Raw genomic sequence first — 72,089 nt, 5'->3', positions numbered from 1 at the left:
AACAGCCAGAAGCGCCATGGAGCAGCTATGTTAGTTCTGGGGCTTATTCTAGCTATCTTATGGAGTTTGAGTGGAGCACTTTTAAAGGAGGAATTCAATAGTGGAAGCAGTGGGTCAGAACTATGGCTGGCTTGCTTAGTTGCAGCTCCAGGGGTTTGGATTAGGTGGTTCTTGGCACGGCTAAATGGTCAGGGCTTAGGAAAGACGGGCTTGCTAAAATGGGTTCCTTTTGGAACTCTAATTGCCAATGTTTCTGCAGCTTGTATCATGGCAGCACTTGCTACTCTAAAGAAAGCGGTAAGTTTATTCAATTTTGCAGATTGTGAAATTAAGTCCTAAATAGGGTAAAATACACCCATGTCCCCTCAACTTAGGCTTTACTTTTTATGGCCCCTCACATTCAAACATGCATTTACTAACATAAAAGTGTCTTCACCTTTAACCACTTCGATAGCAGGTAATTTGTCATTGTAGAGCTGATGCAAATGATATTCTAAGCAACTTTAATTCTTGAACTTTTTGATTTTGAGGGTTTTTTGGTGTTATTTGGTTAGGAGAGAGAAATTAAGGGAGAGAAAGCTCCGACAATGGTGATTTTGGAAAATCGAAAACTTGGTTCAATTGGAAATGTGGTTCTAAATAATTTTAATTCTTGGCTTTTCCATTTTGAGGTCGTTTATTTTTATAAGGGACTTTTATATTAATAAAGTGCAAAGTTGAAGGACTTTTATGTCTGGTTTTGAAGATGACGGGCCATATAAAAAAAGTAAGACTTAAGTTGAGGGGAGTCACGGTCATGGTTGTAATTTGCTCGTCATAAATATGAAAAGGTTAATGAGAGAAGTCACGAACTTCACGGGTATCATGGTCCCTAAACTTTGGTGTTACTAACACGATGGCCCTCAAACTTCAAAATCAGAGATAAAAGTTAGTAAACTTTGATATATATCAACATAAAAGTTCAAATAACTGTGACCAGTAGGGCTGGGCACGGATAGATTGGATTGAAATATTTGAGAAAAAAATTCAAAATTGGACCAAACAGTTGACGTTTTTCTTATCGAACTGGTTGAATTTGGTAAAAAAGAGTAAAAAGTTCGTTCCTTTTTTTTTTCGTAACTAACCATAGTGACCGGTGTAAATACTTGTTGACCAAATGAAATGCTAGTAAATCATAGTAAATCACTCTTTGAGAAGTAATCATGTTAGTAACTTCAAAATTGAGAAGCCATCGTGTCAAACAAATCGTGTCAAGCTGCTTAATTCTGTAACGTGTTATCGTATAAAAAAAAAATTAACGGACATGCATTTCACATGTGGCTTATTCAGGTAGATACCAAGACCTGCAATACCATTGCAACGGGAATACAGCTAGGATTCTTGGGTTGCCTGAGTACAGTTTCAACTTTCATTGCAGAGTACCATGCCATGGAAGAAAGTATTAAACCTTGGAGAGCTTCTGCTTACTGTCTAACCACCATACTCGTCTCCTTCGGTTTAGGAATCTTGATATATGCTGTACCTGTTTGGACACGAGGATATCATTAGCAATGGTATGTTCTGCTTATTCTAATTTCATCTTATAACTGAATTCCACTTCTGTACATACTGAAGAAGAAGATACACTCTTATCATATTGATACAGAGGTTCAGCCTTTCTATTAGGGGTGGCAATTCGTGTAAGTAGGTCGTGTTCGTGTCATGTCAATTATTCGGTTAGTGTCAAATGAATCAAATTTAACTTACCCAAACAATTTCGTCTAAATCTATCCAGGTCAGTGTCGTTTTCGTGTCGCGTTCACGGGTCACGTGTGTTTTTGCTACCTCTCTTAGTGGTGACATTTGGAAATATAGGAGGATATGATAGTGCTTTAAATATTTATATTATTTTTGGATTAATATATTAACTCAAACTTGACTCATTAGTTCACAAACCCCTAATCTTGTTTATATTATATTGGGGTAAATTGTACCAGTGGTCACCGAAGTTTAGAGTCGGTTTCAAAAAGGTCACTAAATTTTATTTTGTTTCAATAAAGCCATTGAATTTTCCTTTTTATTTCAATAAATTTATTCTAACCAATTCGGACAGAAAATGTCATGAGAATAGTCATGTTGAAAAAAACTTGCTTTTATGTATAACATGGAGCCACGTGTATGCCATGCAGCAAAAAAAAACAAAAACATTTTTTCAATTGAAGAAGTAGATAAAAAAGATTATTATTATCTTTTTGTTGTCATATCATGCTTAAGAGTGAGTGATTTCCAATGTGACTGTCGCTTCACTATTCTAGTGATTTTTTCCTATTTGAAATGACCGAAATGAGTTTATTGTAATAAAAGCAAAGTTTAATATTTTATTGAAACAAAATGAAGTTCAATAACCCTTTTTAAAAGTGATTCCAAACTCCAGTGGCTATCGGTGTAATTAATAGTCATGTGTGAATTTTCTACTATTTTTATTAAGAATAACATATAAAAATAAGAAAGGTTTGAGTTATCTTGGGAGGTGACCATTAAAATTTTAGTATTTGTATTGGATTTATGTCATGTTGTCGGGTATATACACAATTGCCACTTTAGTATGTACAAATTCCAGGTACCATAAAATGCGTACACTAGGTTTTGCTTTTTATGTTCATATTTGCTATTACTTTTCCCTAGTGATAGATTGGTTTCTGGTTGTAAATATATGTTGAGAATCAATGCTTCAAACATAGTACTATTTGAGGATTTTTCTATAAAAGTCAGCTGCCTTTATATATATATATATATATATATATATAAACTGTTATATTTATGGCTTAATACATCGTCGTTTGCATCTTGAATTTGTCCAAAAAGTTGGATTGTCCTCTTGAACTTTTAAAGTGTCTCAATAGTCTCCTCAACTTGCATAAAATGTTCAGATAGCCCATTTAGCTTGCGTAAAATGTAATCAGTTAATCACTCGGTTGCAAAAAAGTAAGTTACATGCAGAAGGTGTATTGCACGTGGCTTGGAAAAGCAAATCAACCAAGTTTGAGGTATTTGGTTCTAATATTAGAGAACATGGGTTTTACAGTTGAACAAGTAAGAACTTCGTTTTTATATGTTTTAATCCATTTTGTAAATTATGTAATAACATTTTATGGAGTGTGCAACACATCTTTCGCGTGCAGTTTATTTTTTTTTACAACCGAGTGGTTAATTGATTACATTTTACGCAAGTTGATGGGTTATTTGGATATTTTATACAAATTGAGGTGGTTATCAAGACACTTCAAAAGTTTAGGGCTAATCAAGCTTTTTTTGAATAAGTTCCGAAGCAAATGATGTATTAAGCCTATATTTATTTATTAAACTTGTTTAAAATAATTTATCGATAAACTTATTTAAAATGTGGGTTAAGCTATGCTTACTTTGTTTTTAACAAAGTAAGCCTTACTTTGTTTTTTCCACCATTGGATGAGTTTACTTTGTCAAAGTTCATCAACATCCAATGTTGGAAAAAACAAAGTAAGGCTTACTTTGTCAAAAACAAAGTAAGCATAGAAGACATCTTAAAATGTATGATATGACAGTCAAATAATGGATGAAATAATTATCAAACTGAGTGGTTTAAATTTCCTGTTAGATATGTGTATAAATTTATCTTATTTAAAAATGTTAAGATAAATTTGTAGCTTTTAAAAAATGACATAAATTTAGATCTTTCTCTCTTATATGAATCAACAAAAACAAACTCCATGAGTAGAACTAGGAATAATTGTTGTTTTCAAGACTTTAGTGTTGGTAATTTGTAAATTTTACTGTAAACTTTTATCGAAATCTAAGTTTTGCTCTCATTTTGGAAGTGGATAGATTCATTTAGGGTTTTTTTATGAGCGGTTTCGTGTTTGGCTCATTAAAAGATGAATTGTATTCCATTCAATTTATAAACTGAGTCAAGATTGAGCATGTCGAAACTCAGTTCAAAAACTCGTGAGCATACTCGGTTTTAGGTTAGTGAGCAACCTCAATTATAATGTTTATGAATACATTCAAGAACAAGTTTGATTTTATTATTTTTGTAAATAGTATTTCTATAGAGAGAAAAATGTAATACAATGTAGTTTTATGTTAGTTTTAGTTATGTAGGTTCTAAAATTATATAGTTGTCTTGAAGAAATTTCAAATCAATATAATTTGTGAACATAATTAATGAATAGCTCGCAAGCTAAGTTAATGAATAGATTTAATGAGCTGCTCTTGAGCAAAGCTAGTGAACAAGATGTTGAACTCGAACTCGTTAATTTTCTAACAAGTCGAGTATGAGCATGCCAAAAAATGGCTCGACTTGGCTTGATTATACCCCTACTTAGATAGGGAAGCTCCATTTTTGTCCTCATTCGCGAAATGAAAATCATCCAAATATAAAAATAAATAAAAATCATCCAAATATAAAAATAAACAGTTCAAAATTCATATAAATATATTATTTCAACTAAGTGATTCCCGTGAATATATGATTGCAATCGGATTGTGCATCCCCGTGAGGTGGAAGTAGTGATTCCCATCCCATTGCGGATAATTCCCGTCCCATTTACAATCTTACTCGCATTTAACTTAAAAAAAAATAACAAAAAACGTAAAGTTTTATTGGGATAATCATAATAGTTCAAAAAGGGCATTATAGGAAATGTAGAGATTGATTGATTACTGGGGGATCTTATTAAGCTTACAATAACAGTAATCAGAGAACTTCTTAGTCTTAAACAAGGGTGGATTATCATTATTAACAAGCTTAGGATGAGGACCAACTTCAAAATCAGGAGGAGGTTCCAGAAACACTGGCCAGGACATTCTCGTCTTTTCCTTGTTCACTGTTGTTCTGTGTAGCACACTCTTGTACTTTCCATTGCTCACTATCTGTCACATTAAATAAAAATTAAATCAATTTTCCAGCTGTATAAATCTATAATTGGTTTTATTTTATGACAGAAACATTTGACTCTCTGAATTGTATTTTTATGGGTGTTATTAATTGTCGTGTCATCATTGTGTCCACTCTGTATTTATCAAACATCGTAACCCTTTTTCTGATTATGACTTTCAGAAAGGAGAAAAGCATCCTAAGTTTATTATTATTACTGAAGCATGTAATTAATCATTCAGTTGTAAAAACAGCAACTTACATATTAAAGAAAAGAAGTTTTACAACACTTTTAATATGTTTTGATGTACTCTATCGATTATTTAATAACATTTCAAATCATTTGTAATCCACCTTTTGGATGCACTTTACATTTTTACAACTGAGTGATTAATTGACTATATTTTAAATAAGTTAATAAAGTTTTTAGCATACTTTGAAAATTCAGAGAATCAATCAAACTTTTTTGGAGCAAAATTCTTCCAAAAAGAGTAAAATTGAGCTAGAAATTCTAACAAAAAAATAAAATTGAGTTTTTTAGAAGATTTCTTACGGTTTTTCATCAAAATCAGTAAAATATTTATTAGACTATCAAAATTACTAATTTAATATTAATATTTGTCTCCTACAGCTCTCCTGGTTCCACTTTAGACATTCTAAGATTTTTTTTTTTTCAAATTTGTTTCCATTTCGAGTCAATAGATAGATAAATAGATATATCCCATTGCATTGATCGAGGGCGTTCTTAGTGATTGAGGTGCAACTTTAAAAAAAAAATATTATATCTTAATTAGAATTATTTATGTTACTACTAAGTCTCTTATTGTTATCTTTTAGATAAAAAATGTTTTGTAAGAATTAAAAATAATTGTTTTAACAGAAAGATCAACTAATATTTACTATTTATCAGCGACAACAAACAATAAAACATCTAACAATAAACAACAACAGCAAACTAAACGAACCTGTAACCTAAACCTAGTAAATCCATGCAATTCCAACGTAGCTATTTTGATTGTAAATATCAACTAAAATCTATCGACTACATATTGTAATAAAACAGTTAACAATAACAGCCGAAATGAAGAAGAAGAAAGAAGAAAAAGTAGTTACCTCAAGTTGATCACCAACATGGATAACCAAAGCATTAGCAATGTAGGTAACATCATACCATTTGCCATCTCTAGAAGCTTGAAGACCTTGCACATCATTTGGCACTAAAATTGTGAATGAACTCATATCTGTATGAGCCACTACACCAAGTGCTAAATCTGGTCTTGGACATGGTGGATAATAGTTTATTTTCAGTAGATAACTCAATTTTTCACCCCCAACTGCTTCTTTCAATTCATTCTCTTCGAGCCCTAACCCTATTGACAAGCTCCTAAACAGTCTTTCTGATACTCCGTGTAGATGCTTTGCATACTCCTCGTTCACCTCCCTATCATCAAATTACAGAACTATCAATTTCTAACACAACAACACGATTTACAGTAGATAATCTACATTCTATAATAAAATCAGCAACTTACACTCTAAACTCCAGTGACCAACAGTATAATTTATCCATCAATTTGATCCTTTAACTAAGTTAAGGATAACACTAAACGTCCAAATATGGATAACTAGTTGATTTGGCTCAATTTAACTTGCAGAATCAATTTGTTCACTACAATTTAGGTACGATTTGCTTTAACTTTGCATTCGTGGTTAAAATCATTACAAATGACACATTTCAGCGTTATGAATTGACAAATATGTCAAATCATATGTTGATATATGTTATTTTAGACTGATTTGACAGACAAATCTAAAGTTAAAGCTAAATTGTATCTTTTTTTCTTTGGAAAAATTGACTTTAGAAGGCAACTTCAAGAATCAATTTGTTCACAAAAATTTAGGTGTGACTTGCTTTAACTTTGAATTTATGGTTAAATTCCGTACAAATGACACATTTCAGTGTTAGGAATTGACAAACATGTCAAATCATATGTTGATACATGTCATTTTAGACTAATTTGACCGTAAATCTAAAGTTAAAGCTAAACTATACCTTTCTTTTTTTGGAAAAATTGACTTTACAAGCGAAGTTAAGCTAATTCTCCTCGATATTTATATTTGGATGAACTCAATGATATTCTAAATATTGTATTGTTAATAGTGTAATTTTACTTTTATTATCTATTGATAATAGCTAAATTTTGATGGATTCAAATTTAGTAGAGATTCAACTTCTTACCATTTGTACCAAATCTCATCGATAAAGGCATAGATAATTAAATTGATGAAAATTACACCTTAAACCTTATTATAAACTAAAGCGAAAGGTTAATTACATTTATGATCCTTCAACTATAAGAAAAAGTAAAACATAATTAACACAGTTATTTATTTTGTAACAATAAATATAAACCCCTCACCATTAAATTCTTGACATAACTCTTATCTTTTCAGCCTCAAATCATTAAATCTAATAGCTGGAGATATATCACATAGCTGTCATGTCCCCATTTTTAGCCACACAAACAGTATATTTTTTTAAAATATTTTTCTTGCATCAATAATTCTCTTATTTAAAAAACAATGACGATTTAGAAACTGTAACCACTTAACATTTCCCACAATTGAGTTCATTAATTTCAAGCCAAAACAAATGTTGCACGGAAGTAAAAACGGATACTAAAAGAAAATAGTAGGAAACGAAAAAAAAAAAAAAACTGAAACACGGAAACCTTAATCAAACAGAGAGTGATTTCTCGGGTAAATTATATATGTGGTGTATAACCTTTGCCATTTTTCAGACTTTGGTGTACAATCTTCAATTTTGCACATAAAATGTACAACTTTTTTGTGACCTCTCACTAAAGTGTAAAACCAGTAATTATGACCGGTCAATGTGAAGTCAACACGCCACATTAGCAATTTGACCTCCATAAAAATCAAAACGGATGACGTAGCGTGTTGACCGGTCAACTTTTTACTTTTAAGGAGATCAAATTGCTGACATGGCGCATTGACTTCATGTTGACGGGTCACAATTACCGGCTGTACATTTTAGTAGGAGGTCACCAAAATGTTGTATGTATAGTTTTGTGTGCAAAATTGAATCTTATACACTAAATTGTGAAATACGACAAAGATTTTACACCACGTGTATGCAATTTACCTACGATTTCTCGTTACAAACTAAAGAGTTGCAACGTGTTTCATGAAGTCAACACGCCATATTAGCAATTTAACCTCCTAAAAAATCAAAATTTGACCGTTTAATACGCCACGTCAGCATTTTTTACTTTTATGAAGGTCATAGTTACCGGTTGTACATTTAGTACGAGGTCAACAAAAGGTTGCATGTACACTTTTGTATATAAAATTGAAAGTTGTACACCAAATATGAAATAAGACAAAAGTTATACACCACGTATATGATTTACCCGCGATTTCTCATTACAAACAAAAGAGTTGCAACGTTTCGGATCATTCCCGATACTCAAAGAACCATAAGTATAATTAAAACAAGATTAGAGAAACAAAACGAACCTGTAAGAAGGAGGATTAAGAGGCCAAAACTTGTAATTAATAGCAGAAGGAGGCCAAATCCTATGAAACAAATGATCAACCCAACCTTTCTTCCCTTCAATCTCTTTCTGAAGAGAACTTCCATAACCTTCAATGGAACCTTCTTTTTTAGCATAAACTTCTTTTTCACTCTGAGAAAGTTCAAAAAACTCCTTCCCTACACTCTGCAATTTCCTTATAACCTCATTAGGTATTCCATGGTTCACTATCTGAAACATCCCCCATTTTTTACTTGCATCAACCATCAAACGGTCCACCTTTTCTTGATCTGGATCACTCATATCTATGATTGGTACACTCAGGTTTACACCATAGACGGTTGTGAGTGCAGGTTGTTCATTTTCTGATCTTATGAAAGCTTCTGGAATTGTTGCCTCAAATGAGGTTGCAATGCCTTGAACTCTTTCAACCTCCATTAATGGAGAAAGATTGAAGTAGATGAAGAACAAAATTGATTTTTTTTTGGGGGGGGGGGGGGGGGGGGGGGGGGGGTGTTGTATTTGTAGATATTATGTTCTCTTTTATTTAGAATGTATTGTGTGTGTGTGTATATATAGGCAGATGTGTAAAGAGAGGTGTTGCTTCTTGCAGTCATTAATGTTGGAAAAAACAAAAGAAATAAATTAGGGTTAAATTAGTTTTACCGTATTTTGAAATTTGTTCTAGATATTTATATGTGAAATTGAAATATCATAACATAAAATTAATAGTTTTTAAGAAAGAAAAAAAAAAGCCTAATACATCGTGCAAAATAATAGATTGACTTTCTGAACTTTGTAGGTGTCTCACCAGCTCCCCAAACTTGCTTTTTTCGTATCACCAGTTCTCTAAACTTGTCTATAAAAGTAGATTAGCTCTTTGAACTTTGCAAATATCTCACCAACTCCCAAAACTTGCTTATTCTGTAACGACTAAATACAAAAACCATAATACTAACTCTCGATCCTCATTCATTCAATCTCTCAAACCTGCAACACTAACTCTTATAATAGGTTGAAAGGTAGGAGAAACGAAAAAATGACCTCTCGAATAGATGAAGACGCATTTTTAGAATTTAGGTTTAATCAGTTTTTGTATTTAGTTGTTACACCATAAGCAAGTTTAAGGAGTTGGTGAGACACTTGCAGAGTTCAGGAAGCTAATATGCTTTTATGGACAACTTTAGAGAGCTAGTGATACGAAATAAACAAGTTTAGGAGCTGGTGAGACACTTGCAAAGTTCACGGAGCCCTTCTATTACTTTGGACAAGTTCAGGGAGCTGATAATGTATTAGGCCATTAAATTTGGTTGTTAAATTTTGCTTCGGTCGTTTTTCAGGAAGTGTAGATTTATCCTTGATGCATGAATGAAATTGTACAATTTTTTCTAAATATTTTTAAAGAAGATTGTTTGTTTTTTTTGTCACTCTCTGTTTGTTTTTATCTTCTTTTAATGATATCTTTGGACTCGGTCACTTTCGGCTCTTTTGTAGGTGATAGTTGGTATTTGGAGAGTTCTATCGCATAACTTCTATCTTTCATTCAAAAGTTTATTTTGTTACTAATAACATAATTATAAACAACGGGTTAGGCTATGCTTACTTTGTTTTTGACAAAGTAAGCCTTACTTTGTATTTTCCATCATTGGATGGTGATGAACTTTGACAAAGTAAGCTCATCCAATGGTAGAAAAAATAAAGTAAAGCTTACTTTGTCAAAAACAAAGTAAGCATAGAAGACACATATAAACAACATGTCGAAATGCTAATATTTATGCTAATAAGAATGATGCATATAGTCCATATTCCAACGACTACCCTTTCCGTGTGGAATAGAATGCGGCTCCTGAAAATCCTCATGCATGGAATGAGGAAAGGGAGTTGATTGAAGCAAAGAGAGGGGGGTAGTGGAGCAGCTTATGAGATTTGATGTCTAATGGGATTTGTAGATATTCTTATGAGCGTCATGTCTTGTGTTTTAAAGAGTTCAGATGGGATATTTTATGCTACTAAGATAGATAAGTATGATGGACTTCTCCGATGTGAGTTTCTTGTTTTGATATTGTTGTGGTCGAGGGTGTTCCTGCACCGAGGGTCAATGACAACACACTGGCCAGGGTTGGATGAAGAAGAGACAATACATGGCTTCACCTATGACGGCACAATGCCTAACTTGTGAATTATCTTTATTCTTTCGTTTCGATCTTCTAGTAGCACACCCGAGAAGAGGTATTGGTACAAGGGATAAATTCATTCATTAGTTATATCGATGGCCACAACTTTAAGTTTATCAATGCTGGATTGGATTCTTTCCTCTACTCGGTGGGGGCTGGTCCTTGATCCCTCTGTCGCTAAAGCTACCTTAGCTAGCTTGTTCACCTTAATGTTTTGCTCTCGTGGAATCCTTCGTACTTCTAGTTTGCGGCTTCCTACTTTCCTGATGCTAGGAGCTCTTTGACTAGTGAGAGGTATTGTTTCATGATTTTCTCTTTAGCCTCGTAACTACTTGTCAGTTGGTTGACTACTAGATTTGAGTCGCTTTTCACGAGTGCCCAATCGGGCTTGATGACATTTATCATCCTTATTCCTTGCAATAGTGCCTCGTATTAAGAGTCATTGTTTAAGGCTCAAAAGTTTAATGTGTCGATGTACTTTAATTTTATATCGGTGGGTCCTTTTATGAAGACCTCGATGCATGCTCATTCACTTCAGGAACTCCCATTTACATACACTTCCCACACATCTCTTGGAGTTCGACATTATTTTTCGCTCAATCTCGACCATAAAATCTACCAGGGTTAGGCCTTAAAAGCTTTTCGTGGTTCGTACTAGATGTCGAATTTCATTATTTTTAAGGCCCATTCTGCCAATATTTCGAATGTTCCAGCCTTTGTAATACTTTATAGAGCGAAGAGTCCATTCAGACAATGATTGCATGGCTCTAAAAGTAGTGCTTAGGTTTTTATGAGACCACTACCACTTTGTATGCCATCTTCTCCAGTTTGGAGTGTCTAGGTCTACGTCTCGAAGGACTCTGCTAACATAATAAATTGGGAACTACTCTGAACCCTCTTCCCGAATGAGGACCATGCCTAGTAATTTGTCCACCATAATTATGTATAGTTATAGTGTTTATCCTGGGACCAGGTCGATGAGCACGGGAGGTGATGCCAAAAACTTCTCAAAGGAAACTTGGCACTCGATCTTCTAGTTGAAACCTTTTGCCCTTTTATGACTCTTGTTGAATGGCATGCATCATTTTGTCAAGCCGGAGATGAAGCGCCTTAAGGCTTAAATTTTCTCATTTAGCTTTTACACGTCATTGAATCTCCAGGGTGGGGCCATATCGATTATTTCCCCAATCTTATCAATGTTTGCCTTTATTCCTCTTTAGGAAATCATAAAGCCTAGGCATTTTCTAGAGCCGATGTCTAATATGCACTTTTCTGGATTGAGCTTCAGGTTATACCCTTTGAAGGTTTTGAAGGCGATTTCAAGGTCTGCAGCGTGCTGCTCGATTTTCTTGTTTTTCATGATCATGTCATCAATATAGATTTTGATTTTCTCCTCAATCATGCCCTCGAATATCATATTGACGAGCCTTTGGTAAGTAGCACCGATGTTATTTAGCCTGGAGGGTATAGCCCTATAGCAGTATGTGCCTTCATTGGTTATAAAGCTCATGTTTTCCTTACCAGACCAGTTCATCAGTATGTGGTGGTACCCTATCGCGGTATCTAGTAGCGCGTAGATTGCATATCGAATCGTAGAGTCTATGAGCATATTATTGCATTGTAGTGGATATGAATCCTTTGGGTAGGCTTGTTCATATATGTAAAATCGACGCACAACCTCCACTTTCCGTTTGAATTTTTTTTAGTAAAAGGACATTTGTGAGCCAATATGGATATATGACCTTCTTGATGTGCCAGCAATCTACCAACTTATTCATGTCAGCTTGGATAATTTTCTTCCTTTCTGCTATAGTTCTGCTTTTTCTACTTGTTGACTGCCTTGGCCTCTTTGTTAATCTTTAGAGAGTGGGTTATTACCTCAAGAGATATACCGATTACGTCAATTGGGCACCAAAAGAATGCAACAATGCTGTCTTTCAACATTTGTACTACCTCTTCTTTTGCGAGGGATGGTATTTCTACTAAGATTTGTACTATGCTGCCTTCTTCCAGCCAGAATGACTCTAGGACTCCCATTGACTCTACTCTCTCTCTCTCTCTCTCTCTCTCTCTCTCTGTCTCTCTTCTTTAGTGGAGTCAGTTTCCGATGGCTTCATTTCCAATGATGCTATATATGTTTCTTGTGCCATCATTTGATTTCCTTGGGCGATGGCCATTCCTTCAGATTCGGGGATCTGCCATGCTAGGTTCCGGATGGACAGTGATACTCTCAAGTCAAACATCAGAGGTTATCCTACCACCACATTATATGGTAGACTCCCCCAATCTACTTATATTGACAAAGTCCTAAAGCGTTTTGACATGCATGAATCAAAAAGGGGTAACTTGCCAATGGTCCATGGAATCAAGTAATCAAATGATCAATGTCCTAAAACGGACAATGATAAGAAACACATGGCTGTAATTCCTTACTCCAGTGCGGTTGGTTCGATCATGTATGCCATGCTTTGCACTAGACCTAATGTGGCATTCGCATTGAGTATGACGAGCCGCTATCAAGGAAATATAGGATTTGATCACTGGATTGCTGTCAAGAACATTCTTAAGTACCTGAGAAGGACTAAAGACATGTTCCTCATATATGGAAACGGAGAATTGAAAATTGAAGGATTTTCAGATGCTAGCCATCTGACTGATGAAAATGATTATAGATCCCAGTCAGGATACTAGTTTATCCTGAATGGAGGTTTGGTTAGTTGGAAGAGTTCCAAGCAAGGAAGCGTTGCTTTATCGTCAACTGAATCAGAGTACATCGCAGCTGTAGAAACGGCAAACGAGGCAGTTTGGATTAGGAAGTTCATAACAGAACTAGGAGTGGTGCCTGACATTGTGAATCCCATTACTCTGTACTGTGATAACAATGGAGCCATTGCATAAGCAAAGGAACCACGGTCTCATAATGCATCCAAGCATTACCTCAAGCGATACCATCTCATTAGGGAGATAATAGCCAGGGGAGATGTGAGAATAGAAAGAGTGCCTAGTGAGGACAACGTTGTAGATCCCTTGACCAAGCCATTACCACAAAGAGCTCATTATCGATATCTTAGTTCTTCTAGTATTAGTTTCAGAAACAATTGGCTTTAGTCCAAGTGGGAGAATGTTGGAGTTTAGTGTCCTAAAGACAATTGTTTTAGGATATGAATATTAATGAATAAATTGTTTATTTGATCATGTGTTTAATTAGATATATAGCATAACTGTTCTTTCATAAAGAAAGTAATCCTAAGTTTATTTAAGTAGTTATAAAGTGTTCATACAAGTATGAAGTGAGACTATACTTTATAATAGACCAATAAACTTAAAATCAACCCAAGTCAAGTAATATGTTATAGGGGTTGGCATATTACTGTTGAGACTTACATGTAACAGTGTTTTTTGTCGGGACAGAGCGCTGATCTCACAAGCTTTAGATATAGAGATATCTAGACAGTTACATGGATCCGGTGAAGGAGTTCATTAAGATTGGGGCCCGACTTGAGATAACAGCATGGATTGATATCTAAGTGTCAACTGTTCATCTCATTGGTATTAGTAGGTATAACTAATCCCCAGACTCAAACATTCATTAATTAGTGATTCTGGATTATGGAGTGTGATGCTTTGATTCTGTGTGAGCATGATCCACTACAGGGGAGGCCCTGGGGTGTGAGAGAGCAGGGTTGAGTATGACATAAAGTAATTACAGAATAGTTAATGTTAGATTGAGCATTCGTCACTCCTGATAAATGGGAGATATATCCAAATGGCCGCTTGTGGTGAATTGACTGAAATCCTTGCAAGGTGATATAGTTAAGAGTGGAAATAGAAATTTCACTTAACTTATCTTTCAGAGTAAATTCAACCTGTACAAGTAAAAACAGAATCTTCGTTATATGTGACCTTGACATGTTCCATGGTTATAAGGAATTGAGCACAGGATATAGTTGATGAAGGATCGTATTATACTGCACCTAATGCGGAAAGGTTAACGTCAGTTTTCAACCTGACTTCTTATTTTCACTGGGGGAATGTCTTAGGTTTTGCTAGTAACAGCTCACGCCGATATTCCGTTATATACATGTTGAAATTAATCAGGATGAATTAAATTTCAAAGGCTATATACGGCTAGTAGCAATAAGGACCTAATGGGTCGCACATGGGACTTAGAACCAGAGGACGGAAGTGTAATTTAGGATAATTAATTTGATTAATAATTATAATTAGATTATAGTTGTGAATTAAATTAAAAGATTATCTGATAATATTAATTAGAGGGTTTAATGTGATTATAACTTTAATTAATTATCTCTAATATAAATTAAATAACTAATTAGATTAGTATAATTGTCTAAATATAATTAGTTATTATTTAGATAATAATAAGTATTTATTTAATTATCTAATTAGAAATTCTATTCCGAATAGGATTCTGATTAATTAATTAACTAATACAACTAGGGTTAGGGTTTGAGAAGTCTATAAATAGACTCCCCTGCCTGCAGATTTCACCCAACACAAAAAGGAGGCTAGAGGAACCGTTCCGAAATCATCCCGGTTTAATTACTATCTTTCTTACTATCTCTTTGACCTCGTGTCAATTCCTTTAGAGGCAGTTATTGCGATTGTTGTTATTAAGGTTGATTACTAACAGTTCTTCTTTTCTGTGTTAATAATTTGTTCGTGGCTCACGGATTAAATCTAAGAGTTGTGGGCACTTCGTTTGTAACTGTAGATAGTTCGTCAGACAATGTATTTCATTCTATCCCTCTTTATATGAAATAACAATTAACAGATCTTGGAAAAGAGAAATAGATAAAATAGATAAAATTTTATTATTCCGTTGTGCCTAGGCTTGTCTATTTTCCTTCAGTTGCATTATGCGTCGTTGCTCCGCAAGGGTGATTTCTTGATTTTCGGAGGATAGGCCATGTGTATCATGTTCCTCATTACCTAGTACAAGACCTATTTTCTAGGAGCATTCAACGAGAGTGTTGTTCTTTTTGAGTGGTATCGTGGTTTCTTTCAGTCTCGATCTCGATCATTCTTGGGCTATATTGTGTTGGTAGAGAGAAGTTTATCTTTTAACAAAGGATTTAATATGTAGGCCTCCCATCTATAAAAGTCCGTCACCTGAGTCATCAGGTTTGTGGAGGTTCGGAGCCTTTTGGATGTCAACTCTTGGGATAACTCTTTATTGAGGAAATTTACTACCATAATGTCTATTATCCCCTCCATGTTTAGTATCTTGACCTAAATAGCTTCTTGCTAGAATCGTTTCACGTAGTGTTTCAACATTCCATTTTCATACTGGATGAGATAGTTGAGGTTCTATATGGTTTTACTTTTAGGGATGGATGTCACGAAGTGGTTAGCAAATTGCCCTGCCCTTTGCTTGAAGTTAGTGATTGATCACGTGCCTCACTGACTAGTAAGAGGCGGCATCCTTTAAGGTTATGGGGAAAAGGCGACACATTACATCTTCTATGGTTGTTGTTGTGTCGATAGTGCGCCTGAAGTTCTTTAGGTGGGTAGTAGGGTCCTTATTTGGGATTATTGAAAGTTAATCAACTGTAGCGCAGCAGAATTGCGGTTTAAAATTTATTTCTAATCCCTTATTATTTGATCTTTGTCCATTAACCATTGATTGAATAAAACCGTTTTGATCTACCAAGAGATAAAAACTTACCCGTTTTGTCTCTTCTAGAGACTGCTGAAGAGTCCACAAAGTAGCCGATCTCCAAAGTCAGGTGCACGAACATCTATCGAGCTAGAACTGGTGCTAGCCGAAGAGCGAAACATAATAGGAGAGAAAAAGGTAATTAGCCAAAATTACTATTTTTTTAGTAGGAGGAAGGCTTATCACCCAGCAAACAAAATAGAGAACAGAAGGAAGAAGAAAAAAGAAAAGTGACAAAACTACATAAAAAAAACTAGGCTAAGGAGGCTCCATATGAGCCACGACCATCCTTGCTGAAACCCGGCCATGCCAGTCATCATAAACAATTACAAAACTAATCCAATCCTAATATATTTACATAGGTGGGTGGTGGCCGAAATTTATGTGTATTATTAGGGTTTAATGTGTTTTAATTTATATATATATATATATATATATATATATATATATATATATATTGTGGTTAATTTGTTAATTACAAAACTAATCCAATCCTAATATGTTGGAAATTAGGCTAAGGTATTGCAGCGGAAATATAAATTTTTTAACCTATTTCCATTTAACCACAAGATCCGTTAACCGTTATTTCATATAAAGAGGGATAAGAAGAATTACCTTTTGATGATCAATCTACCGTTGTTAATGAAGTGCCCACAACTCTTCTCCGAGTTCCCAAACACGAAATCAAACACGGAAAGATTAATTCAGAATCAACCGTTGAATAGCAACCAAAGTAGATTGCCTCTAACTAATCAACACAAGATCAAGGATAAATGAAATAGATGAAATCAATTGATCGGAAGGAAGCCGTAGAGAAATCTCGTCCTCGAACTAGGGGTGTCGAATTTTCTCTCTCTCACACTATAGGGATTTCGAAAATCTCAGTAGGGAATGCACTTAGGGGATTTCGAAAATCACTAGGGGGGTATTTATAATCTCTTGTATCTAATCCCTAGTTAGATAGAATTAGGTTACTGAATAGGAATTCAATTCGGAATAGAATTCCTAATTATTATCTCATTATATATCTAATATATTAAGGATAATAATAATAACCTTATTGTATAATAATAGGAGTATTTTAATCTAATTAAAACTCCTAACTTATTTATCTCTTAATTAATTTAATTCATAATCCTAATCTAATTAGGAACTAGTACGATATCCTCGCGTTGCTTCGGGTATTCAAAAGAGATAATTTACATTTAGAGCAAAATTAATAAGAAGAATAAAAATATAATAACATAATATAATTTAAAGAATTATATAGGAATACATCATGTTAAAATTAAGAAACATGATGGCTAAATATGAGGGTGATCGAGAGTGATATGAGTTTATTAGGGATTGAGGAAAATATGGTAGTGGATAGAACAGAGTGGAGGGAAAGAATTTGTGTCGCTGACACGACTTGATTTCACGGTTTTATATGATGGTTCATGTTAGCCGATCCCGAATCATTTCAGGACTAAGGCTTTGTCGTTGTTGTTGATGGCTAAATATAATAGTTGTGAAAGTTAGGAAGACGGTTTTAAAAGTCGTACTGCTCAATATGAGATGATGCTTTAGAAACCTTTTTAATATAACTCAAGACGAAAAATATTCAATTTATATATGGCCAGAGAGTTAGTAAATTTTAAATTTGAATAACAAATAGAGATAATTCATCTTTTACCATAGTTGGCCAGGTTAAATTGGAAAGCAATCCATCATTTTCATTTCATCGTTAACTCATTGTACACTTATTTTAATCCATTTGATCCAATCAGAACAAATATGACAAAAACAAATCAATATTATCCGTGCTTAAATCCCTTGTTAGATCGTTATGTTTATTCATTCTTAAACACCAATCTTTGCAGATGAACCGTGATTCCTCTTAAGTAGCAACAACTGGAGCTAATTAATTGGAATCAAACAAATCAATATCATTCGTATTTAAATTTCTTGTTGGATCGTTATGCTTATTCATTCTTAAGTAGTAGCACAGATGATATTGACTTGTTTTATTTGTAGATTTTAATCTATTCATCCAATTGAAATATCAGTTCACTGAATTGAAATAATAATTCATCTTGAAAAAACAAATCTTAATACCATATTCAGTCTTTTTTCCAAATAACTCATTATCAGTGGAGTCTATCAACTAAAAAAAGGGAAAAAAGTCCTAATACATCACAAGCTCCCTGAACTTGTCCATAATAACAGATTGACTCTCTGAACTTTGCAAGTGTCTCACCAGCTCATTAAACTTGATTATTCCGTATCACCAACTTCCTAAACTTGTCCATAAAAATAGATTAGCTCCCTGAACTTTATAAATGTCTCACCAATTCCCTAAACTTGCTTGTTCGGTAACAACTAAATACGAAAATCACAATACTAATTCTCAATTCTCACTCATTCGATCTCTCAAACCTGCAACAGTAACTCTTATAATAGGTTGAAAGATATGAGAAGAGAAAAAAACTACCTCTCGAATAGATGAAGATATATTTTTAGAATTTAAATTTAATAGGCTTTTGTATTTAAAAGGTGAATCCACATCCACAAAAAGAAGGAAATTCAAATGGCTTAATACACCATTTATCCCATGAACTTGTCCAAAAAGCTTGATCGGTCATCTGGACTTTCAAAGTGTCCCGATAATCCTCTCAACTTGCATAAAATGTTCAGTTAGCCTCCTGAATTTGCGTAAAATGTAATCAATTGATCACTCGTTTGCAAAAAAGTAAGTTAAATGCGAAAGATGTATTTCAAGTATCTTAGAATGTTATTACATAATTTAAAAATAGATTAAAAATGAAGTTATTACTTGCTCAACTATAAAACTAATCTTCTATTAGAACCGCATGCCCTGAATTTATCGTTTTATTTTTTTTAAAGAAGTGTCTAATACTTTTTCTGCATTTAACTTACTTTTTTGCAACTGAGTGATCAATTGATTACATTCTGAGCAAGTTCATGAGATTAACCGAATATTTTATGCAAATTGACAGGACTATCGAGACACTTTGAAAGTTTCAGGGGCAATCAAGTTTTTTGGTCAGGTTCAGGAATTTCAGATATCATTATAAAATACAGATGTTTTGCTACTTATTCTGCACCAGTTGCATATCAGTTAGTTCTAAAAAAATTCACGTTTTTTTTTGTGATTTAGTAATAGAATTGAGATTAATATTTAATTAAATATATATGGTATATGAAAATAAACTAATTGATGCTGAATTTGGTTAAATTTGGTTTTTAAAGTGTTAATTGTTTATTTTATTTTTTGCAATCTTTCATTGGATGTTATGCTATGATATCCAATCTTTCACATTGAGTCATTTAGTAGATTGAGAATGAATAAAATAGAATGGATAAAAGATAAAGGCTTAATATTTTTTTTTTAACTTATCTAATCAATTCATCTTTAACTTATCCAAAATTTTAACTAACTTTTCAAAATAACTGTTAACGACCTCAAAATGAAAATATTTAAGAATTAAAATTGTTCAGAACGATATTTACCATGAAACCGCATTTTTTATTTTCCAAAATCACATTTTTTGGAGCTTTCTCTCTTTAAAAGTTCACTCTCTCCTAACAAAACAGCACCTCAATGACGTCAAAACGGAAATTTTCAAAAATTAAAGTTCCTTAGAATATCGTTAGCGCTTTAAGTTTTTTATTTTTAGACCGTCAACGGCCGTTTTAAGACGTTCAATGACCACTGATGTTAAAAAAAAAATCTAAAGTTCAATGGTCATACTAGTAAGAATTGAAGTTCAGTAACTTAAACGGGTAAAGTTTAGTGACCATGGATGTAATTTAGTCCCTTTTAGAACATACAAACGATGCCGTTTTGGAATATGATTTTGCATCCATTCAAAAGAAATGCAACTGGGTCATATGAAATCACTACAAAACCAACCCAATTCATAGCCCCAAGAGAACCCTGAAAAGTAAGTTAGTAATTTACATGAATTCCAAATTGATTTTGAGTTACGGTTCATTTCCATGTTCTACTTTAATTCTATAGAATAATAACAAAATCAAATTAATTATTCATGTATTTAATTACATGAATTTCGACCCTCCTTGGTCCATGGGCCTTATTGGGCTCAATTGGGCTTCCATCAATTAATTAACATCTATCTCTCTTTTAGGTTCCAAGTCTTATGTGTGACCCATTAGGTTCTTATTGCTTCTAGCCGTATGCAACGTTATTAAATTAATTTTCAAAGAATTATATTTAATCTTTGCATAACGGAATGATGTACAGAGTATGTGATTAGCAAGTCCGTAATCATTCCCCCAGAGCTATAAGAAGACAGGTTGATTCTGTCGTTAACCTTTCCGTATTAGTTACAGTATAATTCGATCCTTTATCAACTACATCCTTGAACTGAATCTTATGACTATGGGTGATGTCAAGTCACATATAGCGAGACGTTCGTTTTACTTGTACAGGCCGAGTCAACTCAAAAGATAGGTTAAGTGAAATCTGTATTTCAAGTCTTAAGCTATCACCTTGCAAGGATTTAGAGTCGAGTCTTCCACAAGCGATCCATGGATGTATCTCCCATTTATCGGGAGTGATAAATGCTCAATCCAATATATAACGATCCCGCAATCACTTCCTGTGATACCCAACGTCTACTGTTCACACCCCAGAGTCATCTCTGTTAAGGATTGTGTCACACCAGAGTCAAAGCGTCACATTCCGTAATCCAGAATACCAATTAATATTCCTTTGAGTCTGAGGATTAGTTATACCTATTAATACCAATGAGATGAACAGGTGACAAGGATGAATCTACCCATCCTGTTATCTCAAATCGGATCCCCAATCCTAATGAACAACTTTTCATCGGATCTATGTAACTGTCCAGATATCTATATATATGAAGCTTGTGAGATCAGCTTTCTGTCGGACAGAAGACATTGTTACATACAAGTCTCAACAGTGATATATCAATCCTAAACATATCACTTGACTTGGGATGGTTTTAAGTTTATTAGTTTATTATAAAGTTTTGTCTCACTTCATGCTTGTATGAACACTTTATAATCACTTTAAATAAACTTACGGATTTCCTTTTATTAGACTTTATTTAGTGTTTAAAAGGGATTGCCTTTATATAGTTATAAAACATATATCTCATTAAAACAAATGATATAAAGAACAATTCATTTACATTAAGTTTGTATCCTAGAACAATTGTCTATAGGACACTAAACCCCAACATACTCCCACTTGGACTAAAGCCAATTGTTTCTAAAACTTATCCCAGTAGAAGTTAAATGACGATCATGTACTTTCTGGGTTAAAGGCTTTGTCAACGGATCTGCAACGTTGTCCTTTGTAGGTACTCTTTCTATTCTCACATCTCCTCTAGCCACAATCTCTCTAATGATGTGGTATCGCTTAAGGTAATGCTTGGACGCATTATGAGACCGTGGTTCCTTTGCTTGCGCAATGGCTCCATTGTTATCACAATACAGTGTAATGGGATTTACAATGTCAGGCACCACACCAAATTATGTAATGAACTTTCTTATCCAAACCGCTTCCTTTGCTGCTTCCGCATCTGCGATATACTCTGACTCGGTTGTAGAGAAAGCTACGCTTCCCTGCTTGGAACTCTTCCAACTGACCGCGCCCCCATTTAAGATAAACAGGTATCCTGATTGGGATTTAAAATCATTCTCATCTGTGAGATGACTTGCGTCTGAAAATCCTTCTATTTTCAGATCACCTTCTCCGTACACTAGGAACATATCTTTAGTTCTTCTCAAGTACTTAAAAATGTTCTTGATGGCAATCCAATGCTCGTCTCCCGGATTCCCTTGGTAACGACTTGTTACAGATAACGCGAACGCTGTCAGGTCTAGTACATAGCATAGCATACATAATCGAACCGATTGCGCTGGCGTACGGGACTACAGCCATGCATCTTTTGTCATCATCGGTTTTAGGACATTGATGATTGTTTAACTTTACTCCATGTAGTATGGGTAAGTTACCTCGTTTCGATTCAAGCATGCTAAACCGATTTAGCACCTTTTCAATGTATGTAGCCTGTGAAAGACCAAGCAGTCTTCTCGATTTATCTCTGTAGATCTTTATACCAAGTATATAAGCTGCTTCACCAAGGTCTTTCATTGAGAAGTTACCAGATAACCATACTTTCACCGACTGTAGTAGAGCAATGTCATTTCCCATTAATAATATATCGTCCACATATAGTATGAGAAATGCTATAGAGCTCCCACTTGCTTTCTTGTAAATGCAAGCTTCTTCACAATTTTGTTCGAAACCAAATTGTTTTATGGTTTCGTCAAAACGCTTATTCCAGCTTCTTGATGTTTGCTTGAGTCCATAAATGGATCTCTGAAGTTTGCAAACTTTATTTGCATCCTTTGATATGAAACCTTCAGGCTGCATCATATATACATCCTCAAGCAGGTTTCCGTTTAGGAAAGCTGTTTTCACATCCATTTGCCAAATCTCATAATCGAAGTGAGCGGCAATTGCAAGCATGATTCTGATTGATTTGGACATAGCCACAGGAGAGAAAGTTTCGTCATAATCAATTCCTTGCTTCTGACGATATCCTTTCGCTACTAACCTAGCTTTGTAGGTGCTAACCTTTCCATCCATATCTGTCTTCTTTTTGAAGATCCACCTGCACCCAATGGGTATTATCCCTTCGGGTGGATCAACCAAAGTCCACACTTGGTTAGTATACATGGAATCCATTTCAGAATCCATGGCCTCAAGCCATGCTTTAGAATCTGGACTAGTAAGAGCCTCTTCGTAGTTTTCGGGTTCGTCGTCTAACACGGGAACCTCATTATCATCTCCCACTAGAAAACCATATCTAACTGGGAGTTCACGAACTCTTTGTGATCTACGAATAGGTGGCACTGGAGTCTCATCTAATGGGACTCCTTCGGGTACCTCAACCGCCTCTGTTGTTTCAATCGGTGTTTCTTCTTCTTGAACTTCGTCAAGTTCAATCATGCTTCCCTTTTGTGTTTCTTCGAGAAACTCTTTCTCTAAGAAGGTTGCATGTTTGGATACTATCACTTTCTGATCATCTGGATGATAGAAGTAATATCCCACAGTTTCCTTAGGGTATCCAATGAAGAAACATTTATCAGATTTCGAATCTAGTTTGTCGGACGCAATGCGTTTGACAAATGATGAACAACCCCATACTATCATGAATGAGAACACGGGTTTCCTACCAACGAACAATTCATATGGTGTGGAACTAGCGGATTTAGTTGGTACTTGGTTTAGGGTGAAGAGGGCAGTTTCTAAGGCATAGCCCCAGAACGTCTTTGGAAGTAAGGCCATGCTCATCATGGATCGTACCATATCTAGTAGGGTACGGTTTCTCCTCTCGGATACACCATTGTGTTGTGGTGTATAGGGAGGTGTCCATTGTGAGCATATCCCACATTCAGTTAGATAATTCAAAAAATCATCTGAAAGATATTCACCACCTCGATCAGATCGAAGCGTCTTTATTTTCTTTCCTAATTGATTTTCTACTTCATTCTTGAAGCATTTGAATTTCTCAAAAGCTTCTGATTTGTGCTTCATCAAGTAGATGTAACCATATCGGGTATGGTCATCTATGAAGCTTGTGAAGAATCTGAATCCTCCTCTTGCTTGGACTGACATAGGACCGCATACATCTGAATGAATGAGTCCTAGAGTGTCTGATACACGCTCACCTTTATTGCTAAAGGGTGTCTTTGTCATTTTACCTTTTAAACATGATTCGCATGTTTCCAATGATTCGGGATCGATTGGATCTATAAGCCCATCTGAATGTAGCTTCAGCATGCGTCTCTTGTTTATATGGCCTAAACGACAATGCCACAAGTAAGTTGAATTATCTAGCTTATGTCTTTTGGTATCAATTTCAAAAACAGGAATTTTGACATCTAGCACATAAATCCCATTTTGTGATATTCCTGAAAAATAGAAGATCGAATCTTTATAAAAATTGCAACTCTTATCTTTTATTGAAATATGAAAACCGTCGTCAACAAGACGGCTAATAGAAATAATGTTACGAGACATTTGAGGAACGTACAAACAGTTCCTTAATTCTATTACAAGCCCAGAGGGCAAATTTAAAACATAATCTCCAATTGCGAGGGCGGCAACTCTTGCTCCATTTCCTACTCGCAAGTTTATGCTTTCTTTCTTTAGTTCCTTAGTCTGTTTTAGCTCCTGCATATTTGTACAAATATGAGATCCACATCCGGTATCAAGTACCCAAGATTCAGACTATGAAACTGTATTTATTTCAATATAAAACATACCAGATGTTGAAGCACCGCCATTTTCCTTCTTGAGGGAGGCTAGGTACTCCTTGCAGTTCCTCTTCCAATGCACGTCTTTACCACAGAAGTGGCACTCTCCTTTGGGCTTCTTCACTTCCTTTCCCTTAGCTTTGTAGGGCACGGCTTTCTTACCTTTCTTGGGATATTTAGGATTGGGATAATTCCCTTTCCTTTTCTTTGATCCCTCAATGACAAGAGTCGGTATGGCTTTGTCTTTCTTCATATTGGGCACAACTGACTTGAGCATATTTGCAAGCTCTTCAAGAGAGGTTTGCAAGTCATTCATCTGATAATGAACTGTGAATAACTTTCTGGGAGGGATTGAAGAATTAAGTCTATGCTTAATTCGTTATCCATCGCAAATCCAATACTAGAAAGTTTGGTAATGTAGCCAATTATCTTGACACAATGTGTCATGACAGATGTGACCTCTTGCATCTTGCAACGATATAGCAACTTGGATATCTCGTAGCGTTCGCACCTAGTCTGTTTCCCAAACAGCTCGTTAAGGTGCATGATGATGGAATAGGCATCCATTTCCTCATGTTGCCTTTGTAATTCTGGTGTCATCGATGCAAGTATGATGCATCCGGCATGATCATCATCAGCCTTGTGCTTCTGGTAAGCATCAATTTCCTCAATGGGAGCATCATCAGCAGGGATAGGGGGTATCGTTGTATCAAGTACATACCCTATCTTATCGAACTTCAAAATAATTTTGAGGTTAAGAAACCAGTCGGTGAAGTTTGAACCATTCAATTTGTTATCGGTAAGAATGTTTTGCAGATTGGTTTTAGTCATGATTTTAAGAGTGTGTTTAATTAAACCTGAGAGTGAGAAAGAGTAAACGTATGTCATTCATTTGCTTAAAGTATATCAATCTAAAATTATAGGCCTTTTAGTTTATTTTAGATTGCTCCCACTATTTTGCCAAATTAATAGCCCTCCATATTAATTCGAAGAATTTCACAAATCCTTTAGTGAGCTAGGATCCTAACTCCTGAGATTTCTCCTTGAGTTTGCTCAACAAGCTAGTCTCATTCGTTAGGTAGATTCATGTAATCAATCACATCATTAATGTGATTCCTAGGTTATTGGGTTACTAACCACATTAGTAACTAATATGCTATTCACATTAATCCCAACCATCTTGCCCATTAGTTTATGACAACATGAGTTTGCTCATCCAATTATCATAATCTAATTTAAGTATTACCCCATATTCATGAAAAGTAATTTTCGATAATTCAGGTGTTACCGAAAGGACCCCGAGCTTGAGTTTTCTCAACAACCCAAAGGCCCTCAGCACTGCCGGCTGAATTATAATATTAGGGAGGGGCAACCGATTTTAATAACTTGTTTATTTACTTAACTTTTTAATGAGGGATTTTATTTTAGGTCTCATAATCTAACTTAGTCTTGATTTGCTTTAGCATACATCAGACACATACATTCACATACATTGGCGTTATGGACATATCATCTAAATTATTCTGTCGAGCCAGAGACGGAATAAAAGGGCAAAACCTAAGGAAATACTAACTATTATATATTTCTCTTTAGGTCCTCCGTCTTCTCCATGGCGCCTTGAAATTACATATTAATTTCTATACTACTAAAGAAAACTTCAATTGAATTGAAGGGAATTAAATGAGAGGAGAAATTACAATCGATAGTAGAAAGACAGGACTCGCAGGCCCTATTTCAAAAATACCAAAAGACTAAAAGAGGGTCCAAATATGTCCATAACTCCAAACATGCATAGACTCAATTAAATAAATTTAATTGGTTGATTACATAACTATCTTATGTAATATTTATGTTAATCACATTAACTTATCAATTAACTTTCATCCAATTTTACTTCTAATAGTTTCGTATCTTTTATATTAATCTTTAGATTAATATAACTATACAAAACTTTAATTATGCACGTCCCAATTATTTTGATTTTAATTCATTTAACATTTTGATTTACAAATTGGTAAAACAAACTTTTAAACAAATTTTCATTCGATAATCAAAACAGAAAACTATCAATTTCTGAAACATATATATTTAAATATAACAAAACGATTTTAAACGATTTAAAAATCAAGTGGGTCTCGGGCCGGACCCGAGAGTGGGCTGCTGCCAATTGGCAGCAGCCCTAGGGCGGCTGGGACGCCGCTGCCTTGCGGCAACGACGCCCAGGCGCCGCACGCGGCTGCTGCCGTGGGGTAGCAGCTGCGCGACAGCGGCCAGTCGCGTCGCGAGGCGCGACTCGGGCTGCTGTCGTATTATTATTTTTTATATAAAACAATTTTAAATATATATATATCATTTCTAAAACGGTTTTAAAACGATTTTCAGAAAATAGGAAAAACTACTATAGATTTCCGTTTTATCTTTAGAATTAATAAAACTGATTTTATCAATCTAACTATAAACTAATAGATTTCGTTATCATGATTATCAACCAAAATAATTAGGAACATACGCATAATCTATTTTAATTAACAATTAATTAAAACTTATTTATCCTTAGAATTAATTAATCAAAACAATTTGTTAATTAATCCTAACTATAAATATTTATTCAATCCTATTGAAAAACTTCTAAATTTTCATATATGAAATAACGGATTTAACGATGGCTTTGATACCACTGTTGGAAATTAGGTTAAGGTATAGCAGCGGAAATATAAAAATCTTAACCTATTTCCATTTAACCACAAGATCCGTTAACCGTTATTTCATATAAAGAGTGATAAGAAGAATTACCTTTTGATGATCAATCTACCGTTGTTAATGAAGTGCCCACAACTCTTCTCCGAGTTCCCAAACACGAAATCAAACACGGGAAGATTAATTCAGAATCAACCGTTGAATAGCAACCAAAGTAGATTGCCTCTAACTAATCAACACAAGATCAAGGATAAAGGAAATAGATGAAATCAATTGATCGGAAGGAAGCCGTAGAGAAATCTCGTCCTCGAACTAGGGGTGTCGAATTTTCTCTCTCTCTCACTATAGGGATTTCGAAAATCTAAGTAGGGAATGCACTTAGGGGATTTCGAAAATCACTAGGGGGGTATTTATAATCTCTTGTATCTAATCCCTAGTTAGATAGAATTAGGTTACTGAATAGGAATTCAATTCGGAATAGAATTCCTAATTATTATCTCATTATATATCTAATATATTAAGGATAATAATAATAATAACCTTATTGGATAATAATAGGAGTATTTTAATCTAATTAAGACTTCTAACTTATTTATCTCTTAATTAATTTAATTCATAATCCTAATCTAATTAGGAATAACAAAATCAAATTAATTATTCATGTATTTAATTACATGAATTTCGACCCCCCCTTGGTCCATGGGCCTTATTGGGCTCAATTGGGCTTCCATCAATTAATTAACATCTATCTCTCTTTTAGGTTCCAAGTCTTATGCGTGACCCATTAGGTTCTTATTGCTTCTAGCCGTATGCAACGTTATTAAATTAATTTTCAAAGAATTATATTTAATCTTTGCATAACGGAATGATGTACAGAGTATGTGATTAGCAAGTCCGTAATCATTCCCTCAGAGCTATAAGAAGACATGTTGATTCTGTCGTTAACCTTTCCGTATTAGTTACAGTATAATTCGATCCTTTATCAACTACATCCTTGAACTGAATCTTATGACTATGGGTGATGTCAAGTCACATATAGCAAGACGTTCGTTTTACTTGTATAGACCGAGTCAACTCAAAAGATAGGTTAAGTGAAATCTGTATTTCAAGTCTTAAGCTATCACCTTGTAAGGATTTAGAGTCGAGTCTTCCATAAGCGATCCATGGATGTATCTCCCATTTATCGGGAGTGATAAATGCTCAATCCAATATATAACGATCCCGCAATCACTTCCTGTGATACCCAACGTCTACTGTTCACACCCCAGAGTCATCTCTGTTAAGGATCGTGTTACACCAGAGTCAAAGCGTCACATTCCGTAATCCAGAATACCAATTAATATTCCTTTGAGTCTGAGGATTAGTTATACCTATTAATACCAATGAGATGAACATGTGACAATGATGAATCTACCCATCCTGTTATCTCAAATCGGATCCCCAATCCTAATGAACAACTTTTCATCGGATCTATGTAACTGTCCAGATATCTATATATATATGAAGCTTGTGAGATCAGCTTTCTGTCGGACAGAAGACATTGTTACATACAAGTCTCAACAGTGATATATCAATCCTAAACATATCACTTGACTTGGGGTGGTTTTAAGTTTATTAGTTTATTATAAAGTTTTGTCTCACTTCATGCTTGTATGAACACTTTATAATCACTTTAAATAAACTTACGGATTTCCTTTTATTAGACTTTATTTAGTGTTTAAAAGGGATTGCCTTTATATAGTTATAAAACATATATCTCATTAAAACAAATGATATAAAGAACAATTCATTTACATTAAGTTTGTATCCTAGAACAATTGTTTATAAGACACTAAACCCCAACATAATATATTTACATAAATAAATACCAACAATATTTATTCTATGCAATTAATTATGATTAGATTAAATTCAATTACCGCAATTAAATAAATAACACTAATTAATAAATTGACGTATTATTTTAACTAATTATTCACCGAATGAAATTTTATTAATTACATCCCTTAAACTAATTAATCAATTAAATACTCAACACCTAAATCCATTAATTAATTAATTACCTTGATACGACGTATCAATTAATTAATTAACCACCTATTAATTACCTTGCCATTTTACTATCAATCATTTAATCAATTTCGTCTCTCCAATGTAATCTTCTATGAATTCTAACTCAGATGTTCAATGTGCACGATCTTTATGGGACTGCTCTTAGTTAGCAGTAGGCTCATGGCCCACAAACAGTAAGTGAGTTCTAATGAACCATTATTGCCACCAACTAATACAACGTTTTAGTAGTCTAAAGATGCACATACCCTATATTTATCTCTTAACTTCTTTCACCATTTGATATCGATATTATAAACTAGAGACATGGTGACTGTCATCATCTCTTTTGTTTATGAATCAGATAAGTAAACTACTTATCAGGGTGTGGCGACACAATTATCAATCTCACTTATCAAGTGGCCTGTGATATCATCTCACTGTTATATGAGCGGTAATTCCATCACTTCACTTACAATACCAATGTGTTCATCTGTTCACACAATCATACTCGTATTTGGCATCCTATTACATACCTATTAGATGTATGTTAAAGTGAATCGGATTCCACATTAATATTATAATGAAATATGGTCTGAAGATAGTTAGAGACTAACTTAAGAAAACTTATGACATGACCACTATGTAGTTTTCTCGGGTGGATCGATCCAGTCACATGTATACAACAAGCCCCTATATTCACAACTGATTTAACAAGTACTATGGCTTGCATTACTTACTACCATACAATCATCGAATATACAAGTCTGTGTTCCTAATCATTCCCATGATAGGATATACATGGGATATGGTTTTACGATTGTCAATCAATGGATTCTCTATTTATATTATAGCACGAGATATAAATGAACTAGATTAATGTCTTTATTAATGTAATACAAATAGTGTATCTGTCTTTATTAATGTAATACAAATAGTGTATCTATACAAGAATAATCAAAGTATAATACAATATACATGAACCAATGTCTAAGAACTATGGTACAGTAACATTCCACAATTCTGGTGTATTCTTTCAGCAATGGGTATTTGAACCCTCTTGGCATTGGCTCAGTTATAATCTTTGTACATAATGGTATTTCAATTTCTGTTATGTCGGGTTTCTTTGAGTCGATCTCTGCCTCGATGATGGTGCTCTTTAGCTCAACCAACTGTTTCCGAATTGCCTCGTACTTAGCTTTGGAATCTTTGACTTTTTCTAGGGTGCCTCTTTACTTAGGTAGCCATCAATCCCATGTCTTGGGATCAGTCACCTTCTTCTTATCCTCTTGGCTCATAGATCGGGACCCAACTGATCGGTGTCGGGTCCTCCTGCAATTTGAGTTACCTTTTCAGGAAGGGTCATTTTTCTTCTCTCACTCAGACCGGCCTCAAGGGAGATTGCTTGTTGGCGCTCCTCATGTTTCATGACGGGGAAGTTCTGGATCTATATCATTTTATTCGGCATTCTTCTCTTCCTTTTGACTAGCCGCCAGACCCTCGTAGTCGATTACCAGCGATTCGTCTCAATATTGACGACAGTTTCAGAAGGTGTGTTGTCTGATAGGGCAGTATGTATTCTCAGATCTATTAACAGTGGCTGATCCAGGATTTGAGGAGGGAGGGGGGGGGGCAAAACTCTATATAATTTTTTTTAGAAAAAATAGCATTAATTGAAAAAATATACTTTAGTACATAATTGTTATTCGATACAAAATGTCTTAAAATAAAAAAAAACGTATAATGCTAAGTAGATCAACAATTACGAGGTGGCAATTGACATCTACGATCTGTCATAGCTTGAAAACGATCTGCTGCCTCTACATATACTGCTTCTTTTTAGGGTTAATGTGCAAAAATACCCCTAACATTTTGGTTCAGGAGCAATTTTACCTCTAACGTCTAAAATTGTACAATTTTGCCTATAATATTTGTAGTCAAGAGCAATTTTACCCCTAACGTTGATAAATTGGATCAATTTCAGACACTATTATAAACAGTCATTTTTTTCTTTATTTTGCACCAATTGCATATCAATTTGTTCTAAAAAAAAGGATATAATGTTTTTTGTAATTTAATAATAAAATTAAAGATTAATATTTATAAATTCGGTGAATTTTTTGAATTTTTTTGTCTAATTCGTACCAAAGACAGTATATTTTTAATATTTTTTTCTTATTTTTTTCACATCCCAACATATGTTTATGATTTGTTACTGATAAAATAACGAATGTGTGAAGTGTAGATGACAAGATTCATGACTGAGAAGACAGTTTGATGAATTATTTCTCAAATTAACCTAATTTATCAATGTTAGGGGTAAAATTGCTCTTGGCTTCCAACATTAGGGGTTAAATTGCACCATTTTAGACGTTAGGGGTAAAGTTGCTCCTGCCCCAAAACGTTAGGAGTATTTTTGCACCTTAACTTTTCTTTTATATAAAAAACCCACAAGGCAAAACTGCGTCGTTTTAAGAGGAACCAAAACGACGTCGTTTTGGACTAAATTTTTTTTTTTTTGGGATGGGGGGGGGGGGGGGGGGGGGCGGAAATGGTCCCTTTGACCCCCCTACATCTGCCCCTGTCTATTAATGTATCTAATGGTCTCTTCTGTTATCTCCAATTTCTCTTTGACCTCTGCCATTTTAAGAACATGCTCTTGTCGCATTATGTTGACAACGTCCTGAACTGATCCAAGGTTTTCTGCCAATTGTCTAGAGATTGTGCCTACGTGCCTTTGTTGTTGTGAGTCTAAGGCATCATCTTCTTCCGCCATTTCCAGAGCTAGATCATGATTGACGTGCTGCAGTCAGTGTGCTTCTTTTTTTGCCATTCTCTGGACTCCATATGCAGGGAGTGTGCTGGAGGAACGAAAGTGTATGGGACTGTTTAAGTGAGTCATTGCTATGTCTATTCCACGCACATCGAACCAATTTGATGTGGCTAAATCATGCGAGTCCTTTTGTAAGCTTGAAATAAGAAAAAAAAATAATGTCAAAGGAGGAGCTAAAATCCGGCAAACATGTTCTCATGCCTAATTCAGCTTTTAGGGACAATATTTGAGGATGAACACAATAGTAAATCAAAACTATAACGTAAGCTCAGTAAATAATGAATGAAGTGGTGTATCTTGGAGATGCTTTACTCTATTTATAATGTGATCGAATAGATAAAAGCGATTATAAGTCTTAGAGTGTGTTGAGCTACATAACAGACTTTTAACTACGTTTGAAATCAATGTGCCTTCTATGCTTACTTTGTTTTTTACAAAGTAAGCTTTACTTTGTTTTTTCTACCATTGGATGAGCTTACTTTGTCAAAGTTCATCACCATCTAATGGTGGAAAAAACAAAGTATTACTTTGTAAAAAAACAAAGTAAGCACCCTTGAAATCCATCTTATTAGACATAGGCTTATAACAGTCTTGATCACATACACCTTACGTATGTAGAATTTGCTAATTCACCGTTAGATATGTAATAATAATAAAAAAAATTAAGGAGTCAGAATGCTTTTTTCTTCCCCAATAATTTCGAAAATAAGAGGGAGTATTAATGGTATTTACTATTACAACCGGTTCCTAATTTTTCTTTTTATCTTAAAACATTATTCCTCCTTAAAAAAACATTTATTCGGGAAAATTCTACTTGTTATTTTATATTCTTACGTAATTTCATTTTCGATAATTCATAAAATATGTAGTTAAAATATTGTTTTTAATCTCTATTTGAAATTTTAACATATATATATTATGATTATTCACATATATTGTAGGTTTGAAATAATAATAATAATAATAAAAATAAAGTAGTATTATTATGAGTGTTGTTAAATCCAGCCCTAAATTCCCACCCCTAGTCCCGTGAAAGGACGAAAATACCCTTTCATGGGTTTTGGGGAGAAAAAAGCTATTTTTTTTGCTCTCCCGACACGCGGGCGTGTGACTATCACGCCTCACCGTGTGGTCACACCCGACCACACGGTGAGGCGTGGGGCTATCACGCCCGACCACACGGTGAGGCGTGATAGTCACACGCCCGCGTGTCGGGAGAGCAAAAAAATAGCTAGTCCGCTATTGAATTAAATTCGTAAATACCTGTTACGTAAAAAAAATTAGTCCGTTGTTGAATTAAACCCGTAAAAAAATTAGTCCGCTAGTCCATATCTAGACGACGAGCAGGTGACAGGATGGATTTCCCCCCGATAGTAGGCCGCTCCGTCTACAAAATTACACTAAATTAATCTAAAAATTTAACATATAAATTATAATCGAATTAATATCAAAATTTCTTATATAAATTAAACCCCAAATTAATGTAAACATTTAACAATTTAATTAAAACGTAAATATAATTTTTTTTTTTAAAAAAACATTTCAAAAACCCCTCGGGCGTATGAACATCACGTCCAAACCATAGGTCGGGCGTATGAACATCACGCCCGACCTATGGTGCGGGCGTATGAATATCACGCCCGACCTATGGTGCGGGCGTGATAGCCTCACGCCCGAACCACAGGTCGGGCGTGATATTCATACGCCGGAACCGTAGGTCAGGCGCGAATACGCCCGACTGCGATTCCGGCGTTTTTAAAAAATCACCCACAGATTCAATTTTTAACTTAAATAAAAAAAAACAAAAACGGTAAATCTTATTATTTTCGCTTTCCCTTTACAGTTGTTGTTACACTCCATGTTTTGGTTCATAAATTAGTCCGGATTTGATCAAAGAGTGTGTAGGGTATTTGAGAGGTTTTGTGTTTTTTCAAATTTTAGGTAAAGGGTAGTTTGGTCTTTTTACGGGACTAGGGGTGGGAATTCATGGCTGGATTTAGCACATTATAATATCCAACAACCTTATCACAAGATTTGTTGGGAACATTAATTCGCATGAAGTTATGCATTTATAATATAATATACTGATACATTAAATTTGTAATTTAGCTTCTTTCTTAAGTAACCAATTAAAAGTGGCTTGTTCAACGAGTCGTTAAACCAGACTAGATATCGAACCGAATCAATAACTGGTTCAGAGGTGAATGAGTTCAATCAGAAAATTTAGACTGGTTGGATTGAATTCATAAATAGGCTTAATGCTTCTCCAGCCCCCTTAATTTGTCCAAATTGGTCATTTTACCCCTCTAACTCATCGAATGTCTTATTTACCCCCTTAACTCCATAAAAATGGTATTTCTCACCCCTTTAACTTGTCCAAATTTGTCATTTTACCAATTCTCAACTCACCGAATATCCTATTTACCCCCTTAACTTCATAAAAGTGGTATTTCTCACCATTTATGATCTTATTTACCCTCTTAACTCCATAAAAATGGTATTTCTTATCCATTTATAGTAGTAAAAAAAGTTGAAAAGAGAAAGAACGAATAAAAAATACAAATAACAAGAACATTAATATAAACAAGTTAAATACATTATATGTAGGGATAATGTACCAAAATAGGCCTATGATTTTTGGGGAAATATCAATTTAGGTTCCACTTATAAAATAGCATAAATATAGGTTTAACGTTTAAATTTTTTTATCAATTTAGTCTTCGATAACGAATTATAAGGGGTGAAAAATACCACTTTTATGGAGTTAAGGGGGTAAATAGAACATTCTATGAGTTGGGGGGATAAATGGACAAGTTGAGGGGGTGAGAAATACCACTTTTATGGAGTTAAGGGGGTAAATAGAACATTCGATGAGTTGAGGGGGTAAAATAACCAATTTAGACAAGTTAAGGGGGTTGGGGAAGAATTAGGCCTTCATAAATATTATATATATTAATAAATATATATAATAATGATATTTTTAATTGGACATAAAAAAAATTACATTTCTAAAAACTACATTAATTCAACATAATTATCGAGATTTAGTTTTAAAAGAATGAATAAAAACTCATTATAAGAAATATATTCCTTTTTCTGACTTGCATGGTTTATTTATATGCCACATTTTTTTTAATAGAAGCTGGAACGGTACAGTAACAATGATCTTAGAATTTCAATTAGGTTGGCACCTCAAGAACACGCACTGAAAACCCGATATTATTAAAAATAAAATAAAATAATGTAACACAGGGGAAATGGAAAAACAAAAAACAAAGTAACAAAATAAAATAACAAAAAAAGAAAAAAACAAATAAATCAGCGAAATTTAAAGTGATCAACATTACAGATATCATCAAAAAGCAGTGAGTGACAGAAGTATAGAGTCGAATGCCACCACGTAATGCCGGAGGAGGAGGAGACGCCGAAACGGGCTAAAGCATCAGCAACCCGGTTACCTTCTCTATATATGTGGGTAATTATGACGGACATCTGCGAGCACTGTTATAGATATACCAGTCTTGAGGACGGACCAATGAATGTCAGTAGAATTTGACTATAATTTATTGACCACTAACAAGGAGTATGAATCAATCCAAAGCTTGTGTCAGTTCTTCTCCCAAGCTAGGTCAATAGACAAATAGGAAAGAGACGAAACGCCAACATCCAGGAGAGGAGATCGGCAGCGGCACATTCTTACACCGTTGTTCGGAGAAGATCGGCAGCGGCAATCTCACACCCTCGACTTTCGCTCGATCCCTCACGTCCCCAAAGTACTGATGTTGGACACATTTTATGCCACATTTTATTTTCTAGGTCACATTTTATGCCACATTTTATTTTTTAGGTTTTACTATTTTTGATGTTGGACATAAAAATAGTGTGCAAGTGAAACCACCCACATTTGAGGAAAAAAAAATGAACATCTCATGTGACATGCTTTCAAGGGTAAAAAAAGTAACAGTCCTTTATCCTCATATGAGGAAAAAAATATCCCACGTGGCCTATTTTTAAAGACTAAATTTTTTGTCTATTTAAATAAGGGTATTTACGTAAAAATTATATATAATTATAAAATTATAAATAAAATATGATTTTATACCGTAATTTATAAATTTTAAATCTTAATTCATAAATTTTAAATCTTAAAAAAATATATCTTAGACCTGTAATTTATAAATATAAAATACAGTTCTTAAAATATATAAAAAATAATAATTTTCTTAGTTTGTTATTATTTAAATTAATATTTGATATTTAAATTAATATTTGATATAGTTGTAAATAATTTTTCAAAATATGAAATTTCATCTAAATTTCCCTTATAAATGTGCAAATGAGGGTGAATAATCCACAACATCAGCTGCATCATGGGTTTATTAAGCCCTTATGCAGTATATCAAATGCACTATGGAGTTGTTTCAAGTTTTGTTTTAGAAAAAGTACAAAATAAACCTTACCTATTTTCGATCGGTATTTTTGTGATTTAAAAGTTTATAAAATGGTATTTTAAAGTTCATTTCGTTAGTAAACACATGTCAAATTGACTAACAGTGTTAAAAGTAAAAGAAAAAAGAGTTAATTTAGTCCTTATATTTATTTATTTTATAAATTAACCTCCCTTATTATCTAATTATTACAAGATAATAAGAGAGATTAATTTATAAAATAAATAAATATAAGGACTAAATTAACTCTTTTTCCTTTGACTTTTAACTTCGTTATTCAATTTGACATGTGTTTGCTAACAGAATGAACCTCAATGTACCATTTTATAAACTTTTAAACAACAGGGGTGCCGATCGAAAACAGGTGTAACCACAAGGATTATTTTTATACTTTTCCCTTTTGTTTTTACATTTTTAATTAACCAGAGTACTTCTAGTTCATTGGTTTTATCCTGGTTCACCGGTTTACTCTGGTTCAGTACGAGTTAATAATATTGACTCAAAATGTGTATAACCAGACCGGGCACATGACCGATTTGCGATTGAATTGGTTCAACTGGTCGGTTCGGTCTGGTTTTAAATATATTGATTTAAATTAGATCTCGAGCTCGAATCTTAATGTAAGAATAAAGTTTTAATTGAGAGATGATCCACCTAATACTGTTTATGTTAAATATCCAACATTATTTAATTGATATGCAAAATTATCATCACACTCCATGTGATTCGAACCCATGACTCCAATAATCATATATATGCTTTCAATCACTAGGCTAAGAGTTTCACTACGAGGTTTTCGCCAATTTGCAAAATCAATGACTTTTAATTTGACATAAAAAAAATCCGAGAATTAAATTTATTTAGTGTTATATTTACCCTGAAACCACGTTTTCATTATTTTAAAAAATCATCATTTTTTGAGATTTCTCTTTCTAAACATTAACTTTGTCTCTTCTAACCAAACAACACTTATATAACCTTAAATCTAAAAAATTGAAGAATTAACGTTGATAGCATATCACAACAGATTCTTGTAATTTTCTATTTTGAAGTCATCAATGTTCAAATTAGCAGATCAAACCTATAAGTCGTTGGTTTTGTAAAGGCACGAGTATATTCATCATCTTTTTGTAATAAAAAAAACTATAGGTATTAATTTGCAAAACAATGAGAACTTTTTGTTTAAATTATCTCTTAAATTTTATAGAATTAATTATAAAAAAGATTGATATTTCTCAATGTTTTGAAAACCGGACCGGACATTGAACCGATGAGACAATTAGTTAAAGGTTTAATAGGTTCAACCGGTTGAACCAGACTGGTTCAACCGGATAACAATATATATATTTATATATATAATAAAATCATGTTTCATTGAACATAAAATTAAAAATTTCATACATATAATAAACAATTCTTAAGTTAACATATTAATTAAAAATTAAAAATGCATACAGATAATATAAAAATTCACACATTATAACAAATTCTTAATTTAACACATTAATTAAAAATTCACACATCTAAAATCAAACTCATAGTTTAACACAATAAATTAAAATTAAAATTAAATAGGCTGTCATACTATCTAATTTTTTAGTTTTTTCTTTAATTCCATATTTTTTTTTCAAAAAATGGCAAAAAAACTAGGTTCAATTCGGTTCACTGGTTCAATATCGGTTTGCGATTTGATCTCGGTTTGATGCGGTCTGATATAGTTAAACTTGTATAGTTAAAATCAGATTGGATACTTGACTTGTTCGCGATTCGACCAGGTTCGACCGGCCGGTCCGGTCTGGTTTTCAAAACGTTGATATTTCCCAAAAAGTGAGAGCTTTAATTAACTATGTTTCAAATAGTATAGTTTGGGGTTACCACTATGTTACTAGGCCCACAACTTTAATGACATAATTAAGTGACAAATGGGCCCATAAGTTATAATAAATGACTTCACAAGTTAAGGACAACCCACTTGTATGTTACTAGGTGTGGTTGCACTTAGTCGTCAAATTTAGTCGCAACCACCCCTGGTGATGCACTTAGAATATTAGAAAGAAAATAATAATAAAAGAAGTATGCCCTAAATAGTAAAAGGTGTCTGGACGTGTTTGGTTACTCCATTTTTTCATTATCACTATCTTTTAGTTTTTGATGTTTAGTTAAAAACATTGGTTTTATCATTTGTATCTAAAAAATAGTTTTTTTATAAAAGCAATATTTTCTAATAATAAACATTAAATCATAACAGCAAATAGTAACAAGTAACAACAAAAAGCACATAACCCAAGAGGAATTAAATATATTTAGGGTTTTACTATTTACCGCTCTCAAACTACTTATCATCGTCCCATTTGGACAATTTTGTCATTTGCATAAAAAAAAAATCAAAACTCAAAAAAAAAATTGAAAGAAAATTTCAAAATTGGCCTAAACGGATGTGGCATCCGCCCAGCCATGGTGGGGGCAGATGTGGCATCCGCCCGACCTATTGCGGGAAAGAATGGTGCATCCGCCCGGCCCATGGTGGGGGCGGATGCACCATCCGTTCTCGCCATGGATCAGGCTGCTGCATCCGTTTAGGCCAAATTTTAAAATATGCAAAATCGTAAAAAATTTAATGACGAAAAATACTAAATCGTTCTATTTTTTGTGACGAAAAATGTAAAATTCTCCAATTTTTATGACGAAAAATGCAAAATCGTCATGAAAAATATTCCATGAGTTCTTTGATAAAAAAAATGTAAATTTTAATGTTTTCGAGTCGTAATCATCTATTTTCGGGGTTCGGATTGTCACAAATCAATTATTTTCATAATTTCAATTATTGTTATTCGGGTTTATGATTTTGGAGAGAGAATTTTTAGTTTCTTGATCAAAATTATGAAAAGAGCAAAAAAGTCCAAATGGAAGCGGCGATAAATAATTTGGGGACGGTATTTAGCAACTCACTCTATTTAATAATAAAGTTGAAAGAAAGTGGGAGGATATGATATGAATATGATGAAATAAATGGCATAAAATGAACCACATATTTGGTAGGTAGCAATTGTGGTTTAGGAGGCATCACCTTCCAAAACAGCTATCCTACCAAACTCCTCTCCTTGTTTCACGGATTCATTCAAATTTAATTGCATTAAAGTAATATTCGATCTTGGTGGGAGAAAAATCTGTTACCTTCGTTTCAGTGTCCTTTTCTGCATCATTATTCTCATAAAAAAAAGTGATCCATTTTTATTGTATGAGTCCCTTTAGTTAATAAAATATATTATTTTAATAAAGTATGTCCTATTTTTTTATGAGAGAGATATGGAAAGTGACACGAAAATGAAGACAACAGATTTTCTTCCAGTTTCGGTGGTATCCAAAATTTTGTCATTTATTTATGTGGTATTGTTTGATAATATGTGTCTCTTATAGCATTTTAATACGCGGCATTTGGTCTATTTTGGATGAAAAATTATCCTTTCTGTTAAATTTTTCGAATGATACTATTTTTAAAACGTGACATCTACACGTGTCAATTGTTTTTATATATTTTTCCAAATAAATTTAATATGTGGATAAATAAGATTTTCATTTTTTTTTTCTTATGAAATTTTGTCATGTAAGAATAATTAATAAATCGGATAAATTTCATCGAAAGCGGGTTAAATGTCACTTATGGAAATACTACATGAGACAAATGTTATCAAATGATATGATAATGGACAAATAGAATTTTTTTGGATACCATATGTGCCCAATTTGCTTTTATGCTAATTTAGTTTTTATATAGCGAAAACCATATCTTAATTAAGGTGCCTCATGTTAGTTGGGTCAAGGTTAACACCAACGGCTCGGCTATCGGCTCTCCAGATGCCCAGGTGGGATTTTCAGACTACCCGTGGTTATCCTCCGGGAGCTTTCTCTTTGCACATTGACTTTTATTAGGCTTTTCTGGTAGAGCTAAACGTAGCTATTCACGCTATTCAGATAGCTTGAGCCAGAGGTTGGCACTCGTCCGCGATCGAATGTGACTCGATGTATGTTGTCAATCTACTCAAAAGTCGGACTAAAGTCATCCCCTGGAAAGTTTGGTCTAGCTGGTTAAAATGCTTTAATCACGTAGCTTCAATAAACACGACAATCTCTCATATTTTTTTGCGAGATGACTGTACTGCTGACTGCCTAATAAAATATGGTCTAAATCATTCAGCTATATTTTGATGGGATTTTGCTCCTGACTTCCGTGATAGCTCTTCTATGATGGTTTTTCTCGATTGAGCAATTTAGATTTACTTAGTTTTTACTGTTTTTTTTATTATTTTTTCACTTTTTCGACTCTTATTTTATTTTTGTTTAATAATATTTAAGCCGATTGTTTGAGTCTGATCCCCAGGAGATGCCAATCTGGTTGGGATCTTCGAGTGCTCTGCTCTCTGCTTCCTCTTGCCAACTTTTAATTAAAAAAAAAAAGACTTCTATAAACTACTTTATTACATTGAGGGCATGAGGGCTTTCAATATTTTATAGGCTTATGTTTCATTATTTTTAAGTCTAAATTTAATACACATAAAATTTAATTCATTCTTGATTGGACAAGCAAATAAATATCAAACTTTTGGGGCAATTGCAAGAACAAAGCATTAATGACTATATTATTATGAATTAAGTTATAAATTCAGTTATTTTTATAAAAGAAAAACAAATTTATAAAACAGTGTAAATCTTAAACTTACATTTAAATATAGGCCCATGAACTCATATAGATTGTATAGGCCCATATTTATGTTCAAATTGTATAGGCCCATTAACTCCTTAAGATTGTTTATACAGTATTTATTAAATCATATTACAAAACTTAATTTTTAATATGTCATTATGTTCTCTATATCACTATAAAGTATGATTTTACATTCTAATTTATTAATTTTAGACATCAATTCATCAATCCTAAACCCTAAAAAAATTTAATTTAGAAACTAAGCTATTTAAATCTAAAAAATAAAAAATTAATTTTTTAAATGGTAAAGACATAATAAAAATGAATTCAAAAGTATTATCAAAATAAAAAATCAATTTAAATTAATTAATAATGGTAACATGTTTTGAAAAATAAAGTTAAAATAAATAAAAAAAATTCTAATATAAAATGAGGTTAGGAGGAATTGAACCTATCACATTTCCAATAAGAGCAATCATCTTTAAACATTTCATCTACCTTTAGACATTAGAATCTATTAATATTATAATAGGAGGAACAAAAGTTACACTTGTCACCAAATTAGAGCATCACTTATCTGACGTGGCTCAATATAAAAACAGATGTCTGATGTGTAATTTTTTCCTTAAACCTGTATTTAAATTATTAAAAGAAACTAAAAATATAAGAGGTACGGTTAAGTATGCTGCATGATCTCTACCCACTTTGGCTCTCTAATTCCCGTTACCTACGCTGCAACAATTCTTTTCCAATTATAAATTAGTGGTTCCTGTTATCAACACTCCCATTCTTTTCCATATCCGGTTACCTATTCACTTTCTCAGATCAATTTGCACCTTTTGATACCTATATTACATGTCTTCTCTCCTCTCTAACCTGCGCCTCTAATACCTATTCTGCCTGCAGATCTTCTCTACTACTTTGTCGGCACCTCTCAAGATGGCACTAATTGTTAGTGGAAAAATCACATATTAAGTCTGATTTTATTAAGTATGAAGATGAATGAGGTAAAGCTCAAGCCTTTTTAATTTCTCATTAAAACTATATGAAAACTGATTACATATTTAAACTATTGCTAGGTGTGCTTGACAAGAAAAAAGGACTACAAGGACAATAACAAGTGTGCTAATCGTGACCGTTGATCAACGGTCCATAAGATGGATGGTTGTGGTTGTTTGTGAGATTGGTTTGTGTGTGATGTGGTGCATCTTGTTAAGGTGAGCTGCTTCCAGAATGACCTATTGATCAAAAGGTCTAAAATATCCTTTTACCAAGGATTTACGTAAAGACTCTTAAATTCTTCTTTGATTAAATGTACTTTGCCAGAATTTATTGAACTTCTCCTTTCTCTTCCTTTGGACTTTTCGACTACTTCTTCTTTCTTCTTCAATGAATTTGATGCTAGGGTTTGTGATTTTCAGGAGCAAGAACTACTGCATATTCTTGCTCTGTATTAGCCTCCCTCAAACTGAGCTTGCGTAAGGGTTTTGCAAGCCAAGTTTGCCAATGAGAAAGCGTAAATGAGGAGAGTGTTGCGGTTTGGTAAACAGATCGGAAAGCTGGAGAGCTGAAGAAATGGGCATCAGACGGATGAGGCCGGACTGGACGCATTCTCGGATCACATGACAATCTATATCGATGTGTTTGGTACGTTCATGGAAGACGGGGTTCTGGGCAATATGCATGGCGGAGGTGTTATCACAGAAGAGCAGAGAGGAGACCGGCGGAGGGAGGTGCAAGTCGCGGAGGAGGTTAGTGATCCAGTGGAGTTCACAGGAGGTGGAGGCCATAGCCCGGTATTCAGCCTCCGAAGAAGAGCGAGAGACGGTGCTCTGTTTCTTGGAACGCCAGGACACGATGGCGGAGCCAAGGAAGATGATGTAGCCGGTGATGGATCTACGGGTGACGGAACAAGTAGCCCAGTCAGAGTCAGAGAAGGCCTGGAGGGTGAGATCGTTGCATGCAGGAAAGAAGAGACCGAGGCCAATGGTACCCTTAAGGTAACGCAAAACCCTGTGTATTTTCTGTAAATCGTCTGTAGTGGGGTGGGTGAGGGATTGGGAGAGATGATTGATGATGTAGGATATATCTGGTCGTGTGTGGGTAAGGTAAAGGAGTTTACCGACTAACTGCCTGTACAGGGTGATATCGGGGAGAACGGTAGAGTTCAGGGGTGTTTGTTGGTTAGGTAAGGGTGGAGATGAGGCGGGTTTGCAGTCGAGAAAGTGTGTAGCTTGGAGAAGCTCTAAAGTATACTTTCTTTATGACATATGCAGGCCCTAGTTGGTGCGGGAAAACTCAAAACCCAAGAAGAAGTGCAAGACACCGAGGTCTTTGATACTGAAGGAGGTGTCGAGATGTTGTTTGGCATGAGAGATGGTCAGAAAGTCATCTCCGACGAGGATAACATCATCAACATAGATGAGCAGGATGGTTGTGTGAGAATCTTGAACTAGGATGAAAAGAGAAGGGTCTGCGGAGGACGGAATGAAACCCATCTGTCGGACCGTGCTGGTGAGCTTGGCGTTCCACTGACGGTCGGCCTGTCTGAGACCGTAGAGGGACTTGCGGAGCTTGCAAACAAGTGGCGGGGAGGTCTTGGGGACCTTCGGAGGTAGAGACATATAGACGTCCTCATGAAGCTCACCGTGCAGGTAAGCGTTATTGATGTCGAGTTGGTGGATGTGCCAATTCTTGGCAATGGCTAATGATAAAATGACTCTGATAGTGGTGAATTTTGCAACAGGTGCAAAGGTGGCGGTGAAGTCGACGCCTTGTTGTTGGGCATAACCTTTCGCCACGAGGCGAGCTTTGAAACGAGCAATACTATCGTCGGCCTTATGCTTGAGTTTGTAAACCCAGCGACATCCAATGGGGCGTTTACCTGCAGGTAACGGGACTAAATCCCAAGTGTGGTTTGCTTCAAGGGCTAAAAGTTCTGTGTTCATGGCTTGTGTCCAGTTGACATCTAACTGGGCTTCTTTGTACGATGCAGGTTCTTTATGACAGGCTACATTGATAAGGAAGGCTCGTTTTGTAGGGGAGAAGTTGGAGTAAGAAAGATGTTTGGAAAGGGCGTGAGGCGAGTTGGTGAGGCAAGGCAAGGTGGTTCCGGCGGCTAAGGCTAAATGATAGTCTTGGAGGTAAGAGGGAATTCTTTTGGTTCTGAGGGGTCTCCCCGTTGCTTGTGTTGGTGGTTGTATTTCATTTTCGCTGTCACTGCCCGTTTGTGTTGCATCCACATCCTGTATGTCTGGCATGTAAATTGGTGTTGCATCTGTGTCTGTGTTTGGCTGAAGATCATTGTCGTCATCAATGATTGATGTATGCCAAGTGTCTAGGTTGTCTTCGCTGCATAATGATGTTGTTGCCGTGGTATCATTGTCTGAGAAGGGAAAATGTTGCTCAAAAAAGGTGAAATTCCTGGAAAAGAAAACCACATTAGTAGTTAAGTTTAAGAGTTTGAATCCCTTGATGCTATGTGAATAGCCTAAGAAAACGCACTTCACAGCCCTGTCTGTGAACTTTGTTTTGTTTCTGTCAAGGGTGGTGGCATAAGCTAAGCACCCGAAGACTTTAAGATTATCTAGGCTGCTCACTTCCCCATATAGGCGTTCATAGGGTGTTTGGTTTTGAATTGGTGTTGAAGGGAGTCTGTTGATTAGATACACGGCATGACTGACTGCTTCAGGCCAGTAGAGTCGAGGAAGTGAGCTTTGAAACATGATAGCACGAGTGGTGTTCATGATATCTAAGTGCTTGCGCTCGACTCTACCGTTCTGCTGTGGTGTCTCTGGGCAAGAGGTCTGATGTATGATGCCATTGGTTGCATAGAATTGTTTCATGAGAAACTCAGGACCATTATCTGAGCGTATAACTTTGATATGTTTGTTGAATTGACGGTGAACATAGCTGCAGAAGTGTTGTAATGTAGTGCTTGTGTCGGCCTTGGTGGCCATTAGGGAAATCCAAGTGTACCTGCTATAATCATCGAGTATAGTTAGGAAATAGTGCTAGTTTGAATAGGATTCCCGGACTGGTCCCCATATGTCAACATGAATGAGATCAAAAATGCCTTTAGCCATACTGTTACTTAATGGAAATGATCCTCTTTTCTGTTTTGCTCTGTGACAAATATCACAAGGTGCATCTTTGATTGAATGAAAGTCATTACAGGATAGATGTAGGCCCTTTAAGCGCTCATAAGAGGGGTGCCCAAAGCGTAAATGCCATACATTGGCTTTAACCGAAAAAACAGAATGTGCATCAACTATGCTAGGGATAGGATGTTCTAAATAATAGAGGCCCTCGTGCTCCTTAGCCCAGCCAATCCTCGTCCATTTTCTGATATCATGTATCACACATGTGGACCCGGTTATAAGCATACACATCCGACTAGTAGCTAACAATTTACTAGTGGATATCAAATTGTAGTCGAAATTAGGGATGCACAATGCGTGATGTAAGACAGGTTCTGGACTCAAAATGACAGTGCCCACATATTCAGCCTGAACTCTGTCGCCATTAGGTAGATTCACCCAACAATTGTCTATCTTGGAGTATGACATGTAGTATTTAACATTGCATACTATGTGGTCTGTTGCGCCCGTGTCTATAATCCAGTAAGGTCGAGTAAGCTTACTAAGAGAGGTGTTTAGAGTCATACCAGAATGGTCTGCCTTAGCAAGGGTGTTGATACTACTGTTGGCTGTTGTAGGCTTGCCTGAGCAACTCTGTGGTAATAGTGCAACCAATGTCTGATATTGTTCTTTGGTCAGGGAAAACGGTTCAAGGTTGGTTTGTCTGTTGTCTTCCTCACCCGAATCACCATGGTCTCTGTTTTGGTTGCTTGTTGAGTTTGCTTTGGGCTGTGGATTTCTGAAAGTGCCCCCTTTATTGCGGTTGCCATAACTTGGAGGGTAGCCATGTTTTTTGAAACAGGTATCCTCGGTGTGACCTGTATTTCCACAAAAAGTGCATATGGATGAGTTTTTGTTGTTGTTTTTGCGATCGCCATACCTTGTATTGCTGCGATTGCTGTTTTGTCTGCCTTGTGTATTAGTGAATCCTGCGAATAGACTACTCTCACTCCCTTCTTCGTTTTTGACAGGCGCAAGGCCTATCTGGCGTTCATGCTGGATGGACAAAGCATAGACTCTGTGAACAGACGGTGGAATAAGACTCATTCAATCCTTGCAAGAAAGTGATCACTTGATCCGCATCTTGTTGATCACGCAGGATTTTGAACGTACCGCAGCCACAAGCAGTACGACAGGTACATTTGGGCATGGGCCTTAGGTTGAGTAACTCATCGTAGAGTATTTTGAGATTTGTGTAATAGTCTGTAACGTTGCCATTTCCCTGTTTCAGGCTGTGGATTTCTCGTCGGAGTTCTAAGATGCGTAGCGAATCCGCTTGAGCAAAGCGTTCCTTTAAGTCGGCCCAGATTTGATCCGCTTTATCCAGCCACATGATGCTTCGAGCTATCGAGGGAGAGATGGCATGGTGTATCCAAGAAATAACCATGTTGTTGCATCTCTCCCACTGGTTGTACATGGGGTCGTCTAAAGCAGGGGCCTTGATGCTTCCATCAACAAAGGCAAATTTGTTCTTTGACATGAGAGCTACTTTGACGGCTCGTGACCATTGATGATAGTTAGGGCCAGCAAGAGCTTGCGAGACAAGAGACAGAGCTGGGGTCTCATTAGGAGGCAAGTGATAAGGGCTGTTGGCGCTGATGACAGGGTTAGCCATTGATGCTTAAAGCAGAAATTCAGAGTTTTTCTCTGATACCATATGAAGATGAATGAGGTAAAGCTCAAGCCTTTTTAATTTCTCATTAAAACTATATGAAAACTGATTACATATTTAAACTATTGCTAGGTGTGCTTGACAAGAAAAAAGGACTACAAGGACAATAACAAGTGTGCTAATCGTGACCGTTGATCAAGGGTCCATAAGATGGATGGTTGTGATTGTTTGTGAGATTGGTTTGTGTGTGATGTGGTGCATCTTGTTAAGGTGAGCTGCTTCCAGAATGACCTATTGATCAAAAGGTCTAAAATATCCCTTTACCAAGGATTTACGTAAAGACTCTTAAAGTCTTCTTTGATTAAATGTACTTTGCCAGAATTTATTGAACTTCTCCTTTCTCTTCCTTTGGACTCTTCGACTACTTCTTCTTTCTTCTTCAATGAATTTGATGCTAGGGTTTGTGATTTTCAGGAGCAAGAACTACTGCATATTCTTGCTCTGTATTATTAAGTCTCAGCTCGAATTGATATAATCCATGATTTTTGGATGTACTGCATGTATTGATTGATATGTTGGAACACAGAGTCTTTGAAATTGATTGAGTTCATTTTGTAGTAGGTTGTTCATTTTATTCTGCAGGTTCAGATCTCTCATAAGGGATGTATAAACTGATTGGGCTTTTTTTTTTGTGACTTTAGGCTGTTGGTGTATTTATGGCATTTAGGTAATTAAATTGTGAGGTGTGAAATTGTCAAACAGAAATTGATGAAGAGGTATGAGTTCCAATTAATGTATGATTTTACCCAATTCAACTATGTTGGGTTTTCCTTTTTCATGGTCTTTCATCTTCTAGCTTATTTCTTTAAACTCATGAGATTTGAAATTGTTATCTGGTTTAGTGAATCCTAATATATGCTTGCATAATCTACTAATTGATGTAATGTTTCAATTCTATTGTTCTTTTGTAGTAGAGTTGCTAAGTGAAGAGAAATAATGCTTCAATTCTATTGATTTTTTCTATTAGAGTTGCTAATAAGTGAAGGGAAATAAAGAGTTATAAATTGAATATATTATTTTTTGTTTGCAGCTAAATTAGAGCTGCTAACTGATAGAGTTTGTTTTAGTGCTAAATTCTATTTTATTTATATAAGCCATAATTTTCTTTAGAAACATAATTTAAGCATGTTTCTCTTACTCCGTTTTATATTTTGATCTTTCTTTTTGATGTGTAGAACTGATCACTTGCTATACAATGTTAAAAAGAAATGATTTACAATCACAAAAGAAAGAAAAACCCGAACTTCTTGATATCTGTCTCTTTCTGAACATCATTTATGGATACATCTCACTTTCTGGTTTTATTATATTGTTTGGTTATACGGTTCTAGAGAAATATTGACGTTTTTGTGTCTTCTAATGTAGTTGGTGTTGCTTACAGATTTAATGTAGAAGATTTTGATTAATTAAATTTGTGCCGAGGCTTATAAGTAGAATGAAACCAACTTAGCAAAGAGGAGCAATAAAATCTTACTAAGGGACTGTAAGTAATTGCTTCTGTAATTGGAAATAAACTCAGGATTAAAACCATAAAGGTTTCATTTATGATTACTTTATTTAGGCCTAACATTGCTAATGGGTTGAGCCTAAAATTTTACCATTTTTATGTTCAAGGTATATATTTGCATTTTTTTTTTTTTTTGTGTCTGCACTTTTGAAACAATAAAAGTAAAACAATGAATGAAAATTTGAGCTTAAGGATACTTTTTAGTTTTTTTTCCCGAGAAAAGAGATACAGAAGGCTAAACAAAAATTAAAGTACACTATTAATAATATTATTGTTTTCATGTATTTAAGAAAAGAAACATACATTTAAGAAAAACTTAATGTTTAGAGGCAGCAAGCTTGATATGGGTTTTTGTATTTTATTTTTTCTTTATAGACACTAATAAAACATAATTTTTAGTTATATATGAATTTCTTGAAATACACAGATTACTTTTTGAAATTATGAAACGGTTTTAATTGCTTATTATATTTAATTATATTACTTTAATATAAATATCAAATAATATTTATATTTTTTCAATTAATACTTTTTACAAATACATATATTAGTAAGGAAATTAAAAAAATAATTCTGTGCATTGCACAAGTCTAAATCTAGTATCACTATATAGAGTTAATATATACTAATTTCAGGAGGGGGGAGAAAACATCCAGTATTTAAGAGCGGAGTCGATGGCCGGGGGGCTCAGGCCCTCCGAACCCTGGACTAGCTCCGCCCCTAGTTGGTGCGAATGGTAAAGAGTTGAATCTTCTGGTAAGTGGATCAATTGAACGATTGTGGAATTTTCTCCAATTAATATATTGAAAGTTAGTTAATATTGATGTTTAATTAGTTATTAGTTCAACTAATACATTTTTTAAAAAAAAATACTAGTAGGGAAATAAAAAATAAAATAAATTATATTATTGGTTGAACACATATTTCAGAACAGTTAGAATCGAACAGTAACGTCTTCGATTTCTTTTATTCATCGCGGGATAATTTGGTACTCAAGTATTTGTATTGGTGACATTTGAACCATTTTGATAAAATCTGATTTGTTAAATTTTTCGTATGATATAATTTCTAACACGTGAGTTCGTATACATGCTACATGTTGAAATTTGTGTCATATAAAAAGAATTAACAAATCGGATAAATTTTTATCCAAAATGGGTGAATGTTACATATGGGAATACCACAAAGACAAATGTTACAAAATAATATCACATAGGCAAATAAGCCTTATGCCATATTAAAATATGGGGTAATTAATTTATTAGTCCTTATATTTTGATAAAACACACTGTTTAGTCCCTGTATTTTCAAAAACACATGATAAGGTCCTTAACCTTTTTCTCAGTGAACTATTTAGTCCTTCCACCTGTTTGTTAGATTTTTTTACCGTTTATGACTTCAGAAATGACTAAATTACCCTTTACTATTTACCTTCAAACTTCAGAAGAGAAAATCTAATTTAGAAAAAGAAGCTATTTGTACGGAGAACAAGAAAAAGAACAGACCCAATGCTTACGAATTTGAACGATTAAGAAGAAAATCAAGAAGAAGAACACTTAAAGTTGATTTCAGATGCATTAAAGTTTAAAGGAAAGGAAAATAAAGGAAAAGAAGAACGCAAATCCAAATTGACTAACAGAATCTTCATGAGAGTCTAATGGCAGAGACTAAACAGTTCACCGAGAAAAACGTTAGGGACTAAACAGTTCACCGAGAAAAACGTTAAGGACTTTACCGTGTGTTTTTGAAAATACAGGGACTAAACAGTGTGTTTTGTCAAAATATAGGGACTAATAAATTAATTACCCGAAAATATGCTTAAGTTTTTTTTTTGGTGATTATTAATTTAGATTTCACGTATAAAATAACACTAGTATAAGTTTAATGTTTACAAAATAGTATCAATTTGGATCTTGATAACGAGACACGTCATTCATATTACTCAAGTTTATAAATGTCACCTATTTGTAATTGTTGTTTCAAGTTCTGCAAAAACCACCTATAATTGCATGAATGATGTGTCACGCTCTATTATCGATGTCTAAATTCAGGGATGGATACCAGGAGGGGCCAAGTCCGGCCGCTCGAACCACCATGGCCAAGGGTATATTGTGGTAGTTCCGACCCCCTGTCTCTAATTTTATTTGACGAGGTGCTGAATTACACCCACAAATTGTCGAGGTTCTGTTAGTTCATTTCTAAATCTAAAATTCTATTTTTTTTCCTATTAGGCCCTTTCTTAATTCAAAATTCTAATTTTCTTTTGTATGTTAGGTCATCTCTAAATCCAAAATTTTTATTTTTTTTAACCTGTTGGGCGCTCCTTAAATCCAAATTTCTAAATTTTTTTTGTCCTGTTAGACCATTCTTAAATCCAAATTTTCAAATTTTTCTGGCCTATTAGCTCTCTACAAATCCGATTTTTTCTATTAGACACAATTTTTTTATATGTTAAGAATATTAAATATAATGTAGCTTAATTTTGAGAAGTTTTATATTGGTTCTTGACCACTCAGATTATAACACGTATATATAAGAATTTTTTGAACAAATTCAATTTAGCAATTTTTTTATACAAACACGTGTAAATTTGGTCCCTCAACCAACTAATCCTATATTCGCCACTGTCTAAATTGATATTATTTTATTGTTGGCCCAAAAATAAAATAATTATTTTTATGTATATAAAATGCTTGGATCATGTTTTTAGGATATAGTTTATATTTTCTAGAAAATAATACACGTGTAAACTAACCTTCAACCCACGAGAGAGTCCGGCACCACGCGAGGCGTGTCCTCCATACGCAGCGCGTAAACAAGGCGTCCGGAGAAATCAAATGTCAGAGACTCAAATACGCAGCGCGTCCTTCATTTTACGCGGGGCGTACTTTATTACGCGGGACGTACTTGCCAATACGTCATGCGTAAGACGCATCCGCAGAGTGTTCCAAGATCAGAAGCACGGATATGCAGGGCGTATCCGCCAATACGCAGGGCGTACTCCTTTACGCGAGACGTGACACCAGAGACGCCACGCGTAAAAATCATCAATGAAACGCACAAGGCCCAGGAGCCACAACACGCAGGGCATAGTAGGACATACGCGGGGCGTATCGTCTCTTCCGGAAGCAGTCAATGGCAGTTGAGGAAGTTAAGTTAGTTGGTTAGAGTTAGTTGGAGTTAGTTGAGTTAGTTGATGATGAAAAGACCAAAATACCCAAATACCACTCAATAATTACCAAAATGCCACTCAAAAAAACTATAAATAGACCCCCTCCCCTACACTAAAACACACACTGAACACACAACAAAACCCCTCTCTAAAGGTTACTCTCAATGCTCTCTTTTTAGTTCTTAGCTCTTAGCTCCTAGTTCTTCAAGTTCTTCTAAATTCTTCTTTTCGTTCTTCGTTTTTCTTAGTTTTAATCCCTCATTTAGCTTCCTTTAGCTTCAATTCAAGTCCCAAAGCCTCTTTTCAAGTTTCTCGACTCAAATTAGTGTTTTTAAGTCGTTACTCTGTTCAAGTTTCAATTAGAATTTCCTTTCTAAAGTAATTTTCCAGATTCGTCCATCCTTTTTCAAAGCTCAATTCTGTCCATTTAAAGTCATTTTTTGCTTTCAATCCCTTCGACAAAGTTGTTCCTAACGTTCTGAAGTTTGATCTAGTGTATTTACTTTCCCAATTCTGTGCCTAGAAACTCTATTTACAAGTTGATCTTTGCACCTCAAATCATTTTAGACATTCTGTTTCCAGATTTTTCCAGATTCAACTAGTCATTTTCAATCCTCAATTACGTCTATTTAAAATCCGTTTTAGCCTTCGATCTCTTATAGAAGTTTGTTCCTGACATTCCGAAATTAAATTTAGCCTGTTTACTCGTCCAATTTCGTGTTCTTAAACGCCCAAACGAGCCTCCCAAATTTGAAGATTAAATCTGCCCCATTTGCCTACCGCACGTTTTAACATTGCTAAGACTATATACCATACGGGCCCGACCGGCTGCAGCTCTCCGAGGACCTCGCACCAACGCCGAAATTCAACATCAATCCGAGATAGCTATTGTGGCTCCAAGTTTGTTGTTGAATTCCAATTTTAGTTTAATTGCATCTCAATTCTTTGTATTGATTTGTCTTTTCCTAATTCAATTGATTGTCTATATGTTTAATATAGAAATTTTTCAGTTGTAATTCATTATTCAATTTCATGTATTCAAACACTTATTCAATCAATAAAATACCAATTTTCCCAAAATCTCGTGTCAATTTCGCACTTTAATTTCCTTTATTTTTCCGTCTTCAATTTATATGCTTAGCTTAAATAAAAACAATTTATCTCGCAAAGTTTCTATAACGGCGCGAGAGACCCAAGAGGGACTTTTTCAATCCTTGCGTCCCTCGCCAATCGCTTCGATTTAGGATTCATGTTTTCGGCGCACAATTTCACAAACGTAACCGTTTTTCATAATTGAGGAATAATTCCTCTGGCACGCCCGCACCCTAACCACACGTGACAAGGTTGAAATTAGCATATTTCGAAAATATCGCTAACAATTTTTGGCACGCCCAGTGGGACCTTTTTTCTTAGGCTTTGCCAAAAATTTCAATACCCTTTTGCATATAAACACGACTCATCTTTTTCTCGCCCCACTTTACCTTACCAAAATTTATTAGCTAACGCTAACAATTTTTGGCACGCCCAGTGGGACCTTTTATTTTATTTTTTTTGGCTTAGCCAAAAATTTGTAAGACTTGTTTTTCATACCACGTATATATTCTTCACGCTCATTTTTTTTATCATCTGTTTTTATGCCTTGCTTTTATTCCATTAATAAGCATTTATTTATTTCCTTGTTCTTTCTTTTTCAGCACTAGATTACTAACATAATTTCATAATTTTCACCCATAAGTACTCACGAAGAATGCCTCCTAGGAAGAACATGGGGAAAGATCTCATCCCATCACACTCCGAAGAGAGTCAAAATCAGAACCGGGATCAGAGCAACGAACCCGACATGCCTGAAGGTTGTGCGGCTGAGACCGTGAACAATAGCGGAGGTGCAAACCAACAACCACCTCAAGGCCCACCCATATTCGACATGGCACCATTTTTAGCAAAACTAGAGAAGCAGATCAACCAATTTCTACATGGATTTTCGCAATCCATGAGAGAAAGTTATGAGGATATGTGCAAGGCAATGCAAGCCAACAACGAGGCGGTGAACAATTCCAACAAGGGACTGGCTCTCGAGGAAAGGATCGTTGATTTAACCGGAGAGATCAGCAAAATCCCGGAAAAGTGCGCCGAGCTGTTCACACAAAGGTCGACATCTCAAGGACCGGTAGACGGTGGGAAGAAAACGCCGACATCAGGAGCTGGGGAAAGGTATACCCCGCCACCAGCTCGAGAAGAGAATCTCAAGTTCAATGAGCGCGGTGACAGGATCAGCCCAGAACCCATTCAAGTCCCGCCACCTCAACAACAGTTTAGATCTCATACCGGACCTAGTAACCATGCCGAACATTACGAGGAAAGCCATGCTCGTATGCGGGGGGCAATGTGAGACAAACCAACTTTCACCCACAACGGACGATGCACACACGTATGGAGCCCACCAACAACTTGGGAGAGGCCCAACACATAAGAAACATCGTCCAAGAGATCTATGGGCCAGCCGTGAGGGAAGTATACCGACACGAGTTCCAGAAACCCTATCCACAGCACTATGATCAGCTATACCCTTTACCCCACAATTTTAGAGTATCCGATTTCGCTTTATTTTCAGGAGAAGAAGGGCAATCCACTGTGGAGCACGTGGCACGCTTCACCTTCCAGTGCAGCGGTTTGAGCATGGACACAAACTTCGACATGATACGCTTGCGACTATTCCCAGGTTCACTAACGAGACCAGCTTTCTCTTGGTACACCACCTTACCATCCGGATCCATTCATGGATGGGAACAAATGGAAAGACTATTCCACAACCAGTTCTATCGAACGGAGCCCGAGATCTGTGTTGCGGAGCTGTCCCGAATGACGCAACGACATGGAGAACCGGTTGAAAATTTTATCAACCGATTCAAAAAGATGCGACATCGTTGTCGAATCAACATCCCCGAGGTCGAGTTCGTGAAGATTGCCCAACGTGGGTTGTAATTCGAAAATCGGAAGAAATTTCAGGGGATAGATTTTCGCGACTACTATGAGTTGGTGGCCAAGGTTTCAGAGTACGAGGAGTTGATGAGGGAAGATCATCGACGCAAGAAGAACTCTGTGGGAAGCTACCAAGGGGAGGTACAAACGCATGAGGTAGCCATTGCCGACTTAACGAACACCGGATCTCGAACATGTCCCGTGTTGGTAAAAAATCCCAAAGCACCAGAGGTAGTTAAAAGGATCCCAACCACCCAATATACGTTTGACGTCTCGGAGACGGAAGAGATCTTCGACTACCTGCTAAAGGAGCAGTTCATCACATTGCCTCCCAGACATGTGATCCCATCCAAAGAAGAAATACACGGACGAAACTATTATAAGTATCACGACAACTGGAGCCACAACACTCAAGCATGTTTTGGTTTTAGAAACGCCGTGCAGGATAGGATTAACCGCGGGATACTCCAATTCTCGGAAAAGAAGGAAAGCATGCTGATCGACGAGGACCCATTCCCGGTAGCCAATATGATCAATGCCACTTCACTAGTGTGGGGGGCAAAGGAAAGCAACAGGGCGACGTGAGAACCCGACAGATATGGGTACCAAAAGCGACGCCATCTAAATTGGAGGACAGCTCAAAGCAGTCACAAAACGCAAAGAAAAGAGACGTGCAACAACAACGGCCGCGTTTCGTGACACCTTCGAGTATGTCCCCCATCGATCAATGGAAATTGAATAGCCACAAGAAATTCCTAAGGCCTCTCTCCAGGAATGCAAAGAGAAGATTAAGGAAAAGAGAGGCAGAAAAGAGAAATAGTCAAAAGGAGTCATCCAGCGTCAACTCCAACGATGCGAAAAGAGGAGGAAAAAACCAAGAGAAGAACCTCCAGATCCGGGTTGGAGATTTCATCATACCGGTAGATTGTGCAGCTACCTCTTTAATCTTACCTTCGGATTTTAGAAGCGAAGACATCAAGAAAGAATTCCCCAAGCCTGAGTACAAGGAGCAAGAAGACGCAGCACCGAAGGCACCGGGTGAAGAGGGCATGAAGAGGATTTACTTTGACAAGCCCACTCCAAGGATGACTCGCCATATCAAACCTCTATACGTCAAGGCTCATGTAGATGGCAAACCAATCTCCAGAGTGCTCATCGACAATGGATCAGCCGTTAACATCATGCCTATGAAGATGGTCCTAGCCTTAGGGAAATCAGAGGAAGATATAATCTCATTAGAGGTGTCAGTTTCAGCCTTCACGGGAGAAATTGCAAAGACATACGACGTCCTACCATTAGAACTCACCGTTGGCTCTCACACCACCATGGCCGCTTTCTTCGTGGTAAATTCAACCGCGAGCTATCAGGCACTGTTAGTGAGAGATTGGATTCACTCCAACTCATGCATCCCTTCGTCTTTGCACCAACTTCTTCTGTTCTGGAAGGGAGACGAGGTGGAAGTCATTCGGGCAAACGAGAAACCATTCGAAACCTACTCAGATGTGGTCGAGGCTAGACTCTATGAGGAATCTGTAGGCCCAATCCGAGTGGGATCCAATTACAAAGAGCAATCATGTGGCGAAGAGATTAAGAATATCCTAAGGCCAACAGCAATCGTGCCCCGTCGAAGGCCATTCCGTGATGAACCGATAGTTGAAGAAATTCCATGATTAAGACAACATCCGGAAAAGAAGCGGTGGCTTTAACCGCTATATCAAAACTGAATGCACAACAACTAGCAGAGAAACTATACCAGGAGAACGACATGAGGGTCTCAGAAATCGAAGCACCCAAAGGAATAGCAGAACTAGATCCTCAAGGAGAAGAAATCCAATTACAAGATCTGAAAAGGGCGAACCCAAAGTTAGAAGATGAAGGTTCCATGGCAGTCGACCCTCTAGACGAAGTGAACCTAGGGACAGAAGAGGAGCCTCGGGTTACGTTCGTCAGTAGCTTACTACGACCAACTTTAAAGGAAGCCATCATCATTTTGCTTCAGGAGTTCAAAGACTGTTTCGCTTGGAATTATGATGAAATGCCCGGGTTGAGCAAAAACGTAGTGGAACATAGATTGCCAATCAAACCGGAGTTCAAACCGTTCAAACAACCAACAAGAAGGATGAGCAAAGAGGTTGAAGGCAAGGTGAAGGAAGAAATAGAAAAGCTGTTCAAGGCTAAATTCATCAGACCAGCAAAATACGCAGTATGGCTATCTAACATCGTGCCTGTAGTAAAAAAGAATGGCAAATTACGCGTATGCATAGATTTCCGCGATCTAAATCTAGCTACGCCGAAAGACATCTATGTGATGCCTATTGCCGATATGCTAGTAGATGCCGTGTCTAAAAATGAATTAATCTCTTTGCGATTGCTATGCGGGGTATAACCAAATCCCCATTGCCGAAGAAGACATTGCAAAAACGGCATTTCAATGCCCGGGGTCAATTGGTACGTTCGAATGGGTCGTCATGCCATTCGGTTTGAAAAATGCCGGCGCCACATACCAAAGAGCAATGAATGCCATTTTTCACGATTTACTCGGCACCTCCATGGAAGTATACGTAGACGACATCGTTGTCAAATCCAAGCGAGAGGCAGAACACGTCGGCCATTTGAGGAAGAGCTTCGAGCGGATGCGTAAGTACAATTTGAAACTCAATCCTCTAAAGTGCGCCTTCGGGGTCAAAGAAGGAAACTTCCTCAGATTTTTAGTCCATCAAAGAGGGATCGAGATTGACAACAATAAGGCAAAAGCAATCAAAGAAGCACAACCTCCGAAGAACAAGAAGGAGTTGCAGCGGTTCTTGGGCCAAGTAAACTACTTGAGACGATTCATATCAAACTTGGCTGGAAAATCCAGAGCATTCTTAGATCTGTTAAGACTCAAAGACGAAGAAAGCTTCAAGTGGAACGACAAGAATCAAGCGGCGTTCGAAGAGATCAAAACTTACTTGAGCAACCCACCTGTGTTGATGCCACCAAGGGAGGGTACTCCACTCAAGCTCTATATATCAGCAACCGACGAGTCAATTGGGTGCTTGCTTGCCCAAGACAATGCAAACCGTCATGAACAAGCCATCTACTATCTAAGTCGAACATTGCTATCGACAGAAACGAGGTACAGCCCAGTTGAGAAGACGTGCTTAGCCCTCTATTTTGCTTGCACGAAGTTGAGGCATTACTTGCTCAAAGCGAGAGTTTATGTGATTGCTAGCACCGACTTGATCAAATACATGCTAAACCAGCCTATCCTCTCAGGAAGAATAGGAAAATGGTCACTAGCATTGGCCGAGTTCACTTTGGTGTATCTCCCGCAAACCTCGATAAAAGGGAAAGCAATTGCAGATTTTGTGGCCGACCACCCAACCGACTTTCAATATCCCGAAGAAGCAGAACTGCCAATTTATCTGACGCACAAAGAACCGTGGCAGTTGAAGTTCGATGGTTCAAGCACAGACAGTTCCAACGGAGCAGGAGTGATCATCACAGCCCCATCCAGGACTAAGACAATATTAGCGGTAAACTTGGATTTTGAATGAACGAACAACCAGGCTGAGTATGAAGCTCTAATCATCGGCTTAGAAATCTTGATAGACCAAGGAGCGAAAGAGGTCAAGATTTTCGGTGATTCATAATTGGTTATCCGGCACCTAATAGGAGAATATAAATGCTCAAGTTTATCTTTGCTACCTTATTTCGCGTTTGCAATTCAACTTCTGGAAATGTTTGATGAGGTCAGTTTGGAGCATGTCCCAAGAAATGACAATTGGGAAGCTGACGAGTTAGCCCAAATCGCTTCTGGAATGAAAATCTCCAAAGATACAGCATACAAAGTCGTTATCATCAGAAGACAGGGCCATCCTTCCGTGGCGAATAGAGGAGTCCAGTTTGAATCATTCGACATCGATATTAACTTAGCTCAAGATTGGAGGAAACCATTCATCGATTACCTCAATGATCCTTCCAAAAAAGTAAAATATTCACTAAGTATTCAATCTCGAAATTACATGTTGATGGCAGGTGATTTGTACCGTAAGAGCTACGACGAAATGCTGCTTAAATGCCTCGGTTTTCCAAAAGCAATGGAGGTCATGAAGCAAGTCCATAAAGGCATATGCGGAGCTCACCAGTCCGGAAGAAGAATGCGGTGGCTTATCAATCGCCATGGGTACTTCTGGCCAACGATCCTACGCGATTGCATCACATATGCGAAGGGTTGCAAGAAGTGTCAACTGTATGGCCAAATCCAACGAGTCCCTTCAGAAGAATTACACTCAGTGGTGAAGCCATGGCCTTTTAGAGGATGGGCTATTGATCTAATAGGGAAAATATTCCCAGCTTCATCAAAAGGTCATTGTTTCATCATAGTTGCCACAGATTACTTTTCCAAGTGGGTAGAAGCAGCACCAATGAAGCAAGTCGGCCAAACACAAGTGATCCAATTAATCAAAGAGAACTTGATTCATAGATTCAGAATCCCAGAATCCATCACCACGGATCAAGGGACCATGTTCACAGGCGAAGGTATGAACGAGTTCGTAGAAGAGTACGGAATTAAATTGATACATTCCACTCCGTTTTACGCACAAGCAAATGGTCAAGCCGAAGCATCCAACAAAATTCTAATTCAAATCTTGGAAAAGATGCTAGAAGACAATCCTAGAGAATGGCACAAAGTTCTCTCAGAAACACTGTGGGCTATGCGAACATCTAAGACACGGGCGACCGGAGTAAGTCCATTTTTCCTAACCTTTGGCCATGATGCGGTAATACCATTGGAAGTCATCGTTCCTTCACTCCGAGTGATGCGTCAACATGATTTAGAGCCGGATAATTATGTGCAAGCCATGACTATGGAACTCGAAGACTTGGATTATGAAAGACAAAAGGCGCTCGATTGTATGATGATCCAGAGAAAGAAAGTCGAAGACGTGTACAACAAGAAAGTAAAAAAGAAAAACTTTAAAGAAGGCGAGCTAGTATGGAAGCTGATTCTACCAATCGGGACAAAAGATCGTGAGCTTGGGAAATGGTCGCCCAACTGGGAAGGACCATTTCAAGTCCACAAAGAGCTTCCCGGAAACGCGTATTGGTTGAAGAGCTTAGACGGAGAACCACATAGGAGATACATTAACGGTAAATATTTGAAGAAATATTTTCAAAGTATGTGGGACGTAATTAACACAGGAACCGATGGAAGCGTCACGCACAACACATGATGTGTAACGTGCGAAGTAGCCAGCCAACAAGGCGTAGAGGAAGCACATCCCGAAGGATAGCTCAAAAAGCCAAGTACGCGGGGCGTCTTTATTTCACGCAGGGCGTGACTCAGTCACGCACGAAAGTCACACCCCAGAGGCTCATTTACGCGCGGCGTAATCCCAAAGACACCACGCGTAAATTTCTTCTTTAGATGCCCCAAGATCAGAAGCTCAAATACGCAGGGCGTGTTTGACAATACGCGGGGCGTGCCCCAAAGACGCAAGACGTAAACCAGACGTGTGTAGAAGATGTACTCTAGGAGCGAGAATACGCAGGGCGTAAAATCAAAGACGCTACGCGTATTCATCATCGAGAAAGCGCTTCAGGATCAGGAGCACAAATACGCGGGGCGTAACCAGGTACACGCAGGGCGTATACGCTATTTTTCTGGGCATTTACAATTTTTCTGGGCATTTATATATTGTCTTTGCAAGTGCTATAAATGTTCATCAATAAAAGAATAAGTGTGCCATGGCCAAAAATAGATGACTTAGCAAATGTTCAAACGACAATCAACTCACAAAACAATGTCCATTTATACTACGCAAATAAATAAATGAAAGAATAAGCGTACAAACTCAAAACAAAGATGAAAAGTACGGGCAACCCGTGAACGTACCTCACGGAAACAAACAAAAATCAAGCTTTGGGTATTTCGCCCAAGATTCACAAAGTTTGGAGGCAGCCTCTTTGTGTTGCTCGCTCTGTCGGTGCCATGCCAACATCTCATCATAATGATTGGCCAATCGATCTTTCTCACGGCACAACTCTTCCTCCATCCACGGGAAACAAGCCCTAAACCCGGAGCTAGCTCTAACCATATCTTCCTTAAACACTCGAGCTTCAGCCACCTCCCTCTCCAATGCCGCAAGCCGCTCCTCTACAGCTGCAATTTTGGCTAATCGTTGCCTATCTACTTCTTCAGCATCAACCAGAGCATTAAACTTCTTGCTGTAGGCCTCTAACTCTGCCATATTTGATCTAACTCGAGCTGCGAGACCTGCTGCCACGTTTTTCTCAGTAACATAGGACTGATAGCAAAATAATACGTGGTTCTTGGTGGATTTCAATGGCTCAGTCTTGAAGGGATGAACACACACACCCATCATAAGGTCAAAATCAATCATAGCTCTTTCAACACGGGTCGGAGTCCAAGAGTGAAGAGGAGAGGCGACAAGCTTACTGAGATTGGCACGAGCATCACTCAAGGAATCATCACTAGGCAAGGATGAGTCAGCTACAACGTTAGGCGGTCCTTTCAAAAACGAAAAATCCAAACCAGCAAAAGGATTATCAGCCTTAAGACCGACATGAACTAATGGAGGACGCACTAGAGATGATTCCTGCCATATTCACAAATGACAATTCAATCAAACAATATGACTCAAGCATCCCAAACATAGTTCATAAAATAACGGAGTCGCAAAATCATACAAACCTGAGACAATGGTGCGGCAATCAATCGGTTTAAAGAAGATGCAGAAGGAAGATGTGTTCGTGCTGGAAGTTGCAATGGAGTCATGTCCACCTCGGTCGAGCCATCATCAAGAGACAGAGTTCTAATTGAAGAAGTCACGTTCCAACATGCCCCTAGTTGATCCAGCGCTCCATCCTCAAAACCAAAATATAGGTCTTCGTCAGAATCAATTCTCTCTCCTGGTCTCACGGAAGGGCCTGCCGTAGTAGGTACCTTCCCTCCCCCATCCAACATGATTGCTTTGCCTTTGCCTTTGCCCGTTTCGTTTATCTCAAGAGTATTCGGGACCAGAAGAGTCAGATTGTTATCCTTTCCCAAGCTACTGCTCGAATCTAAAAAAAAAATGAAAAGAATGTATATATATATATAAAATGTACATACAAAACAAAATAAAAAGAGCTTACCAGCGGGTGGAATACACTGCTGAAAAATGGTATCCCACCAAGCATCAAACGAAGGTCGATCCGATCCAAGCAGAAGTGGTCCCTGATCATATCCCGCGTCCAGAACCGCAGCGGCTATATCTTCGTCACTAGCTCCATACCGCTGAGAAGAGGTAGGAAATGGGAGTGGCCCTGGAATAGCTTGGAAAAATCCTAATTGACGTGCCCAAAGACAAGGTGCATATAAAGTCAGACCAGGATTTGATGATCTCGAGGTTCTAGTTCGGTTCACCCCGTGGTGTAACCGACGTGTTGCACACACCGTCATCCACCATTCAGTACCTTCATTGGGGGTAGCAGACAAGTAAGAAAGCGCCCAGGATGGTAGACATGAATTACTCTTATTCCAAAAGAGAAACAGCTCATTGTGAGTGGATGGCACTAAAGTACGAAGAAATCTCACAACCACACCAACAGCCAAACTCGAAGAGCTGTAGCAAAGGTCTACACCAAGATGATCTGAAACCCCCACTGATGAAACAGTAGCCAAATGAGGGAAGTAGATAAAAACCCACAGTTGTAACAACCACAAGCCACCCCGAGGTTTTACAAATGGTCTGCCCTCAACCGTAAGAGCTAGACGGTGGAAGGTTGAAGCTAACAACATGGTGCCAAGAGCTAAACGACGGCCTGAAGCCAAAGCCTTAGCAATAATCAATATTTCAGCGGTAGGCCTAAGACCCAACGGTTCAAAAATGTAATTGCTAAGCATCATCCACAGGAAATGCACATGATCCTCATCATCCAACTCCGCCTTATCCAATTTCTTCTTAATTATTTGGACATACGTCCCAGCCTCTTTAGATAAGATGGCTTGCACTCCAGGGAATGCGTGTGTATCGACACAACTTGGGACTTCCTCTCTAATAATAGGCAACCCCGTCAAAGCAACCACATCACGTAAAGTGATAGACATAGGACCCAGCGGGAGAATCAATGAGTTGCATGTCGGTGACCAATAATTCAAAACTCCTTCAAGCACATTCACACAAGGAGTAATTTCATGACGAGTCAAACGAACAAAATCCCTGATGCCAACCTGGTCCCAGACACTTGCATACCTCAATTCTAAACGATCTACAAGGTCATTCCACCCAGTGTAACAACGAGGGAATACCAGACCTTTCTTATTCGCATGGAATTGATAAGTTTCCCTATGAAGGGCTAATTCGGTAGCGGTACTCATGGGATAAGGGGGCAAAGGCGAGTTATTCATAGCAACAGGGCTAATAGTAAAGACACTGTCCTGAAATTGGAAGTACAGACACAATCAATCAAAGCCTATGGATGCTACCTTCAAATACATGATCATGAAATTACAAAAATTACCTCCTGCAAGCCAAGGGTTACGCCTAGGCGAGAATCAGCGCGAATGGTGTCAGAGTATGAGTCCGCAGCTGTGACAGACAGATGCAAATCTTCAGCAATACAATTCCATCCCCACGTAATAGCTCTAAAATTCTTATGTTTTATTCCAATTCAATTTATTTTCTCATAAAATGTGATTCTACACACACAAAAGCAAAAGAAAAATCAAAAAGAAAGAAAATAAAGAAGAAAAATAGTTTGTATACCCATGCTTGAGAGACTGAGAGCTTGATTCTGAGTGTTCTTGAGCTTGGGGAAAAGAAAATGGCAGAAACAAAAGTATCAAAAAGAAAGAAAAGTTGTAGATTAATTAAGATATACAGTTCCAAGGAATTCAAATTCTAAAAATCCTGTAGGATTCTTTTCTCTATTATCTTAAAAAAGAAAAAAGTATTTAATAAAACTTGTTTTGTACATAAATTTTATTGTTACTAATTCATTTATGCACAAAAGAGGGGGGCAATTGTTGGCCCAAAAATAAAATAATTATTTTTATGTATATAAAATGCTTGGGTCATGTTTTTAGGATGTAGTTTATATTTTCTAGAAAATAATACATGTGTAAACTAACCTTCAACCCACGAGAGAGTCCGGCACCACGCGGGGCGTGTCCTCCATACGCAGCGCGTAAACAAGGCGTCCGGAGAAATCAAACGTCAGAGACTCAAATACGCAGCGCGTCCTTCACTTTACGCGGGGCGTACTTTATTACGCGGGACGTACTTGCCAATACGTCATGCGTAAGACGCATCCGCAGAGTGTTCCAAGATCAGAAGCACGGATACGCAGGGCGTATCCGCCAATACGCAGGGCGTACTCCTTTACGCGGGACGTGACACCAGAGATGCCACGCGTAAAAATCATCAATGAAACGCACAAGGCCCAGGAGCCACAACACGCAGGGCGTAGTAGGACATACGCGGGGCGTATCGTCTCTTCCGGAAGCAGTCAACGGCAGTTGAGGAAGTTAAGTTAGTTGGTTAGAGTTAGTTGGAGTTAGTTGAGTTAGTTGATGATGAAAAGACCAAAATACCCAAATACCACTCAATAATTACCAAAATTCCACTAAAAAAAACTATAAATAGACCCCCTCCCCTACACTAAAACACACACTGAACACACAACAAAACCCCTCTCTAAAGGTTACTCTCAATGCTCTCTTTTTAGTTCTTAGCTCTTAGCTCCTAGTTCTTCAAGTTCTTCTAAATTCTTCTTTTCGTTCTTCGTTTTTCTTAGTTTTAATCTCTCATTTAGCTTCCTTTAGCTTCAATTCAAGTCACAAAGCCTCTTTTCAAGTTTCTCGACTCAAATTAGTGTTTTTAAGTCGTTACTCTGTTCAAGTTTCAATTAGAATTTCCTTTCTAAAGTAATTTTCCAGATTCGTCCATCCTTTTTCAAAGCTCAATTCTGTCCATTTAAAGTCATTTTTTCCTTTCAATCCCTTCGACAAAGTTGTTCCTAACGTTCTGAAGTTTGATCTAGTGTATTTACTTTCCCAATTCTGTGCCTAGAAACTCTATTTACAAGCTGATCTTTGCACCTCAAATCATTTTAGACATTCTGTTTCCAGATTTTTCCAGATTCAACTAGTCATTTTCAATCCTCAATTACGTCTATTTAAAGTCCGTTTTAGCCTTCGATCTCTTATAGAAGTTTGTTCCTGACATTCCGAAATTAAATTTAGCCTGTTTACTCGTCCAATTCCGTGTTCTTAAACGCCCAAACGAGCCTCCCAAAGTTGAAGATTAAATCTGCCCCATTTGCCTACCGCACGTTTTAACATTGCTAAGACTATATACCATACGGACCCGACCGGCTGCAGCTTTCCGAGGACCTCGCACCAACGCCGAAATTCAACATCAACCCGAGATAGCTATTGTGGCTCCGAGTTTGTTGTTGAATTCCAATTTTAGTTTAATTGCATCTCAATTCTTTGTATTGATTTGTCTTTTCCTAATTCAATTGATTGTCTATATGTTTAATATAGAAATTTTTCAGTTGTAATTTATTATTCAATTTCATGTATTCAAACACTTATTCAATCAATAAAATACCAATTTTCCCAAAATCTCGTGTCAATTTCGCACTTTAATTTCCTTTATTTTTCCGTCTTCAATTTATATGCTTAGCTTAAATAAAAACAATTTATCTCGCAAAGTTTCTATAACGGCGCGAGAGACCCAAGATGGACTTTTTCAATCCTTGCGTCCCTGGCCAATCGCTTCGATTTAGGATTCATGTTTTCGGCGCACAATTTCACAAACGTAACCGTTTTTCATAATTGAGGAATAATTCCTCTGGCACACCCGCACCCTAACCACACGTGACAAGATTGAAATTAGCATATTTCGAAAATATCGCTAACAATAACGTTAAACTTATATTAGTGTTATAAATAACCTAAATTAACAGGACTCTTAAAACCTTATAACTATTTTGATACTTTAACTCATTTACTATTTATTTATGTAAGTTAGAGCAATATGCATGACACCCTAGCTAGCAAGTAGCAAATTAATATAGTAAAATGAAAAAAAAAAAGTAAATGGTTTCATGCACAAGTGAATGGCCATCATCAATTTTCTGCGTAAATCATTTTCATTGTTTTAGGTAATCTATAGTCATATTGATGGACCGACAAACTATATTTAATTTGCCAATTCACTTATCTCGAGAATCAATCTTTCAAAAAATATATATAGGCCATGTTTGGAATTAGCTGTTAGCTGTTAGCTGATTATATTAGCTGATTTGACTAGCTGATTTGATTAGCTGTTTGTGTAGACCTGTTTGGTAAAAATTAGCTGATTGATAATAGCGGTTTGTGCAAAAAGACGAATAAGGGCATTAATTTTGGCGCAGGAGAAGAGGGGGTCTATCTATTAGGGTTAAAGAAGTCCATTAATTTTAATATTGCAAAACGCTAATTGAAAAAGCTCATTTTAAGAGCTTTTTCTAAATTAGCGTTTTCATCCCAAACCTCTCTCCACCAAACACTCCAATTAGCGGTTTCAGTGGTCAAACCTTTAAAGTTGATCAAAACCGCTCTTTTTATCCCAAAACGCTCTTTATCAAACAGAGCCATAAAAAAAGAATCAAGCTTATTAGTTAAAATAGCCGGTTCTTACATTTTACGAGTTCTAAACGAAATAAGAAATAAATGACTTTTAATTATATTTAAAATTTTAAAATAGAAGTTTAAACCCATTTGAGATCTAAAATATCATATTATTTAATCCTTTTTTAGACATGAATATTATTATAACCAGTGACAAATACACGATTGTTCAGCTTCTAGACTAGAACTAAGGCTTTGAGTCTTTATTTCTTCTAAGGGGTTTTTTTGTTTCTTGCCTTAACTTGTGATTCAACACAACACTAACAATTTTATTAGCACAAGATATTTATACTTAATTTTGTACTTAAATATTTTTGAGAATCTAATTGTATAATAAGTATTTTTTTGTGAAAATCAAAACTCAATGTGAAAATTGTGTTTCAACAAGGATGAACCCTAAAACAACTCTCAAAGAAAAATTAATATTTAATTGATAAAAAGTTAGTCATATTTAGGCTTAAACCACTATTTGGCCCCTGATCTATCCAAAATTTTATCATTTGGCCCTTGATCTATCCCAAATTGGTGAATTTTCACCCAATTCGGATTCAAACTTAACCGAATACTTATCTCATTGATAAGTAACGATATTTTGACACTTTTACTTAATAGATTTTAATTTAGGATTTGTTTTTTATTTTTTTGTTTTTTTAATCTAATTAATTATTTCCACATCCGGTGGAAAAAAAACTTTAAGAAATATCACGTTTCAAGTTTAAGTGTCAAAATATCGTTACTTAACAATGAGATAACGATTCCGTTAAATATTCATACAAATTGGGTGAAATTTAACCAAATGGGATAGATCAAGGGTCAAATGTGATCAAATAATAGGTCAGATGCCAAATGACATAATTTTGGATAGATCAGGGGCCAAATAATGCTTTAAGCCCTCATATTTATAAAGTTAGGGTTTAAATGCTCACCTTAAGTGAGAAACAAAAGACTTCACAACTCTCGTTAGGGTTTCAAACCCTACTTACAAATTAAAGGTATTATTGAGATCATGGGAACTAACGGCAAACCAACAAATAAAGCCTAGTGGCAAGACAATAATTAAAGAGTGGAAAAACAATAAATAGATTGGGGCAAACTGGTGTCAGATTGGTCTCCTTGGCGAGAAAGTAATGTCACGACGTATGAGTTTATGCACACGTCCCAAGAGCTTCGCTAAGCGAATGACACGCCAACGGTCCCGATGAGAGAGATGCACCAAAAAAGCTTCGAGAGCTTCGCCAATTGAGTGATACATTATGCACGTTCAAATACGCCAGGTGATTCTTCTTTCATTCCTTCCTTCCTTCATTCTCCTACTCATACCCCATGTTGCTTATATGACCCGTTGGCCTATGTGACGCGCCAAGCGAGCACTTCCTCAGTCTTGATTTGGACTTCTCAAGGAGATGCCCTCATTATTAACTTAAGTTTTGAGTTCAATATTGGTTCCTTGACATAATATCAGAACCTTTTGGACCAAGTGGCAACCTCATTGTTTCATGACAACCTCAAAATTTGAAAGGTGAAGAATTATAGTTACTTAAAATATAATCAATACTTGAAAATTTTCTAGTTTGAGATCATCAACGGCCAAATTGATAGTGTCAAACTAAAAATCTTTGGTTTTCCTAACGTCGGGGAAGCTCAGTGCTCTTTTTGAAACAAAAAACTCACTCCATCTACAAATCTGTGAAACCACATTATTATAATTAGAATTTAACCTAAATATTATTGTAGCATACATGTTAAATAACCCACGTTGCTAAATTGAAAAACTATATGGCTCATTGATTATGTCAGAGAATCCTCACAGTTTGAGGTACCTTTTAGTGTGAGTTGGAACTTTATTTAAATAGTATCAGAGTTATGCTTTAATATTGGAGTCTTCATTGATATTAGCGTCACACACCAAATGAATTGGTTGTGAGATGACGTATTAAATATCTCACTTTGTTAAATTGGAAAACAATATGTATGACTTTTTAAAGGATGGTTTGACATTGTTTTCCTAGAACCTAAAAGTAGCTTTCCAAGTAAAAACGGTGTTCGGTAAATACAAAACTCTTTTCCTTAAAAACAGGAAAGCTCGAAAAGTTGTTTTTAGGAAAAACTAGAATTTGTAGCTTTTGGACAAATAGCTTTCACAATTTATCAGAACATTCGATATTAATTTTTTAGATAAAAATAACTCTAACTTTCAATACAATATAATATATACATTTTTTATTTTTTATTTTTTATTTTCCGACTTCTAGAATTTTATCATGTATTTATTTACTTATTAACCATTTATCATTTAACTTTTCCTGCAGAGCACTTTTTCTATAAGAGCAATTCTCTTGCAACACCCAACCACTAGAGTGCTTATTACAATTGTGTTCTCACAATTGGTAAGTTACCAAAAGATGTAACAAAGGAAAAGTGGGACCAAACCATTAAAAAATTAGTGAAAACATAAAATAGTGGAGTGACTTTCAATTATAGTGGTTTGTTTTTTGGAGTCTTCTTTTGCCTTAGGTGGCAGTGTTTGGGAGTTGCAACCAGTAATGGTGCTCTAATAGGGTTAGTCATGTTAGACACAATAATGTCAAACTTATCCTCAAATATGCGAGGTAATTCTTGTTGGATTAAAATCCACAAGGTTATGTATATAATATTATACATTATAGGTTATCATAATATTAGTCTGTTAAGTGATTAATTTAATTTATGAGACTGATGTGTATATACAATACAAGTATGAACTTAATCATGTGTAGATATCGGCTAATTCTATGATAGGTACAATAGTAATTGCTTCCATTATATTTTACTATAAATATGATCCCTATGCATGCACGTGTAAAGACAATAACAATACTAATTATATAGGCTTAATACATCATTTCCCTAATGAACTTATAAAAAAAAGTTTGATTGGTCTCTTGGATTCTTAAAGTGTTCCAATAGCCCCTCAATTTATATAAAATATTCAGTTAGCTCCCTGAACTTACGTAAAGTGTAACCAATTAATCACTCAATTACAAAAAAAAAAAAAAGCTAAATGCTGAAAATGTATTGCACGCATCTTAAAAGAAGCAAACCGACCAAGGTCAGAGTATGTGGTTCTAATATTAAAGAAGACAAGTTTTATAGTTGAACAAATAAAAACTTTCTTTTTAATTTATTATATGAATTATGTAATAATATTTTAAGGTATATGTAATATATTTTCCACATGTAGCTTATCTTTTTACAACTAAATAATTAATTAGTTACATTTTATGCAAATTTAGGACGCGTGCTCCAGTGGCCCACAATCTTCCTCCTGATATTATTAGTAATCAGAGTCTGCCCCAAAAGGATTGTGGAAGAAAGGAGTTGCCTAGTCCAAAGGATCGTGCTGCCCCTGGCAATCCTTTGAAGGTATGTTCTGGTTCAAGGTTTGGGGTTCTTCTAATGGAAGATGATCAAAACCCTGGTCCTATTAATGAGCAAGCAGAGTTGGGAATGTCAGACTTAGAGCCTGATGATCCTGTTGATAACAATGTGGAGACGGTCAACCCTTTGTTTGAATCCAAAGAAGCTCCTCAGGATTATTCTCAGGCTCACATTTCTCATGTTTCTAAGAGGAATAATGAGGTTAGTCTTTCTAAACTCAACATTGAGACTAGACATGGGAAAACCATGGGGGTTAATAAAATGAATATGAAAAAACTGAAGGGTAGTCAAAAGAATTTCCAAAATTCTCTTAGTACCTTGGAGAAAAGGGGGGCGACAGGTACCTCCACTAGGCTCTTAGGAGCCCCGAATAAATATCTGGCTTAGTTGGGCGGGCCTGGGTTTGCTGTCCTCTCTTGATGGATCTGTTTGTTTGGAATGTTAGAGGAGCGGCAAACAAGGCGACCCGCATCCATGTAAAGGATTTAATTAAGCAGTTTAACCCTTTTTGTTTTGCTTTATTAGAAACCAAAGTCAATGGAGCTAAAGCTGATGAGGTGGTTAGTTTATTTAAAAATTAGAAGTGTGTCAGGTCGGAGACCACGGACCGGGCTAGTGGGATTTGGCTTTTCTGGAAGCCGGATCTTGTTCTTTTGGATATCGTGATGATAGATAAGCAATTTATTCACAATAAAGTTACTTATCCTGGTAATAAACCCTTATTTATCACTGTTGTGTATGCTGATCCTATCCTTGCTAATCGTAAACGTCTGTGGGAGGCTTTGTTTTCTTTAAGTACGGGTATGGTGGATGCCTGGTTCATTGCTGGAGATTTTAATGATATTGCTCTTATGAGTGATCAAAGAGGGGAGGAAATCATTATATTAATCGATGTCTCAATCATAAACAAAATATAGATCTTTGTGGTCTGCCAGATCTTGGTGCAGCTGGTCATAAGTTTACTTGGAAACGTAATAGTACCTTTGTTCGTTTGGACAAAGTTTATGCTAACATTGTGGCCCAGAGCAGGTTTCCTGAAGCTGCTGTGTTGAATCTTCCCTTCCGTCATTCTGATCATTTTCCGATATTAGTCAGGTTGGTGAGAGCTCCTCGTTCTAAAGGGATAAAACCTTTTAGGTATCTGGTGGCTTGGGAATCTCATTCCGAGTTCAAGAATTTTGTTCATGATAATTGGAAACCCTAATCCAATGTGCTTATGGCTGCGGAGGGATTTAGAAGGAACGTGGTGGGATGGAATAGAAACACTTTTGGCCACATTATTAGAAGGAAACAAAAAATTCTGAGCAGGATGGAAGGCATTCAACGTATCTTGGAGACCATATTTGACCATAGTTTGAGTTGTCTTCTTAGATCCCTCCAGAATGAGTTGGAAGAGGTGTTGAGGCAAGAAGAGTTGCTTTGGTTTCAGAAATCGAGGAAAGCTTGGATTAAGGATGGAGATCGGAATACGAGGTATTTCCATCTTTCTACTGTTATCAGAAGACAGAGGAATCGAATTGATGCTATCAAGGATCCTAATGGAAATTGGGTTTATGAGGATGATGAAATCCGTTTATTGGCAATCAATTTCTATAAAGATTTATTTAAAGAGGATCCGGTGGAGTTGGATAGAGCTCTAACTAGGACTACGTTTCCGACGGTTGGTGAGGATAAGATTATTGATGCTTTTCACCCTATTGATCAGAAAGAGATTAGTCAGGCGGTGTTTAGCATTGGAGCTACTAAAGCTCTGGGGGTTGATGGGCTTTCGGCCAGATTTTACCATAAGCACTGGGAAACTGTAAAAGATGGAATTTATGGTTTCGTTAAGGGGGTTTTTAATGGGTATGAGGATATTAGGCTAGTAAATAAAACTCTTCTGGTCCTGATTCCTAAAGTGGATAAGTCGTCTTCTTTCTTACAAATGAGGCATATTAGTCTGTGTAATGTGCTTTATAAGGTGATTACCAAAATTGTGGCCAATAGACTTCGATGTATCCTTCCTGATATTATTAGCCAAAATCAAGGCAGCTTTGTCCCGGGGAGACAGATGATGGACAATATTGTTATTACTCAGGAGATGGTTCATTCAATAAAGATCAAAAAGGGTAAGCGTGGCATTGTGGCCCTGAAACTGGATCTGGAGAAAGCTTATGATCGGCTAAATTGGAGTTTTCTT

At 36.2% G+C, this 72,089-nt stretch overlaps 2 protein-coding genes and 1 long non-coding RNA gene across 7 annotated transcripts in view; 2 read left to right on the top strand and 1 right to left on the bottom strand.

The window, feature by feature from the left end:
• The window catches only part of LOC136200419 (fluoride export protein 1-like), a 9,899-nt gene extending 7,992 nt beyond the window's left edge, over nt 1-1,907 (top strand). For all 5 annotated transcript variants that reach the window (XM_065990804.1, XM_065990805.1, XM_065990803.1 and 2 more), the window contains 2 exons: nt 1-297; nt 1,330-1,907. The exon at nt 1-297 is cut by the window's left edge and continues 116 nt beyond it. In XM_065990804.1, the coding sequence (XP_065846876.1) occupies nt 1-297; nt 1,330-1,548 (516 nt within the window). In that variant the 3' untranslated portion in view covers nt 1,549-1,907. The remainder of the gene's footprint in view (nt 298-1,329) is intronic.
• A 2,691-nt stretch (nt 1,908-4,598) lies between these two features.
• LOC136201312 (flavonol synthase/flavanone 3-hydroxylase) lies at nt 4,599-8,936 on the bottom strand. The gene is made up of 3 exons (XM_065991958.1): nt 8,435-8,936; nt 6,008-6,335; nt 4,599-4,890 (listed from the first exon to the last, which is right to left on the bottom strand). The coding sequence occupies exons 1-3, from the start codon at nt 8,887-8,889 to the stop codon at nt 4,678-4,680; spliced, it is 996 nt and encodes a 331-aa protein (XP_065848030.1). The 5' UTR covers nt 8,890-8,936; the 3' UTR covers nt 4,599-4,677.
• Nucleotides 8,937-47,483: 38,547 nt separating this feature from the next.
• On the top strand, nt 47,484-52,821 carry LOC136200666 (uncharacterized). Its single transcript, XR_010673434.1, has 3 exons — nt 47,484-48,650; nt 49,310-49,430; nt 50,726-52,821. It is a non-coding gene; the product is annotated as an uncharacterized lncRNA (long non-coding RNA).
• The last annotated feature ends 19,268 nt before the right edge of the window (nt 52,822-72,089 follow it).

This window comes from Euphorbia lathyris, chromosome 7, assembly GCF_963576675.1.
Source record: "Euphorbia lathyris chromosome 7, ddEupLath1.1, whole genome shotgun sequence".
Classification (NCBI taxonomy): domain Eukaryota; kingdom Viridiplantae; phylum Streptophyta; class Magnoliopsida; order Malpighiales; family Euphorbiaceae; genus Euphorbia; species Euphorbia lathyris.
This window is presented reverse-complemented; position numbering and strand designations above follow the sequence as displayed.

Coding starts and splice junctions, on each gene's coding strand:
- LOC136201312 (XM_065991958.1), bottom strand. CDS start 8,889: ATGGAGGTTGAAAGAGTTCAAGGCATTGCAACCTCATTTGAGGCAACA. Junction 6,336..8,434: donor CTTAATCCTCCTTCTTACAG/GTTCGTTTTGTT, acceptor ATTTGATGATAG/GGAGGTGAACGAGGAGTATG. Junction 4,891..6,007: donor ATGTTGGTGATCAACTTGAG/GTAACTACTTTT, acceptor TTAATGTGACAG/ATAGTGAGCAATGGAAAGTA.